Source organism: Muscardinus avellanarius (assembly GCF_963383645.1).
Source record: "Muscardinus avellanarius genome assembly, chromosome: 20".
Classification (NCBI taxonomy): domain Eukaryota; kingdom Metazoa; phylum Chordata; class Mammalia; order Rodentia; family Gliridae; genus Muscardinus; species Muscardinus avellanarius.
The window spans coordinates 34,099,040-34,170,448 of record NC_137806.1 but is presented as its reverse complement, the minus strand read 5'-3'; the positions used below and the strand labels follow the sequence as shown (position 1 = coordinate 34,170,448).

The 71,409-nt window shown below is 49.3% G+C and overlaps 1 protein-coding gene across 1 annotated transcript; it reads left to right on the top strand.

Moving 5' to 3' along the window:
* Positions 1–42,495: 42,495 nt before the first annotated feature.
* On the top strand, positions 42,496–71,006 carry KCNK1 (potassium two pore domain channel subfamily K member 1; the record flags this gene model as incomplete). Its single annotated transcript, XM_080717073.1, has 3 exons — positions 42,496–42,850; positions 66,213–66,608; positions 70,737–71,006. The coding sequence occupies 3 exons, from the start codon at positions 42,496–42,498 to the stop codon at positions 70,994–70,996; spliced, it is 1,011 nt and encodes a 336-aa protein (XP_080573199.1). The 3' UTR covers positions 70,997–71,006.
* Positions 71,007–71,409: the final 403 nt, after the last annotated feature.

Here is a 71,409-nt window from a genome sequence, read left to right as displayed (position 1 = left end):
ACAGCACCCCTAGAGCATTGCTCATGCAGTCACCTAGCACACAGCACCCCTAGAGCATTGCTCACACAGTCACCTAGCACACAGCACCCCTAGAGCATTGCTCACGCACGCGTGTGTTGGGTTCTTACTAGGGTGGCGGGAACACCGCACAAAACGTACTCGAGTGTTTTACTCACACCTGTGTAGGCACGCTCTCTACCAACACTTGACTCTTAGCCGGCCAGTGCGTAAGGAAGAGTAGAGAGGAGCGGAGACGCTAGTCCCTGACCCGCCCTTTCCTCTGCGTCATTTTTGGCAAAAGCGGTTGACGAACACAGGGAAATTACTGAGGATGTCTCTGTGAGTTTCTCAGAACAAGACTTCATCTGTTCCCAGCAGGCCCTGAGTGAACAGAAAGCCTGGCCTGCGCCGGCTTTCGGAGCCCATCCTCCTCAGGAGGGCCTGGCGGCGCAGGCTCTGAACTGCCGTGAGTGTCCTGAGCGTCCGGGATCCCGCGCCCACCAGAACTCCACGTCCTGCCTGACCCTAGGGTACTGTCCGTGAGCGGGGCAGGAGGGGCACACAGATGATCTGTCCACACACACACTCTGTTACACCAGCAATGGCCTTTAGAAACACCAGCTGGAAGACAAAATTCCTGAATTTCCTGGTGGAATCTGGTCACAGAGCCTTAAACCATTGTCAGCCCGCGCCCTGGGGTGACATGCAGCTCACCCCTGTAAGGCGGCCCCAGGGATGCTAGCCAGGGCCACCCTCGCGCTGTGTGCTCTGGACTAAAAGCAGGTTTGCTGTGAAGCCAAGCACCATCAGAGACGCCCACCTGCTCAGGAGCGTACCTGCTGGGAGCCGATGGCAGCCGCAAAACGTTGCTGCTGCTGGGTTGGTTTGCTAATCTGTTTGCCGATATCTGATAAACCAGAGGGAGAGAGGGAGAGAGAGATCTTCTGTGCTCCAGTAATTGGTTATGAATTCTTTATGTACTCTAAAGACAGTCACTTGTGTATCTAATTTTGCAATTATCGTCTTAAAGAGATGTTCCAAGTGATATTTGCTCCAGGGATACGTAGACCCATCACTGTGCTGAACGCAGTAGGGGACACATCGTCACTAATGTGTTTGTTCACACGCTCCCGATCAAAGAGCCTGCATCCCAGGAGCCTGTGTTGTTAGCCGTACACCTGCTGCACGGGCCCTCAGGACACAAGAGCACGCCTACGTCATGTCCCAGCAGCTGCCAGCTCCTCTCCACTGGGCCACCCCAGCCCACGGGCCCGCCATGGCCAGCAAAGCCTCAATCCGTTTCTGCAATCATCGCATCGCTGGATGTCTCACAGCACATGGCAGGGTTATTTTTAATTTTTATTTTTTGCAGGGGATGGAACCCAGGGGCATCTACCTCTGAGCTACACCCCCAGCCCAATTTTTTATTGAGGGCCTCACTAAGTTGCAGGCCTCCCTAAGTAGCTGAGGCTGTCCACTAACCACGATCCTCCTGTCTCAGTCTCCCAAATGCTAAGAATACAAGCGTGCGCCACCACGCCCAGCTCCCTAATCTTAATTTTCCTGCAATGTCAGCATGGAGTGCTGGGCGCATGGTCCAGATTCTCTTTAGTGCAGACACAGTAGGAACCAAAAGAAACCTAGCTCTTCTAATTCCAAAGAAAGCTTGGATGAGATCAAAGGAGAGCTAAGAAACCAGAGGGAAAATGAGTGTCGCTTCCAGTGGACTTAAAGAGCCTAGTAAGCAAATACTGATTTCAGTACCTGGAACGCAAATGAGTGTATCGGCCCTACCCCTCTTGAGGGCACCAATTTTCATGTCCTGTTCAACTGAGGACAGTGTGGGAGCCGGGGTCTGAGGGAGTAATACCTTACTCACCTAATGGCGTTAAGATCTCCCAGTGTGCTCTAACTTTTGAAAAACCTGCCTATTCTTGAGGCCCAGAAGGGAAAGGAAACGGCATTGATTCTTCAGTGGGATAGTACACATTAGTGGCAGGCAAGACAGATTTCATTAGGCTTGGGGGGTTAAATGATGGCCGCCCCGGGGAGGCAGTTTTGCATTTACAATGACCTCGCCCCTCTCTCGGGCTCCCCCCCACCCCGCAGCCATGACTGATACTCCAGAGCGGAAAATGAGAGAAATTGCTCGGAACGCCTTTGGTTGGCCTCTCGGGGTGTAGCTCACTGTTTGTGGAGACGAAGAGGTTGCTGGAAACCCCGTTAGCGCCTATGCTTGATGTCTGATGAAGATGATTTCGATTTTTAGGGTGAGGGGGACAGAAGAAGCAGAGAAGGAAATATTATTTGGGCGTCTCACCACTCTTTCCTTTAATGCTGCTGAGGCTACAGAAACATCCCGTCCAGGTTACTGGAGATTTCATGCTTAGAAATGAGGGTCACTTGACACGAGAAGCCACCATTGCAGCGGCAATCTGACCCGGAGGCTCACAGACTCAGGTCAGGGCGTGCCGTCCTCTGCGGAGGACGCTCAGCTACTGGCAGTGGCCAGGCTCCTCCCGTGAGCTCTCGGTGGAATTTGCCCATTTTCGTAGAACTTGCAAACTCTGCAGGTGGAGAACAGGTAAAGAGGAGGTCCAGGGCAGGACTGGCTTTTATTTTTTAATGTACTTTTTTATTGGTGTGGTGTAACTAGGCATCGTATTGAGTGTTTTGTGATGGAGTCAAACATGATGCGTTTTCTCTCTGGATCCAGCCTCGCTTTTCTCCCCAGAATATTAAAATTGTTATCGATACGTTCACAAGTGTATGCAGGATTATTTCGGTGGTTTCCTCATGGAGTCTCCTCCCTCCCGCCCAGTCCCCCCCCAAGCCCCCTTTCCACGATTCTACTGCCCTCTCATTATTTCAAGTTTCTTGTCCCCCACCTCCTCTCTGGCTTCCACATATGACAGAGAACATACGACCCTTTGCTTGCGGACACCGGCTGATCTCTTAGGATATGATTCTCTGGCTCCATCCATCCCCTGTGAGTGATAAAATTTTGTTCTTTGTGGCTGAGTAAAATTCCGTCGTGTGTATACAGCACCATTCCGTAACCCGTTCATCTGTTGACGGACGCTGGGCCGGCTCCGTAGTCGGGCCACTACAAACATGGATATTGCCTGTATCACTAGACTACTGTGACCTCAGCCCCTCTGGAAAGACCCCCGGGGGGGTGTAGCTGGGTCATAGGGAGGGTCCATTCCCATCACCCGAGGAGCCTCCGCCCTGATCTCCTCGGTGGCTGAGTAACTTGGGGACAAGCAGGCATTTGGAGGCTCAGCCCTGAGTGTCGAGGACGGAGCTTCTCCTTTGAACCACAGCTGCAGCACCATCACGCTGGCGCTTCCCACACTCCCTTGCACTTTTTGAAAGGGCTGGTCCACCTGGGTACCATTAGCCCGTGCTTGGCAGGGCGGCGGTCACCAGGGAGGCCACATGGTAAGTGACGCTTCTGCTCCTGCACAGCCCGGGCTTCTCCTGCACACGCCAGGTGGCCTTCTCTCGGTCACCGCGTGGTGCCAGGATGCCAGCCCCGAGGGTGGCAGCTTGCTCCCATCCCTGGAGCAACAGAGCGGCAGATGGCCGGGCACCGTTCAAGGACACAGCCTGCGGCTTCCTCAGCCCGCTACCAAAGTGGATCCGGATAGAAAGGGCTTCTAAGAGAAAACAGAACGGTTCTCTCCGCCAAAGCAGCAGGCCTCCCAGCAGCAAGGGGGCGTGCAGCGGAGCATGGGTCTCACGGGCCCAAGGGCGGCCACAGCAGCCTCTCCAGGCTGTGCGGCTTGAAATGCTACATGCCCAGAAGTTAGGGTGCGGGAGAGAGGCAGGTTTCCCCAGACGTTGTGTCTCCTTTATGCATACAACAACACAAGAAAACTTTTCAGCCTTTAAGATGCAATTCCCAAGAATACACAATCTTCCAGATGCATTGTTAGGAATAAAAAAAATCACAAAAGGATAAAGACCCTCCGGGGAGAAGGACAAATGATTCCAGAGTGGGAGGGATGTCTGTCTGGAACTCTGCTTCTGTGCTGTGCTCTGGTGGTGGACTCTGATACCATCTGCCAGCGACACTGCCCAGGCCAACTGGGGCCAGCCGGGCCTGGTGTGGGGCCAGAGCCACCGAGGATGGGGGCCGGCTTCCTTCCATCCATCCATCCTTCCTCTTTTCTTTTTTTTTTTCTTTTCTTTTTTGGTACTGGGGAGCGAACCCAGGGACATTCTACTTTTGAGCTACACCTCCACTCTGGCTTTTTGCTTTTTTTTTTTTTTTTTTTTTGTAGTACTGGGGATGGAACCCAGGGGCATTCTATCTCGGAGCTACACACCCATCTCTATTTTTTTTATTATTATTATTTTGAAACAGGGTCTCACTGAGTTGCAAAGGGCCTCACTGAAGTAGCTGAGGCTGTCCACGAACCGTGATCCTCCTGTCTCAGCCTCCCAAATGCTGGGATTACAGGTGTGCGCCACCACGCCCCACTTCCACCCTTTTTTAATTTTTTTATTTTGAGACAGGGTCTCTTGCTAAGTTGCCCAGAGGCTTGCTACATGACTGAGGCTGTCCTCAAACTTGCAACTCTCCTCCCCAGTGCTAGAATTGCAGGTGTGAACCACCACGCCATGCTTTTATTTATTTTTTAAGTTGCCGAGGTTCTTGCAAAATTGCTGAGACTAACTTTGAACCCAAGAGACTCCTATCTGAATCTCCCAAATTCTGGAATTACAGGTGCGCACCCCCATGCCGGGTGAGGATCCTTTTTAAACAAGAGGAACGTCACATTGAAAACCTGTCTCTCTGGATCAGACAGAGTCAAATTCTGGCCTCTTGGGAAATCCGTTTCAACCCCATCACTTGGAAGCCTGGTTCTTAGTGCTCTCATCTTGGGCTTCTCTTCTCTTTGAAGAGAAAGTAATCTTCAACAGGAAGCCAAAAAATAAATAACAGCACATTTCTATCCAAGGGCCATGCTTCACTGTCTTTAATTAAAGCTTACTTGCTGCTCTAAAGTGAGACTTGCTTTTTATTTCCTTTTCCCCCTTTTATGAGGAGGATATTTGGGTGTTTCTATCCCTGTACAACCCATCTGTACCTTTCCTATTTCCTAAGTCCCTTAGGCATGCCCTTCATCATGTGGCATGTCCAAAGATACTCACATTGGCTTCAATTTCTTATTCTACCTGATATGTCTGTAGAATACACGTATAACACAGAGAAAATTTCTCCGAAGGAAATTAAATTGGTTCATTCCTTCTCAGAGGCCAGCTTCTCCAAGCCCCCGACCGTACCACTCGCTGGTGCCAAGATCACACTCACAAAGCCAGAGCCCTGGCTTCTGCTTTTTCACGGTGCGGATTTTCATCCATCATCATCTCGCTAGGAAAATGTGCACCTCCGTGCAGGAGGGCTGGGCCACGGTTTTCTTTTTCCATGACGTCTTTCTGTCTTTCTCCGACTTTGTAATTACCCTAAGTTTGGTAACAGTAAGTGAATCAAGAAGAAATCATTGCGTCTTCTTCATTTTGAAAGAGTCGTATGGTGGGTGTGTTCCTAAACGCTTATAGAGTTCTTTGGTGGGACCACAGAGGCCTGGAGTTTTCTTTTGGGGAAACTCTTTAAAGTTCGACGTCAGATTTTACAAAGAGATATAGGGCTATTCAAGCTTCCTCTTGCTTAGGGAGTCCGCTTCGGGAATCTGTGTGTGTTGGTGGGTTTGTCCGTCTTATCGCCGTGCTTGAATTTAGGGATGGGGAGTTATCTACGAGGCCCTTTCCCTGCCTTTCGGGTGTGCAGCTCCAGCATCTGGAAAGTTCTCCCTTCTAACTTCTGAAATTGAAAAGTGGCTCTTCTTTCCCACTTTTAATCAGTTCAACTAAATTTTATTAATTGCATTTAATTAAAAAATAGCTCTGGGTCGCAGTAGTTTCCTGTGGTGCTTTCTGCCTTACTGATTGTTTCTTTTATCTTTGGTACTTTATTTTCTTTTAACGTCTTTGAGCTTCATTTACTCTTTCCTTGAATTCTTGAGGAGAAAACTTAGTGTAAGAATTTCATACTGTGTATTTCTTTTTCTTTTCTTTTTTTTTTTAACTTTTTTGTGGGTTACTAGGGATTGAGCCCTCTGCCTCTGAGCTACACCCCTAGCCCTTTCTGTTTTTTATTTGGAAACAGGGTCTTGCCAGGTTGCTGAGAGTTTCGCTACATTGCTTAGGCTGGCCTCAAACCTGCGACCCTCCTGTCTCAGCTTCTCCAGTACTGGGATTACAGGTGTGCGTCACCATGCCTGGGCTCTGTCTGCCTTCCCATACCTTAATGAAGCCCTTTTCTAAACCATCTCTGGGTCAGCCCGTGGATACACACCTTCATCCTTGCCCCTTCGCCGGTGCTTGAGAGAAGCTGTTCCTTTCCTGGGCACCACAGATCATTTGTTCTTAGCCCAGAGAGCGAATGTTGGGAGAAGGAGGGAAGGTCTTTCTTCCTGCCATTTTCTTTCAGACAGATGGACTGTGTTAATTATTTTATTTTGAGGAACTGGGTATGGGACCCAGGGGCATTCTACCTTTGAGCTATACTCCCAGCTCTATTTTTTATTCTTTATTTTGAAACAGGGTCTCACTGAATTGCAAAGGACCTCACTAAGTAGCTGAGGCTGGCTTTGAGCCTGAGCGATCCTCCTGTCTCAGCCTCCCAGATGCTGAGATTACAAGCGTGTGCCCCCACGCCCAGCTCCACCATTTTTTTGAATTTTTAAAGCCAACATGGACTGCATTTCTCTTCAAAGTAAAATTGAGCTGCCTGCGTTTTTACTCAGCTGAGTCCCAAGGTGGGTTTACTCAGAAGGACCACGGCGTGGTTATCTCACTCAGAAGGACCACGGCGTGGTTATCTCACTCAGAAGGACCACGGCGTGGTTATCTAAAGAGCAAACACCACAACTAATCGGCCTCCTGTGCCAGAATCGCCCCCACAAGGCAGAGGGACACTGGTCCCAGTCCCAGGGCCGGCGCGATTGTCTTCGGTACGGAGGGAATTGCAAGCAGAAACATGGTTCATGGTTCTGCTCTAATTAAAAGCATCATAAAAATGCTACTGAATTCCCTGATCCAAAATATTTGGCTCATTAAGAGTTTCCTCATACCAGTTAATGAGGTAATTAGCTAAACTCCTTAAATTAAATCCTTTTACCAGCATTATATGTTGGCAGAGATACAAAATTATCATCCTCCTAGCACACGAAACTCAGAGCAAGTCGAGGAGAGAAATTACCTACGCGTGACAGAGAGCCAGTTTCTGTGGGAGTTTGAACTTAAGCTCAGAGGAGTCGAGGGCGGCCGGGGGCAGAGGGTGCCAGTCACCTCTCCTGCCAGCTGCCCACGTGCCCGGCGACCATAGCGAACGGTAGGACCCCGCGCTGACACCTCTGCTCTTCACGGCCCATCGTTTATCTAGATACTTGCTGTCTTTGGTACCAAACAGGCTTTGGGGGCACCGTAAGGGAAATCTGGGGGTAGGTGGTGGACTTAATGGCAGTCCATCTGTTTTTCAAGTTTAAAACCCTATCTGTTTAATTATAGTTATATGATTATATGAGCACACACAGGAGAGAGGAGAGAGAGAGAGGGAGTTGCCATGCATATGCTCCTATTCCATTGGTCTGTTAGAACAAGATACCATAACTGGCTGGCTGATACACACCACTTCACACCTTCAGTTCTGGAGGCTGGACGTCCAGGGTCGAGGCAGAGCAGAGTCTGTGTCTAGCAGGCACTGGACTCGGGGCTCTGTTATAAGACGCTGATCCCAATCAGGGGGCTCCACCCTCATCACCCAGCCACTTCCCAAAGCTTCTGTCTCCTGAAACCATCACGTTGGGGCTTAGGACTTCTTTCTTTTCTTTCTCTCTCCATTTTTCCTTCCATCCTTCCTTCCTTCCTTCTTTTCTTCCTTTCTAACTTTTTGTGGCACTGAGGACTAAACTCAGGGGGCATTCTACCTCTAAGCCATACCCTCAGCCCTATTTTCTTCTCCTTCTCTCTCTCTCTCTCTCTCTCTCTCTCTCTCTCTCTCTCTGGTGGTACTGGGGTTCCTGGAAACCCTTCTACCTCCGGGCTACACTCCCACGCCTATTTTATGTTTTTTTTTTTTTTTAAATTTGGAAACAGGGTCTCTTAAGCCAGCGAGGTTGGCTTCGAACCTGCGCGATCCTCCTGTTTCCACCTCCCAAGTGCGGGGATTACAAGTGTTCCCACCACGCCTGGCTATTTTTTTCTTTTGAAACAGGGTCTCATGCAGTTGCTGAGGCTGGCCTTGAGCCCGCAATCCTCCTTCTCAGCCTCCCAAGTACTGGGATTACCAGTATGAGCCACCACGCCCACTTGGGTTTTGGATTTCAACATGTGAATTTGGGGGATGAAGTCCTTCTGACCATAGCACACACAGATGGAGAAACGTTCAAAACCCGCAACCACTGGCGCTACAAGGATGCTGGCAGCCAGGATGGAGGCCAACAACCCCCTGGACCAGCACAAACCGGAGGAGAGGAGGGGCCACCACGTGGGTGTGCTGTGCGTGAGTGTGAAACTGTAAGCCACATACAAGTTGGTTGTGTGAGCACATAGGTCAGGTGGAGTGGACTTAAAAACGTCCTCCAAGGGCCTCAGGCTTGCTCAGCCCAGCGTAGCCACCTCAGAGGAGACGCACCACCCCTCGCTTTAAGCCACCATAGATAAAAGTTCACCAAAGACGTGGGCTGAGTCCTTTGAGGTCGATTCTCAACCTTGGGCGGAAGAGATGAGACAGTGGGGTTGTGAGGACTGCTGGGTCCTCACAAAGGACAGGGTGTGGACAATTCACAAAGGAGGGACGACACTGCTATCATAAGATGGGTGGAAGATGACGGGCAAGACAAAAGCAGGGATGTTCCAAAGCTTTTGATGAAAAGGCCTGTTTATTTGCCACTCAGAGATGCATCATGGAGGTGGGTCAAAGGAACGGCTCCATCCCCTGCAGTGACCACAGCTCACTCTGCACAGGGCGGTGTGCCCGCTTCCGTCTTTCACGACATCGACTCAGGGTGGGCCATGTCAACCCCAGCACGACACATGTGCTCACGTGACCACATCCTGCCTGGGTATTGAGCGGCACCGTGGAAGGTGTGCAGCAGCCTGACGTTTTCGTAATTACAAGGGAAAGCATTGCACCATTCACTTCCATCGATGTTGAGTGGGGTTCCTGCGGTGATTAATTACCTCGAGCTTTGGTAAAGTGTTTTAAGGTCCTTTTAAAATGATGGCCATGTAAGTGGAAAATAATTAGTATAGCTCACATAATTTTCCTCTGTTAAAAATGTATGGCTGTCTCAATATTTTTCATAATGTCATATTTTAATAAAATGCCACAGGAAGAAACTCACACTCTTGGAATCAAAGAAAATGGAAATGATGACTATATTCTGGGATTATTAATTTATGGCCCTTACTTAAAGGAGGAATAGCAGACGTTTGGAGTTTCCACTGTGAGTGAGCCCTAAGCACACCTTGACTGAAACACTGTATAAACTAAACTGTCCCATTCTCAAGCAAAAAAGAAAATCTCCCTGTTTATGAAATATAGTTATAGCACACTTTGGTGTAACCCAGGAGATTATTCAGAGTTGAGGATGTAGTTTTTCATGATGGCCTCCTCCTCCTCCTCCTCCTCCTCCTCTTCCTCCTCCTCCTCCTCCTCCTTTTTCCTTATGGAAACCAAGCGAGTATCCAAGCTAATATCTCTCAAATTTCAATCCCGGCTCCCGCTTCCCCTGGACCTCCCAACTGTGCGGCCATTTGTCCCCTCAGCATCCCCATCCCTCACCATCAAACAAGTCTCGACTCTTCCCTACCTCAACCTGCCCCCAAACCACATCTCTCTGTGCGCCACCGCGACATCTCTTGCAGTGTCTCTCTGAGGCGGCCCTACGTTCTGTTGTATTCGTTCAAAGAGTATTGTTGTTTTAATAGGAAATTAACTCGGTGGGACTGAAGCTACAGATAGGGAAGCAGCCTGACTCAGTTCAATTCTTTTACCCTTCGTTAAGCCCGTGGTAACTGTACATGTGTAAAAGAGACTTAGGAAAAAAATTGTACGCCTCTTCTCTTTTGTTCTGAATTCTGTCCTCTCCTACTTTCTTACGTTATTGTAAGCATTAGCTTTTCTAATATAAATTGATACATTTATAAAATAAATGTCTTGAGCGCCCACCAAAGCATGGCATCTCGGTGACTGTCATTTGTCCAACTAGCAGGCGGCCACCGATAAGTATTCCCCACGGCTGAGTACAGAGCAAGAAGCTCGACTTTTTTTAAACTAGTAATTTAAAAAAATCATAATAAATGCCCTGAAATCAACTTCGATTCTCCTGCTCAGAAAGAATGTAGGTTTTTTGTCTGGGTTTTAGCTGTCCTGTATTGCTAACTGAGCCTGTCAACCGACTGCAAGCTCTAAATTAGGAAACCAACCAGGACTCTCTCCTCTCACAAGTGCTGCTCCCCCTCGGGCCTGCCCACGATTGCTCTGAGAGTCTCCAGGTCTCCTGACTTTTTGTTATCTTTAGGCCCAGCAGTTGTTACCTCTGGGAAGAGGGGAGGATTTGCCCAGACCTTCGGCGGAGCCGAGCGCTCCAGTTTTAATCCTATTATAACATGCTAACACTGTGCGGAGTTAGGAGAGTCACTTAATTGGTATAGGTATTAGCTTCCTTGTTTATAAAATAGAGAAAGAGTTGGGCGTGGTGCCGCACGCTTATAATCCTAGCATTTGGGAGGCTGAGACAGGAGGATCCGGGTTCGTGGACAGCCTCAGCTACTGAGGCCCTTTGCAACTCAGTGAGACCCGGTTTCAAAATAAAGAATAAATAAGTAGGGCTGGCTGTGTAGCTCGGAGGCAGGATGCCCCTGGGTTCCGTCCCAAGTACCACCAAAAAAATAATAAAAGAAAAGAAAATAGAGAAACAACAACATTCATGTTTAGGATTGCTGAAAGGGTGGAATGATACCATCCATCTAAAATCCTTAGAAAAATTACTATTATCATGAATATCTGAGAGTTTTCTTTTCTGTTCCATTTCTGCAACTTCTCACAATACATCGAGCCACTCGCTCAGTGAATAATTATTGTGATTCGTTTCAATTTCTCAGGCAATCGATCGTGTTGGGTGGAACCAGATGAACCTCGCCTATGCGTCTTCATGAGCGCAGTACGTCTCGAGTCCCAGGCCATACCCACTTCACGTCTCAGTGGTCATTCCGATAGTAAATCAGATTGTATTTTGTTTCCGATGCCCTAGATGTTGTAATTTACAGCCAGCTCATGGGCAGAAGAATTGAAGTTACCTTCAAGCATTTACTATGATTTTTAATTACTAGCTTGAAAGAAAAGAACTGAGCTCTTTGCTCCTTGCGGCCCATTGTGGGGAATACTTCTTGACAGTCCGCTGGTTCCACAGTGACAGTCACCAAGACACCACGCCTCCGGAAACATGGTAATACTTTGGCGGATGTTCAAAAGATTTACTTTATAAATTTATCAAATTTGGATTAGAAAGACTAAGGCGTATAAGAACATGTAAATGCAATTGTATGGCCGTTTATGAGCCTCCCCGACAGCATTCAATAAAATCTTTGAAGCCAGCAAAATAAACCATATATTCCTCGAGGTCAGGGAAGAATACTTTGTGTAGTTAAGATTTAGAGCCGATATTTCTTCTTCTTCTTCTTTTTTTTTAAGAAGAAACCTTGACAACAAGGTCTTAAAAGAGAAGGGCTTATTTTTCTCGTTCCATGAGAACCCAGATGTTGGCATCCTGGGCTGGTGCAGTCCGTATGATGGTCAGCTGAGACCTAGACCCCTGGGCTGAATCTGCCCCTCTGTGACCAGCACGTGGCTCTTGGTCCTTGTTTATGGGAAGCTGCTCCTTCTCTTGAGGTGGCATTTGCATTCCATGAAGGCTAAGGAGGGAAGAGAAAGCTGCGGGAGTGTGCCGTTAGCATTGGTCCCATTTTATCAGAGAAGCCCTTGCTTGAAAAGAAGGTACTTCTCCCTAGCAATTTGGTTTAGATTTATTTGGCAGTAACTAGACCCCGGTGCAAAGAAACCTGGCAAGGTGCATATTTCAGCTATGCACAAAACCAGAGCCACACCACAGGGAACTGGAATTCTGTCAGGAACAGAGGGCTGGAGGCATCATGGCTGGCATAATCATGGGGACATATGAAGATTTTCCAAGAAAGTCTTGGAAGTCTTGTTCTGGGTTTTCAACTTCTCTTTGATTGTCTGTCTTAAGAGGTCCTGCCTAACACACACCTGGTGACAAAGGTAACCCCAGCCTTTCTTTATCTCTGCTTTCAAAACTGCCCATTCTACTCTGCAGAAGAACTGTGTATCTATACCCAACCAAGGACTCCACACGGAGATACTACAGGCGGGTATAAAAATCTCCAAGATAAAAAAGAGTGAAAACAATGGTTCCAGGAGCCTCAGTGGCCTGCTTCAGTCAGGGCAGAAGCACCCTGGCTGGGTTCCTGATGCCGCACATGGTATAAAACATGGATTGTGGTGTAGACACGGGCCTGGGCTTATGTTGTCAAACTGTAATTTCCAGTAGAGTACCAAGTGGACCCTCATAGTTTTGACTTTTTATTTGCACGCCTATGCCTCTTACATTCTATAGTTTTTCTGTTTGTTCCTATCGAGGAAGTCTTTGGGGACACAGCCAAGAGAACATCTGTGAAGAATCCTGAAGGTTGGGGTGTTCGACTTTCAAAGTGACAAAGACGTGTGGGTCTAACTATCTTAGAACTCAGAAATAAGATCGCCGACGTAGGAATGCATATATGTATTTATTTGAAAAATAAAAGTTTTTTTTTTCAGACAAAAAAAGATGCCTCTTGTTTCGTTGGTTGATTTGCTAGTGGAGACTGACTTTGGAAATTAGGTTATATAGTGGATGGTCTCCGTAATTTCAGCTAGTTAAATCCAGAGTTACTGTTGTGAAGAGAATGTTTTCCCAACCCTTCCATATGAAGAGGCTTTAAATAGTGTTGCTGACTGAAAGAATAACAGACCTAGTTAGTAGTCATTGGGGAAGACCAGGTAGTACCAGAGGCTCTCAAATACTATAAATAAAAGCTTTAAGAGAGTCTGGTAATTTCTAATACTTTGTTTACAAGAAAATTATAGGCACAATGAATCAACATGGCAGATACTTTTGATATTTGAGTTAGAAGAACACTAAAAAAAAGTATTGTTGTAAATTTTTAAAATCAGCCGGGCGTGGTGGCACACGCTTGTAATCCCAGCATTTGGGAAGCTGAGACAGGATGATCGCCGTTTCTGGACAATCTCAGCTACTTAGTGAAGCCCTTTGCAACTCAGTGAGACCTTGTTTCAAAAAAAGAATAAGAAATAGGGCCAGGAGTGTGGTTCAGAGGTAGAATGCTGAATGCCCCTGGGTTCCATTCCCAGCACCGCAAAAAATAAAAATAAATAAATGAATAAATTTTAAAAATCCTGTTCTCATTTACTTATATCTGTGTTTGTCCTTTTATCTGAAACGGGAAAAAGAAACACATGGTGAATACTGTTTTATACTACCAATGTATAATATCCATCCAGGGAAATATGAACTAATAAAAGGTATTTTAAAGGACCTATTTAATAAAAATCTTTATTTTTATTAGTTATCAAAATTTATAATTATATTATTTTGATTTATATTGTCCTAGTCATTCTTATAAATATAATTGAATTCAGAATAGATTATTTTTAGATTAGAACCTGTGTTTATTTATTTTTTAAAAAAACATGCCTATATATTTATATATGTTGCAGGATATCAAATTACTGTTGTAGTTAAAATTCATTAGATACATATTATTTATATTTTATGGTACATAATTAAAACAATAAATCAATCTTATTTTTACTGGATTTACATAAATCCAACACAACTGTACATATATATAATAATAAATGTGTTTAGCTGGGTGTGGGAGTGCACACCTTTAATCCCAATACTTGGGAGGCTGAGACAGGAAGATTGCAGGTTCCAGGCCAGCACATGGTAACTTAGTGAGATCCTGTCTCAAAATAAAAAGTTTTGGGGATGTAGCTCAGTGGTAGAGTGCCCCTGGGTTGAGTCCCTAGTACCGCACACACACACACACACACACACACACACGCACGCACGCACACACACACACGCACGCACACACACACACACACACACACCACTTATAGAAAATATTTAAATATTTAAAAATCATTGTAAGACTAAATTAAAAATAGCTAGACTAGCTAAGACCAGAAGATCGTGGTTCGCGGACAGCCTCAGTTACTTAGTGAGGCCCTCTGCAACTCAGTGAGATCTGGTTTCAAAATAAGGAATAAAAAATAGGGCAGGGGTATAGCTTGGAGGTCGAATGCCCCTGGGGGGGGTCGAATGCCCACCTCCAGACTTGCAATAAATAAATAAATAAATAAATAGCTAGACTAACATACATTGCAGTTACTTAAACTTAAGATGAAACATTTTAGATGTCAACTTAAAAATACGTGGTTTATCAGAATTCCTTTTGGAAGCGTGCGAGCAAGACGGTTAAAGATCATACCCAAAGACAAATATCGGTGTGCTTCTCCCCTTCAGAGACTGCCACAAAGCTGTCATTTCATGACAGGGTTTCCAAATATACCTCACAAACCGTGGCTGCGGCACTCTTAATGCAGGCTCTGAAATTCAGATTTGCCACCAGGCGGAGTGGCCTGGGTAGCCAGTGAGTCCTTAAATGACAAGCTCCGCTGAGCACCCTGCAGACTGGGGGTAGTGCGGGCTTTGCCTGGCTTCCCAGAGTCCCCAAGAGGCAGGTCGGTAAGGGGCCAGAGTTCCATCAGCTGCAGTCGGCTCACACACCTGTCACCCCAGTACTTGGGAGTCGACTGACACCTGTGGGGTCGACGTTATGTAAGCCATATTATGATTCATAAAATAAGGAAGTAAAAAAGAACATGTTTAAAGAGCAAAGGTCATGGACCAGGAACCGTGGCACACACACCTGTCACCCCAGTACTTGGGAGGCTGAGAACCAAGCATCAGTCAAAGGTTCACCACCGGCCTCAGCAACTTAGTGAGTCCCCTTTTCAAAATAAAATAATAAAATAGGGCTGCGGGTGTAGCTCAGAGAGGGAACGCCCCTGGGTTCAATCCCCAGCACCAAAACAAAACAAACAAAAAGGGCAAAATTATGGCTTCCAGGATGCCAAAAACCGTGCAAGGGATTTGACAGCTCAGGGTTATTGCGGGCAATCCTCAGAGCAGCTACGTGATTTAAATATTACTACCAGTTTACACATGAAAGAGCTGCAGTTTAGAAAGGCTAAGTGACTTTTCAGAGTCGCAGAGCTAGTGAGAGGCAATTTTCTGATGCTGGTGGAGGTGGGAGAGGCCAATAGCAGGAGGAACTCACGCTGGGAGGTAAGTCGATCGGGCCTGTTCCTGGGCGTTTATCCTGGTGCTTGAGAGCTTTAGCCAGCAAGGGCTGAGCAGCTTTGGAGTTCCTGGGGCACAGAGGCAGAGGCGGAAACGCTCAGAACTTTTAAAAGCGCTTTGCTTTCAGGAGCAAACGTGGGCAGAGTAAGGCTGGTCTTGCCACAGAGCTGTGATGGTCTGGGAACACCTGCGCTGCGTGTAAACTTTCCCTTAGAGCATCCTTCAGAAGGGGCATGAGTTAGATTGGGGGCGTTACTGTTGGATGCAGTGTTTGTTTGTGGGGTATTGTGAGAAGGTATTTGCTCTCATATAAACCTTATCCTATTACCAAAGTTGCAAAACATAAGAGGGGAGAGAGAGAGAGAGAGAGAGAGAGAGAGAGAGAGAGAGAGAGAGAAGAGAAGAGAAGAGAAGAGAAGAGAAGAGAAGAGAAGAGAAGAGAAGAGAAGAGAAGAGAACTCAAAGATAGGAGCAAACCAATTCTGCCCCCAAAGCTTTCCTCTCATTTTTGTGACTCCTTGATTCAGTTTGACCTTAGATGCTGGAGACCATCGAGTTTCCAGGTAGGAGGACACTTACCTCTCTTCCGCCCAGGTTGGTTTTGCAAGCTAGTAGTTATCTCCAGCTGAGCCGACTGCTCATTCCATCAATCCCGTCTTAGGCTCTGAACAGACAAATTCACCGTAAGCCAGACGGATGTACTGCAGCCACATCCGACGGGAAAAAACACGTGCAAATTCTTTGTCAACCGCCCTTAGCTCCTGTACCGTCATTAGCTAGTCTAGTTTCATTTTGTGGTTAATTGTGATGCTGCTACCAGTGCGACGAGAATCCTGAGAATAATAACAAATGATGATGATGATGATGATAATAATAATAATATAATAAACTTTAAAACTCATTCAAGGTAGAACAATAAAAAATGATGTTGCCGGTATTTGAGCCCAGAGTCTCGTGTCTGTAAGACAGGGGTCCTCTCCCGCCCCCGTGGAGATCCGGTGATGCTCCATCTTAATTCTTCCGGCTGGCATGCATTCCCTACTACAAACCCTTTCCAGCTTCCATTGCTCCTGTCGGCAGTGAGACCCTGGAACACACACTGTGCTTTGTCCTCTTCAGAGTTTACGGACGGCAAAGCTGCTCTCACATGGGTGGGGGTGTTGGGTCTTGCACATGGATCTCTGCTGCAGGTGAACGGGTGGGTTCTTTGTTGGAAGCTAGAGCCTTTAAAATCCAGTGGAGTTATGCTGATTGATATTAATTGATTGATTGATTGATTGATTGGGGGTACTGGGGATGGAACCCAGGGGTGTTCTACCTCTGAACTATACCACAAGTTCTTTTTATTTTTTATTTTGAAACATGGTCTCACTAAGTTGCTAAGTCTGGCCTTGAACCTGCTGAGCCTCCCAGCCTTCCAAGTACTGGGATTATATATTGTTTTTTCTTTTCTGCTTTAGCCCTGGCCAAGAGGCTAGGTTGGGTGTTAGGCTTCCTGATACCTTCCCTGGTATCCGCCAACAGGAGCTCTATCAACAGAGCCTCTCTTTTTTTTTTTTTTTTTTTTTTTTTTTTGGTGGTACTGGGGTTCCTGGAAGCCCTTCTATCTCCGGACTACACTCCCAGACCTATTTTTACATTTTTATTTGGAAACAGGGTCTCCTAAGCCAGCGCGCGCGGCTGGCTTCGAACCTGCGCCATCCTCCTGTCTCTGCCTCCCAAGCAAGGGGATTACAAGCGTGTGCCACCACGCCCGGCTCAACAGAGCCTCTTGATAAGAGTGGATAGCTGGACTATCTTCCCAAGGCCTCGTCTCGGGGCAGTTATATCGATGACTCCCTAGTGGCCCCGAGCAAAGAAAGATGCACCTTTGACATGGTCTGCTCATTGTGCCGAGACCAGGGCGCCCACGGAAACCTTCCAGTCCTGGATAGTCCACCCGAGGAGCTGGGTGTTCTTGTTTTAGAGCGTCCCTGTGGGCGCTCCTATCTGATGGGCACACAGCCGACCTTGAGCGGGTTGCACCCTGCATGGTGGCCTATTTTTTCCTGCCCATTGTTAGTGAATACCCACGGCCCCTTTCAATTCTTTAATTTAATTTAATGCGCTTGGTTTTCATGTCACACAATCAGGTCAGTTAATCTGCCAGATATTAATGACAGCTTGCTGTGCCCAAAAGCTTAGGGATACGAGAGCATGTAAAACCGAGTTTGAAGAGAGAAGCCATGTGTTGCTTTATATCACGCAAGCTAGTGTGTTGTCCCGGCTTAGGTCACAGGAAATCAGCAGCCCGCAGGGTGCCGGATCTGACCAGCACCTTGGTGCTACCGCGCGCACACACAGGTGCAAGGAGGGAGAGGCGAGACTGGGTATGGGAGAGTGTTGGAGTTAGATAGAAAACATCCCCTAAAGAGCTCATTTATTACTGTTCAGGGTTGATATAATTGATTCGTGAGGGTTGTAATCTCAGAAGTGGATAAGCCCATTACAATGGGTTCCCCGGGTGGTACCTGGTAGGCAGGTAGGGTGTGGCTGGCTGACGTGGTCCCTGGGGGGCGTGGCCTTAGAGTTGATATTAAGGCTCCTCCTCCCTTGCTCACTTTCCGGCTTCCGAGCTCCATGATGTGCGGGAGGCGGAAGCCACGTGCTCTCCCCTCTCCGCCTCCCACTGCCATGTCCTGGGATCCATGGTCCCCGGCCTCACATGGACTGAACCCCAAATCATAAGAAAATAAATCTTCTTCCCTCTAAGTTCTGTGATCAATCTTTTGATTATAGCTGCAAGAAAGCTGAGCGGAGCAAAGAGGCAGCTCCCCCTGCGCCCCCAGATGAGGCTTCTTCCTGGGTCCATGCACATTAGAACATCCTGCCTGGTTCTCCTCCTTATGAGGCAGAGTCTCTGCAAGATGCAGAACAGGTGCTCCCTGTGTCCCTAGTTCTACCTGCTAGATGATGTTTGGGGTGTCCAAGACCCCATAGGCCTCACCCCAATGTTCTTGTGTCTACCTGCTCGGTCTCTTCCTTGGGTCTGTCCTCCAAGGTTAGACATGGCCCTTCAACAGGTGCCTTGAGCATGATGGGGTGCCAAGAGGTGGCCGTTGGCAGAGGGTCGGATGGAATTTGGAGCTGGGGTTGGCTTGGTCCCTCTTGGCGTGGAACAGAACCAGGAGGAAGAAAGGAAGGGATCTGACGCAGACTGTGGACTTGGGTCTGGGGTCCAGCCCTCCCCTGAACTCACTCTGAGACTTTGAAATTTTAGTCTGGCTTCTCAGGCAGGAGGGTGCACCTATTTTATTCTCAAACTGTCAGCTGGATTGATAACAGGTTTTCTGCATTGGCTCTCTATAGTTTGACCCCTCTGAGGGCATTTTACTCCAGAGATGGTCTGGCGGATGAAGACCTTCTCAAGTGCAGAGCTCAGCAGCCAGGGAGCAAAAACAGACTCTGGGAAACTGGTCGGGAAATTTTTAAGCCAATGTTGATGGCTTCAGCTTACTGGAAGTGGAGTAAGAAAGGAATCGTGGTTTTCTCTTATGGTGACGATAAATTGATCACCGCACACACAAAGTTCATAATACTTCAAATTATTGGCTGAGCAACCAACTCCCGAATTCATTATTGATAGCACGATGGTGAGGACCATCATAAAAGAAACTCTTCTCTTTCACCATCGACCTACTCTCCATTTAATATCTTGAATTTCCAAGTGGAATAAATGACTTTTCTTAGCAAAAAATAAAGAAAACATCTATGTTGAATTGTAATGATTTTGATAATAATAATATATTAATTAATTTTAATAATAATATTATTTTGTTTTTTGTGGTACCAGGGATGGAACCCAGGGGCATTTTAGATCTGAGCTACACCTCCAGCCCTATTTTTTATTCTTTATTTTGAAACAGGGTCTCACTAAGTTGCAAAGGGCCTCAAGAAGTAGCTGAGACTGTCCACAAACCATAATCCTCCTGTCTCAGCCTCTCAAATACTGGGATTACCAGCATGTGCCACCACGCCCAGCTTGATAAGTATTTTTGCATAATACCTAGTTGTGAAGATTTTTATAATCATTATTCAATATAATAGCTAAATTAATATTTATTTCACATGAGTGTGTGTGTGTGTGTGTGTGTGTGTGTGTGTGTGTTGGACTCAGGGTGTCACACATGCTTGTCCAGTGTTCTAGCACTGACTTTTTTCACCTCTAGCCCTGCTTTACAGGTCCGTATCCTCTCTCCCAAGACAGAGCTCATTCACGTTTGCATGGTGTCAAAGATGTGATAAATCCTCCCTGGTCTAAGCTACCTGATTGGAGATGGGCTCAGAACGGGTCGCTATGGTGACTATGGGGAGAGAAACAGAAGACTAAGTGTGAGCTGGCTGCGGGGCGTGCGCCAAGGGGCCCGGTGTCTACGTACTCCAGATTTCCTCCTGCTGGTTCAGTGTTGATTTTCCTTTCGCTTTTGTCGGTGCTGTTAAAAGGCATGTTGTATTCTAGTACCTGCATTCTTTTTAAAATCCTGTCTGCAATTATTTTAGGTCAGAATAATTTAAAATATTTCCCCTGGGCAAAAGAAGCAAAACAAAAAGACCAATTTGAAACTTACGCTGGACGTGGTGGCGCACGCTTGCCATCCCAGCACCTGGGAGGCTGAGGCGGGGACCGTTGGGACTATAGGGGAGAGAGTGTTGACGCGTCACTCACCTCTCCAGGCCAGGCCCCTGATAGCTCGCAGGTGAGCATTATTTGACCCTGGGATCCAGAACATCAAGCGACTATTCAAAGTCTGTAGTGGAAATAGCAGAGTTCCCGTCTAAGTCTGACTTGGAAGAAAACCACTGAGTTGTCTTGGACACAGGTCCTTTACGGTGGAGGAGACAAGCCAGAGTCGGCTCTGCCAGCGGGACCTTTAATGGCGCCCACTTATGCCCCCTGGCCATTGTTCCTTTCTTTCCCTGAACCTGTAAACGTCCCATTTGATTTACTTTCTGCTCTGAGTTCGTGTCCCTGATTAACTCTGGGAGGAAGGGCAGCTGCCTTAGACTGAGCGCAGAGAGGAGGATCACAAGTCATCCCACCAACACCTCTGGCTTACAAGTAAACACCACAGCCCACAGATTGAGATTGCGCCTGCCTTCCCACACCTTTTTCTTTTCCTGTCTCTGCTCGTGACTGAGCCCGCACACAGGCTCGCGAATACTTCTCGTGTTGTGCTGAGGGCTCACACCAAGATGCAGAGACCCGGCCGGATTCAGGATGCGTCAGGTTGCCGTTGGCGAGGATGGGCAACAGATGTATGAAGACCTTCGTATGATTTACAGCTGCCTTTGGAAGGGAAAACGTCTATGCGTGGCATTCATTTGATAGCTTTAGTTACCCGTCCACCCTTGCGCTGGTGTAGGTCAATGGAGTTCCGGACAGCCTCTTCGCAAAAGGAAGGACGTTCTCCCAGACGCGCTTGTGGGCTTAACACTGAGAACCATCTTCCCAGACACATAAAGGGTCACTCGAGGCGTAAATGGTCTCCAACTTCCTCTAAATTTTATAGAGAGCCTACATGAGTAAGAGTTTGCTCTCCGTTGATATATGAAAAGGCCGGGGGAGACTGGAACAATTCACATGACTGTTTCCCTAGTAAAGGCCATTCCCTTGAGTCAAAGGGAAACCGCCTTAGAATCCACTCGGAGCATCTCAGCGTCTTCTCTGGCAGAGCTTCCCCTTGGGCGCCAGCGCTGTCTGCTGTGGGCGCCAGTCTCTGGGCTCTGCAGGCCACGGTGACCTCGAGCTGTGAAACACCGCAGAGGACTCTATGGTGGGCTAGGAGTTGAACTGTGCTCCCACAAGCCTCGGATGCCCGCGTCTCACTCCTGCTACCTCAAATGACTTCATGAGACCTTGTTTGGAGATAGGGCCAGGGTGATGCCGTAGGAGGCGGGGACGTTGGGGTGACTGGTCAGGAGGGCTCCAGTGCCCAGAACTAGGAGAGAGAATTATATGTGTGTATAAGCCCCCAGTGTATGGTACCCCAGCGCAGCAGCCCAAATGGACCAAGACACCTGTCTTCAGAGGCTCATCCAAAGAAAACATCAGTTATACATAAAGATTTATGTGTAAGTACATTCTTCAGGGGACCACTTAAAACACTGACAGATGAGGAGAACTTCGTGTGTGTGTGTGTGTGTGTGTGTGTGTGATGCTGGGGATGGAGCCCAGAGGCATTCTACCTTTCATCTACATCCCCACGCCTATTTTATTTTATTTTTTAAACTTAGAAACAGCCTCACTAAGTTGCTGAGGCTGGCCTTGAACCTGCAATCCTCCTGTCTCAGCCTCCTGAGTACTCGGATTACACATGTGCATCACCACTCCCAGCTCTGAGGGAAACTTTAAAAACGGCACATTGCCTAGATTTTGGTATAGCCATATGACATAATACAACGTAGCTATCCAAATCTAATTCATATTTTATGCTGGGGGAAAATATTTCTGATTCAATATTGGATGAAATAACAATGGCCAGTTTGGGGCAGTAGGAAGAATTATGCCTTTACTTTCCTCTTATTTCTCTCTCCAATAAATTACATGTTTACAATTGAAAAAGAATCCATGATTTTAGAAGGTGCTGTTCACTGGGGCCGAGACAGGCGCACAAGAGAATCGGAAGAGCCGGCGCCCTCAGCGTGACCCGACCCAGCTTCCTCCACAGTTAGAGGTCAGCGGCGGAGGCTCAGTGACCCTCTTCCCCTGCGCCCTCTCCACAGCGCCCTCCTGACTTCTGCACACCGCGTGACCTCTTTTTCCTTCCTATCCAGATGAGATGTTCCCTTTGCTCCGCTGCAGTCTCGTGTCAAAATAAAAACCACAGCCGAGGAGAGCCTGAAGGTCGCCTGGCTCAGCCCCAGAGAGCAGCTGCTGAGCCCAGGAGCAGAGTCCTGAAGTCAGCGTTTATTCCCGTATTCAGCTTTTCTTTTTTAGCAGGCAAGGAACGGGGAGCTACTTTGGTCAGCTCGAGTCGGCGTCCGTGGGTGACCTCCAGGTGAGGAATCCAGGGAGAGCCTTAGACAAGGCGGGTCGTCTGGGAGGCAGCCCAGTGGCCGGGCTGTCTGGAAGCTGCCGCTCTGCGCCGGGCTGGCTCCCCTGTGCGTGGACTTCGTCACTGCCATGACCCAGCTGCCCTGTGGTTCCCATTATTTTTCTCTTCTGTCTCCGACTTTCCCTGCTAATTTCCACTTCGTCACAGCCTACAATACTCTCTGGCCTCTTCTGTCTTTCTAGGTATCCTCCAGCATCTATCCATACCACCAATGGTGCTGTGTTCTAGAAACTAAATTCAAAGTGGTCCTCCACACTACTCTACAAGGATCTGGCTGGTTCAGGAAATTACCATGCGGTACACGTGCCCCTTTCTTTGCCTATGAGAGAATGCCTTTCCAGGCAGACACACTTGAGGCGGGGATTGTGGCCACCTGGCCAGACCAAATCTTGGCTAATGCAGAAGGAATTTCTTAGGGGGACATGCAGTTGGTAAGACTCCCTGCACGGGGCAGTGTGACTGGCCTCTAGTCCCAAGTCTATTGCCCGGCGTGGTGTCCCACCCAAGTGCATTTCTTTTCTTTCCCGTCAATTGCACTAGGAGCGTGAAGCTGAGAGGTTGCTCAGTGTCTTAGTTACTGATAAAACACACACACATGTAAACGTTGACATTTCAACTATTGTTGGTAGCAGATTATTCGCGACATACGTGTTTCCATCAGCACTCTCTCTGCTGTGACCCAAAATACCTGATGACCACAACTCAGAGGGAGAAGGATTTATTTGCTCACAGTTCTGGAAGTTTCAGTCCATGTTAGGCTGGGTCACATCTGCTGAGTTCAGGACATGGCCGGGGGGAGGGGGAGAGCGAGAGAGCGAGAGAGGAGAGAGAGAGAGAGAAGAGAGAGAAGAGAGGAGAGAGAGGAGAGAGAGAGGAGAGAGAAGAGGGGGGAGAGAGAGAGGGGGAGAGAGAGGAGAGGAGAGGAGAGGAGAGGAGAGAGAGAGAGAGAGAGAGAGAGAGAGAGAGAGAGAGAGAGAGAGAGAGAGGAGAAGGGGTCTGTGGATATATATATGCACACACATACACACGCACACACGTATATATTTTCCAAGACCACACTCAGAATGACTCACCTTTTACCCGCCTAGGTCACCACCCAGTAAATCCATTAGAACAGGATTTATCCAGTGATGAGATTAGCGCCTTCATGATTTGATTATAAAACCTCTGAACATCAATACCTGAGTTCTCCCAGGATACATTCTATACTCAAACCAAAACACCAGCTGATAATCCTTTTTTGACTTCACGATTGTGAACCAGTAAGTAAATAAACGTTCCCAAAGTCACCAGCTGTGGCAGGACCAGAGGAGAACGCTTGAGCCCCAGCTCAGAGCTCTTTCCCGGGCAACAACATTGCAGAGAAATTGCATCTGCAGCCTGCTCTGAGCTCTGTGCTATTGACCTGGGAGCCACCATTAGTATTAGAGCTGGTCACTGTCACTGGGCCTTAGGACTTGTCTGTGGTGACCATTCCGATACAAATGAAGTCCTTGGGAACTGGTCAAAGAAAATACTACAGCCAGAGAGGTGCTGGTCCAATTGGGAGAAGCTAGTAGGTGGCTATTTAGACTGAAGTTATTAAAAATTTAGGCCTTCAGTTTTTCTAACCCCATTTCAAGTCCTTAATCACACACGTGGGCTTGGCTACCATGTTGGATAGCATGGATAGAGATGACTCAGAGAGTCCCACTGCTCTGGCCTGAGCTGAGCTGGAGGCTGAAGATCCATCGTGATTTCAAAGACAAGAGAGCCAAGTGGCACCAGGCGGCCTTGACGTAGAGTTCCTGCTTAGATTTCTCCAGAAGCTCTGTGGCTTCCTGAATTTAGTACAAGATTCGTATCGGGGCAAAGGAACTCGGTTAGAACCTCATCCCCTCCCTCTTCATGGCCAAATGTCAGCGAAGCCCCGTACCTCTGAGGAACATACAGTCAGGGTCCATTTCGCTTCCACAATAAAGGAGCCATGCTTTATCAGCTACACGTCATGGAGAGAAGACATGGACTTGTCTCCTGTCCCTCCCCAAATCACCCTAACGCAGCTGCAAGGATGCTTCACATCGGACTCTGCCTTTTGATTTTGTGGTGCTGGGGACGGATCCCAGGGCCCCACAGTCTACCACGGAGCCACCCCAGCCCATTGCTTTTTATCTTTTGAATGAGTGAATAAACAAATAAATCAACTAGACCAAACAGGTACCGCTCTGGACGTGACGGTGATGGGAAAATGAGAGGTGAATTGGCACTGGGGCAAAGAGCGGATGTCCACCTGCAGAGGACCGTGTGTGGCAGCCCACAGGAACAGAGGTGGCGAGGACACAGAACACTGCCCAGGGCAGGGTGGAAACGGGGTCCCAGGTGCCCGCAAGAGCTAGGGAGCTGAGCACAGCTTTGGAAGGTGCATCTCCCACGTCCCAGTCCTTCCTCTGTGCAACCATATTTAGAGAAATGGATACTCAAGTCTCTTGCCTACCTATTCTTTAAATGGAGGTGTGTGTGTGTGTGTGTGTGTGTGTGTGTGTGTGTGTGTGTGAGAGAGAGAGAGAGAGAGAGAGATGTTCTAACCCTGAATTACAACACTAGCCCTATTTTATTTTTGTATTTATATTTTTATATATTTTAAAATTTATTTTATTGGTGCATTGTAGTCATACATCTTAATGGGCTACAAGATGGTGGAGGCCTACATGCACACAGCACCCAACTAGCTCTTACCCAGTTCCCGCCCCGCTCCCTCCTCCTCCCTCCTTGTCCTGTTTGCCTTGGTGATTGACGTTGATATGTTAATGTACATCATGTGCATTAGAGAATTTCCTTCTTCCTCCCACCCAAAACAGGGTCTCACTAAGTTGCTGAGGGCCTCACTAAATTCTGAGGCTGGCCACAAAATTGCGATTCTCCTGTCTCAGCCTCCCAAGCACTGAGATGACAGGCATGGGCCACCACGCCCGGCTGGGATTTTTTGTTGTTGGTGGTGGTGCTATTGTTGAGTCTTGGGAGTTCTTTTTACATTTTATTAACCACTTAACACATATGCGATTTGAAAGCATTTTCTAACCTTCCGTGGATTGCTGTTCTTCTTATGTTGATTATGTCCTTTGATGTACAGAAATCTTAAGGTTTAATATAGTCCTGCGGATTTTTAAAATTTATATCTGTCTGATTCTGCTCTTGACATCATAGCCAAGAAATCAGGGCCAAATTCAATGTCATGAAGCTTCTTCCTATGCTTTTCTTTTGGGTTTTATAGCTCTAGAGTTTACACTTAGCTCTTTAATCCATTTTTAATCATCGGAGACAGTTTTGTGTGTCCTGTAAGATAAGGGTTCACCCGCCTCCTGAGCTTGCGGACGCCCCGTGTTCCCAGCGCTATCTGTTGAGCAGGTCGTCCTGTTTGCTCAGAGCTCTGTGATCATTCGACCATTTAAGGGAAGGCTCGTTTGCTTCATGTTCTAAACCTGCTTGAAGTGATTTATTGAGCTTGCATAAGAACAATGAGTATTCCTTAAAATTGTTCAAATTGCTCCGATGAATGCCTTTCTTCTTCAGTAGTTTCTCTCTCTTTTTTAAAATCTTACATAAATAATAGACTCATCGAAATGAATTGCACACTTTAAAAATTCGTCTGGGTACACACGAACGTCTCTTTAATCAGACCCAATGGAAATTTGGATTCCTACAGATGGCAAATCAATAATCGTCATTTGTCTTACTGAACAAACCACCTAATTGTCCTTTTTAAATATAAAGGGTATAGAAACAAATGAAAAATGATTGCGTTTATACCATGTTCAAGGTACAGCCCTTACTTAATGAGCCTGCAGCCTGAACAGGTGTCCACACGGGTTTCTCTTCCAACACACGCAGCTTCTGTTCATGCAACAACAATTAAAAAAAAGAAAAAAAGAAAAAACAAAAAACGTCGTTTTGAAATTTCCCAAACTAATAGCTTTCAAAGAAGGAGACGGCGGTGCAGCCACCTTGGCCCCAAATTGCCAGTGCCCTCGCGTTTTTTAGGGTCAGATTTGACCATCCAGATAGTAAAAAGAAAATGCATTAGGCAAGATAAAATGCAGTGTTCCCTTACATAACAGAAACCCAGAAATGGATATTTCAAGAGCAGATTTCACAGGGCTGGGAGCCCGGCTTCCTTGCCAAGCTGTTCGCCATCTGCCTCCCAGCAAGCAGCAGGGAAAGAGAAGGGCTGGCTCCCTACCTGCAAACCCCAGGTACTCACAGCCACCCACTGGGACTTGGTTCCATGACCCTCTGCAGTAAAACAGTGGTGTGTGTGTGTGTGTGTGTGTGTGTGTGTGTGTGTGTGTTTAGAAGTTTCAACAAAAAGATAAAACCAGAATGGTTTGCTGAATGAACCCTAACCAGCACCTGTGCATCAGCACCAGCTCTTCCCACTACCCTAGAAGCTAACCGACCGCTCCAGCGCCCACCCCACCTTCCCTGGGACAGAGCAGGAACCTTTCCTCTTCCAGCTGTCGAACACAGGAAATTTCTTCCTTGGCCAATCATGGAGCAATGCTCAGAATGAGTCAGAAATTCAACCCGGTATAAGAGAAAGTTTTTCAATTCTGATATAGTCAAGGACTAATAAAAATCTTACTTTAAAATCTGATTTTGATATATTTTCTCAGCACAGCACCCAGATGCATGAGACACTCGGAAACCAAGTCATTCTCTCTGTTCATAAGTTCTCCTACTAAAGAAGAGAGAGAAGACAAATATTGGGATATGACAGATAATGTTTCCTTTGTTCCATCCTTTTTTTATTTGGAGAGAGTACTTGAGATTGAACTCAGGGGTGTTCTACCTCTGAGCTATACCCCCAGCCCCGTTTTATTTATTTTTGTTTTGAAACAGGGTCTCGCTGAGGGTTGCTGAGGGTCTAAGGTGCTGAGGGCCTTGCTAAGTTGTTGAGGGTGGCCTTGAGCCTGAGATCTTCCTGTCTCATCCTCCCAAGGGAAGAGATTTCCCTGCCTATGGGGTCAGATGCCGGCGTCTCCCTGCGGCATCTTTGTCCCTCTCCTCTCGGATGAGCTCGCCGGGGAACCAGAACAACGCAAAACACGCCGAGAGGTGAGACTTGCTTCCTAAAATCCTGGCCGCCCTGGCCCCTGGAGGCCGACGGTCAGCTCCCAGGCATCCGGCCTTTGCCAAGTTGCCAGGCACCACTGGGTGTCTAAGTTCTGCATCGCTGCGACAAATGTCGGGTATACACCAGGTAAGGAAAGGAAGGAGCCATTCTGGGTCACAGTTTTCAAGTTTCAGTCCACAGTCAGTTGGCCCATGGCTTTGGGCCCGTGGTACATCATGGTAGCCGTGATAGTGGTTGGGAAGTAGAGAAAGGAAGGAGCCTGGCTCTCAATATCCCCTCCACGGGCACACCCCCAATGACCTAACCTCCTCCCGCTAGGCCCCACCTCCTAAAGGTTCAGGTGCCTCAGTAGAGTGTCACAGCCTGGGCCCCAAGCCTTCGGGGACCCTTGGATTCAGGAGGAGGCTGCTCAGGTACAACAGGTGGGCCTGTGGGGTTGCAGCTCCTATGAAGCTCTTTCTGGGACTCGCACCGTGCATGGAGGACCCATGATAAAACACCTTGAAAACACTCCCCGGCACCTTGCATGCTTCCTTAGCATTGCCCTGTTAAATCCATGGGATTATGTGATAATGGCAGTAAAGGCGACGTTACACATATTTAAAAACCCACGGAATTTCTGCACAGGCTCTGGAAGCAGGAAATCTCGTTGCGATGCGCCCGTGGCTAGCGGCTCCCTGTATATCTTCTTGACCCTGGCCGTCAGAACGCGACCCTAGCCAAAGTGAGGAACACAGGGGCCGCCACAGGAAGACAGCGCCAGGATCAGGCTGGGCCAGTAGTTGCAGTTCTTCCAGTCTCCTTGATTTACAGACTTTAATAACTGCCGCTCCAAACATGAGATATTTCTGATAAGCAAAAAATGATGATCCCGGGCAACATTAGATTTGCTGGTACTTGGTGATTATTATTCTAATTTATTACTAAGAATAGTTACTTCAAAGGCCAGAGGGGGAAATCCTGATTTTGCCTGGTGCCTGGGACAAGCTGCACTGCTGCTTGCTCCACATGCATTTCCTGAATCCAGACCATGTCTCCAGTGCAGCAATGGAGGCTGGACATTTACGGTGCAGGAGACAGCCTCTCTTTCCTGGAGGCAGACGGACTTGAGTGCGGAACACAAAACACAGGGATCACGAGACTTCTAGGACTTAACGACACACAGTCTTGTCCTATGTTTAATACAGAGTGTAGGGTGTCATAGAAAAGACTCAATATTCTTACTAAATGTAACTGGGAGCCGGGCGTGGTGGCGCACGCTTGTTATCCCAGCATTCCGGAGGCTGACTCGGGAGGATGGAGGTTCGCGGACAGCCTCAGCTACTTAGAGAAGCCCTCTGTAACTTAGTGAGACCCTGTTAAAAAATAAAGAATAAAAAATAGGGTGGGGGGGTGTAGCTCGGAGGTAGAGTGCCCTGGGTTCCATCCCCAGACCTGCAAAAAAATATATATTATAAATATATATAATATATATATGAATATATATATGTGTGTGTGTGTGTATATATATATATATATATATATATATATATATATATATATATATTGGGATGATTAATTGAGAGGAAGGTCTATAAAGGGCAAAGTGATTCACCATTCAGTGAGCTTCACCATTCAGTGAGCTACGGGGCGAGCCCAGGAGAGCAAACTTCTCTTTTGTGTTCTAATGTTTTGCCTCCTTTAAGGCTTTCTTTTACCCCAGCGAGGGCCCAAAAGCATTCTAATCAGAGAGGAGCTTGGGCTTTCTGCGGTGCCTCCCCTGCTAGACGGCTACGCCCCACCGTCATGCACCGGGGTCCCCGGCGGACCCACCAGAGGCTCCCATAGGCTCCTCGCTGGGTTACCATGGTGATTGTAGCTTATCGCTGCCTTCCGGTTTTATTTATTCACTTGTCTAGTCACAGGATAACGACGCCTGTGTCATTTCTCGTAATAAAAAAGGGTTGGAGAATAACACTAATACGTCACTAGCCGCATGCTGGCCCCACTTGAAAACCAAGAAGTAGAATTCCAAGTGTGATTGTGTGTCCTTCTAATGCCCGCCCCTTTTCAAGTCCCCAGTGCTGTTCTCCATCCACCATTTTAAGTATTCAGAAATACATTAAACTCCGAGAACATAATACAGATTATGCTACTGAAATGTGGAGAAGCACTTTTCTACTGCACCTCCCTTCAGGGTTACTGCAAAAACTCCAGGACACAAGGCAGCGAGGGAGACCAAGAGATGACTTGCTTTTCTCAAAGGAGAGCCCACACTGAGGGAGCCATTCATCCTCCGCAGTAAACTAAAATGGGATGGCACGTATTAGTACAAATGCTTCCACATTCTCAACTCTCAGAAAGCAAAGCAATTTCCTTCACAGGCGAATGTGTCTGCGCTGGAGGCAGACCACTGTTTTTCTGCGGTTCCAAAGAAGGGGAAATCATTTCAAGATGGAACAATAGTTTCAAAGTTTGATTTCCTGGTCATCACATCGGGCTAACAGAGTGGGCTTTCAGTATTATCTCTGGGGAGATACTTCATTTCCTAGCTTCACCAGCAAAAACAACTTAGCACAGGCTCAGGAGATAATAATAAAAGATGGTGGTGGTGCATGCCTGTGATCCCAGTACTTGGGAAGCAGAGACAGGAGGACCATCACATGGTGGAGGAGAGCCTCGGTAAATAGCGGAGACCCTCGGCAACCTAGTGAGACCCTGTTTCAAAATAAAAGTAAGCTGGGTGTGGTGGTGCACACTTGTAATCCCAGCATTTGGGAGGCTGAGACTAGAGGATCGTGGTTTGCGGATAGCCTCAGCTGCTTAGTGGGGCCCTTTGCAACACAGTCAGACCCTGTTTCAAAATAAAGAATAAAAAATGGGGCAGGGGGAGTAGCTCGGGGATCAAGTGCTCCTGAGTTCCATCCCCAGACCCGCAATAAAATAAATAAAATTAAAATTAAATAAATCAAATAGAACTGGGGTTGTGGCTTGGAGGTAGGATGCCTTGGTTCAATTCCCAGTAACACACACACACACACACACACACACACCTCATTAGAACCATAAGTATTGCAAATGGACTCCATCTACTCTCAGCCCTGTCTGAGGTTCCCCAGACTTACAGCCTGAGTCCTGCAGCTCAGCACTCAGCGGCGTGACATGTGGCAAAACCTGTTTGTGAACCTTTTTCCTCCAACATGAATTTTAAATGCCCTGATTTCAGAGACTGTCTCGTCCATCTTTAATAATGAACACCAGCATGGCCCCTGTGCTTCCATCTCCAAAGGTGTTAAAATCCATGCAGTAGAAATTATTTTCAATTAACTTGAGTCTTCGCCTCTGTTGGTTAAATGTTACCAAGAAAAACAGAGTCTTCCACACTTTTAACACTTCTCTTTCCTACCCTCCCACTATTATGTTGCTGCTATTTCTGCCTCTCTAAAAAAAAAAAAAATCCTCAATTCTAACTCAACTCTATCTCTTGCATCTACCAAAAGACTCTTCTTATCTTCCATTCTCTCCTTCCCTTCTTCTAGGGAGTAACCTGGATACCAGAGAGGTTTCAGATAATGGAGGAGACACCTCAGTGGAGCCAGGGAGGGGAGAGAGAGGGAGGATCATGAAGGAATTAGTTTCATTGACATCACGTACATATGTGAGAATAGCAATCTCAATACCCTGTATGGGGAAGGGGCTGGGGGGCCAGGGAAAGCCCACCAAGTGCTGTGTGCAGGGGTGTAGCGGTCACTGTGAACTACAGTATGATGTGAGACTACAGTGCGCCAATGAAAGTATCAAAAATGACACTGAGACAAAATGTATATATCATAAAATGTACCCTTTTAAGAAAATGATACATTTTAGGGTATTATAGTTATATTTGCCTCCTGTTCCCCAAGCCCTTCCTCCCAAGTCCTGACAGCTACTAGTTCACTCTCTGTCTCTGTGGATTTACTGCCCTGGACACGTTATATAAACAGAGCGATGTCGTGTGTGGCCTGGTTTCTGCGTTATTTCCAATGAGGTAAATCTACGTCATAGCAGCTATCGCTACTTCACCCATTTTCACAACTAAATAATATTCCATCATAGGGATACATCACATGTACCCATGTGAGACCCTCAGTAAATTAGCAAGACTGTTTCTAAATTTAAAAAAAGGACTTCCCTGAAGATGGCGACCGAGAAAAGCAGCGTTTACGAGTCATAATAACACTCAATCTCAATTGCCACAAAAGCAGTGCTTTTCATAGCCAGAAAACACTATCAGCAGAGAAATAAAAAATGTAAACACAAGGGACAGAGAAAAAGAAGACTAGAAGGACAACCAGAGACCAGAAAAGAAACCAGCCTGCACTGCGGAGCCACACTGGCGCCATCCTGCCTCACAGCACCAGGCTCCAGAGAGGAAAGGTAAACAAGGAGCTGAAGTGAGCAGCTGTGGATCATTCGGGTGTAATTAATTCAGCAGTCCTTTCATCACAAAGAACATCTAAAACTCCCAGTGGCCAAGCTCATCACGCCTTCCAGGGTCTCATAAAGGAGCTCAAAACCAGAAAAGAAATACGCCAGCCTCACAGCCGAGGGGCATGGCAATGGCGCCACATTGCCAGCAGTGGCAAATATTGCCCACGACAGGTCCAGATCAACTCACACAATAACTGTAAGTGAAATTGCGGCCCCTACAGGAGAAATCCCAGCACTGCACCCCCAGGTCTTGCACAGGTTTGATTATCTCCCTAGGTCTGAGATTTTGCAGTCCAACCCAGTGAAAGAGTAGTGGTGGCAAAGATACCCCACCCAGTCGCAGCTCCCCATGGGAAAACGCCCAGCTTGGCACCACCACGGTCTCCCACAGCCTCGATTAACTCCCTGGGTCTGAGACTTTGTGATACAACCCAGTAAAGGAGTAGTGGCGGCTGAGATTACCACAAACTTGAGATCCAGAGCACCCTAAGTGAAGTCGTGGTGACCCAGGGAAGAACCCAGAGAAGGCACAAACTTCTGAAATCATGGGAAAGAGGAACAACAATAGAGCAATGAACACCCACAACCCCATAATATCAGAACCTGATAACACAGAAATTCAGAGATCTCCAGAAGATCAAATCAGGAATATAACTGTAGAAATAATACAGGACTTTGGAAAAGAATTTAGAGAGAGTCTAAAAGACATAAAGGATGCAATCATTGAAGTAAAGGCATCAATTCAAACTATAAACAATCGATTAGACCACATGGAGAATAGAATCTCACTCCTAGAAGATGATCACTCCAAAAACAAATGCATAATTTATAACTTAGAAAAAAATCAGACAGCAGGAATCTGACATTGAAGAAATATGGGCCTATTTTAAGAGAGCTAACCTAAGAATAATCAGAATAGAAGAGGAAAAAGAAGGTGAAACCAAAGGGGTCAATAATCTCTTCAAATAAATGGTGGCAGAGAATTTTCCAAACATAGAGCAAGAGGTCAATACACAGGTCCAGGAAACTTAAAGAACTCTCTTTAGACAGGATCAGAGAAAAGTTTCCCCACGCCACATAATTGTCAAAATAACCAATGTAGAAGCCAAGCAGAGAATCTTAAAGGCAACAAAAACAAAAGGCCAAGTGACATTCAGAGGCAAACCAATTAGAATCACTCCAGACTTCCCAAAGCAAGTCATGAAAGCCAGAAGGGCTTGGGGTAACATATTCCAAACTCTGAAAGAAAACAACTTCCAGCCAAAAATTTCCTACCCAGCAAAACTATCAAATTAGATGGGGAAAGAAAACGCTTCCATGACAAACAGAAACTGAAGGAATTTATGTCTTCAAAACCAGCGCTAGAGAAAATACTCACAGAGATCAACTACAAAGAAGAAATAGGTAATACACACCAGAACCAGAGAAACAAGATTTTCCATCCAGCAGACAACAAAGCAAAGAAGAATAAACAGTATTCCAAACAGAAATAAAATCTTAACATGTTAGGAATTAAAAGTTATCTCTCAATAATCACACTGAATGTAAATGGCCTCAATTCCCCAATAAAAAGACATAAAGTGGCAAAATGGATTAAAAACAAGAATCCATCCATCTGCTGCTTACAAGAAACACACTTTACAGGTAAAGATAGTAACAAACTCAAGGTAAAGGGCTGGAGCAAGGTAACTCATGTTAAGTAGCCATCCTAACAAGTGTGAAGTAGTATTTTACTATAGTTTTTATTTGTATTTCCTTAATGATTAGTTATATTATGATAATGATGAGTGATATTCATGTGTTTATTGGTCATATAACAATCTTTGGAGATTCATTATCTATTTGAGTTTTTTACATATTTCTAAATTGTATTGTTTGCTTTTATTGTTGCTGATTTTTAGGATTTCTATTTGGAATATTAATATACCTTCAGATATAGAATTTGGAAATATCTTATCCCATCCTATCAGTAGCTTTTAATTCTGTTTACATTGTCTTTGGATGTACAATATTTTTCTATTTTTTATGAAGTTTGTTTGTTTATTCTTTTGTTGCCTGTGCCTTTGGAATCGTATCCAAGAAATCACTGCCAATTTCAGTGTTGTGAAGTTTTATGACCCAGGTTTTCTTCTAAAAGTTTATTGTCTTAAGATTTACATTTAGGTCTTTTATCTATTTTGAGTTAATATTTGTATATGGTGTTAGGTAAGGGCCCAATTTTATTCTTTTTCATGTAGTTATTATTTTTCAATAATATTTAGTGAAAAGATTATTATTTCATTCACCAAATGTTCTTGGAAACCTTGCCAAAAATAACTTGACCCTATATGGAAGAAAAACAAACAAACAAACATATCAAAGTTAATCAGGAAACCAAGCATGGGAAGGAGGGAGGGGGAGGGAAGGGTTGGGGACTGGGTAGGGGCTGATTGGATGATGTGTGCGTGTATATCTCCACAAGTTTTTTATCCCATTAAAATGTATGACTACAATGCACCAATAAAAATTTATTTAACAACAACAAAAAGAGATTAAAAAGGGCTGGGGTGTATCTTGGAGGTAGAATGCCCCCGGATTCAATGTCAGGCATCACACACACGCACGCACACACGCACACGCGCACACACACACGCACGCACACACGCACACGCGCACACACACACACACACACACACACCTTATTAGGATAAGTAATGCAAATGCAGGACACATCACACTCATCCATGGATAGATGGACATTTAGACTGTGCTTCTGTTACTTTTTAAATAGTTATTAAGTGGTGATATTAGTTACTGGTTATGGCAAGGCAAATTGCCCCCAAACTTAGCAACTTAGAATAGCAAATGCTAATCACCCCACGCTGTCTCTGAGGCTCACAAACCTTAGCTAGGTGCTTCTGGCTCCGGATCTGCCATGAAATTTTGGTCAAGTTCTTGGTTGGAGTGTCCTTTTCTGAAACACTCCTCATTAAGCCTGCTTTCAGGCTTAATGCCCTCGCGGTTGTCAGGTCTCAACTCCTTGCCTGTGGTCAGACAGGTAGGATTCATACCTAGGCCCCACAGCCCACCTGCTCATCTGCACGATCCACATCTGTCCAGCATACAAAGGATGTTCATTCCCACCCAACAGCCCCCAAAGTCACAGCCCACCACAGCATCGGTGAGAAGTCCCGGATCCCAGCCAGGCGTGGTGGCACGCGCTTGTCATCCCAGCACTTGGGAGGCTGAGACAGGAGGATCACAGGTTTGTGGGCAGCTTCAGGTACTTAGTGAGGCCCTCCGCAACTTAGTGAGACCCTGTTTCAAAATAAAGAATAAAAAATAGGGCTGGGGTGTAACATGGGGGTAAAATGCCCCTGGGTTCAACCCCTGGTATAGGAAAAAAAGTCTTAAATAAGTCATATGGTTGAGACTCTGGGCAAGGTTCATCTGGGCCAAAATTTTTCTCCATCTGTGGACTTAAGAAACTATCTTCCCCCAGAATGCAACAGCGGTACAGGTGTGGACATCATTAGAAGGATACCTGTTCTCAAAGGGGAAAACGGAAGGGGAAAAAAATGATTGGTCTGCACTCGGCTCGATTCCCAGGAACAATCGTCTTGGCTCTCAGCTCTGGCCTTTGTGGTTTTAACTTCTGAGTCGTCAACCCTGGTCTCTGCGTCATCTTCCTTGTTTCTTGGGTACCGAGGACTGCAGTACCGAGGACTGCAGCGGGCATCAGGCAGACACACGCGGGCCCCAGCCCCATCCGGGTACAGTGTCTCTCCACAAAATGCTAGAGATTTTCCCCACAAAAAAGGGGAGGTTTCTGTGGTGCAAAGATGAAGAAGTCCACAGGCCCTTGACAGTCCTGTGCGGAGGGTGCACTCTAGGGCTGTCAGGGCCTGGGGGACACTGCGCATGCGTCTGAATGGGGCTTGGGGAAGTCCTGAACTCAAGTGCCCGCCCTCCTGGGATGGGTGGCTGGCTTGAGCCAAGGGGGACACAGAGGCAGGTTGGGGGGAGTCAGACCCAGGACGCTTTCTCTAGTTTATCAGCCCCAATCCCAGGCTCTAAGATCTGCAGACCTGTCCTAAAAAAGGGACTCTTTCTGGGTGTGAACAGCCTCGGCAATGCAGACTCTCGGCCGAGCCAGGCTGTTTCAAAATAAAAAGGCAAAGGGCTGAGAGTGTAGCTCAGAGGTAGAAACCTTCTGGGTTCAATCCCCAGCACCAGGCCAAACCAAACAGCACAAACAAGGAGTCCCTGGTAGCTATCCGTGTCACTGAAAGGCATGGACACTCAGGGCTTTTTACTTCTTATAATCTGGCCAAGTACACTGGATAAGATCAGAAGCAGCTACCAAAGCCCTCTCCTTTCCCCTTTCCCTGAGACACGGAAGCGCCAGGTTTATTGTAAGAGTTGTTCACTCGCAGAGATTTCTACTGTTTCAAAAGCTGGATTGAAAAGGCCATTGGTCTCTCGGGACGATAATACTCTTACAACCTCTGGCTGGGGCCACCAGGTCTTTTTTTTTTTTTTTTCTTGTTGTTTGTGGTACTGGGGGTGGAACCCAGAAGCATTTTACCTCCAAGCTACACCCCTAGCCCGATTTTATTCTTTTATTTTTGAAACAGGGTCTAAACTCGCTAAGTAGCTGAAGCTGGTCTTGAACCTGCGACCCTCTAGTCTCCACCTCCCAAGTACTGGGATGACTGGCGTGCGCAACAGCGCCCGGCAGGCCTTAGCTTTTAGCGACGGCTATCCCGCGGTCTTAACAGACACCCAGCCCGCACAGAGCTTTGAGCGCGGTCACCGTTACTCATCATCCGCATTATCGATTATCTCCCACCTACACTCAGGTGGTTTTCCATAAATATATTTCCGGGTGATGCGAAAATCCTGGGCAAAGTACTAATGGCAGGAAGCTATTGTTGCTAAGCCCTGAGGTTTCACTTTTAAATAGATGCCAAAAGGCACCATCGACGTCTCGTGGCTCCTTGTGGGCCAACGTGTGCTCCGCGACTTTGCAGCTCAAGGGACAGCCTTCTCTCTGCCATGGGAGGACAGACACCGTTGAGTCCTGACTTTAGCTCACCCCTCTGCAGGGATGGGGTCACATGCCTGTCCCCCACAGTCGTTCCATCAATGAGTCACTTAGGAGAAAATGATCTGCCAGCTTCAAAGCACAGAGTGAAAGTCAAGCCAGGGAAGAGTAAATGCATTTAGAAGAAACAGCAGTCTCTGAATACGGTTAATGGCTCGTCTGGAATGAAGACTTCTAGCACCCCCCCAACTTTCCCACCAGAGAATAGTAATAAAGATAGATTAACGCTGGTGTTTGGCTTATGGCGACAATACATTCATATTTTTAAACCAGAGGCTGACTATCTAGTAGCATTCAACCTCTGAGCTACACCCCAGATCCTTTTATCATTATTATTATTTTTTTAAATTTTGAAATAGGGTCTCTTTAAGTTGCCGAGGGTCTCACGAAGTTGCTAAGGCTGCCTTCGAACCTGTGATCCTCCTGTCTCAGTCTCCCAAGTACTGGGATTGCAGGCCTACGCCACTCTGCCTGACTTGCCGAAGCTTTAAATGAGATAAGATTTAAATTTCACCCAGTGTCTAAAGAGGTCATAAGCATTCTTATTCTTAGTATTAGTTTACTGCTGGTGCCCCCCACTCCTCAGAAGGGTGACGCTGGGCCAGCCGGCCTAGACCCGACCCGACTTCCGCGCTTCACCAGGTACGTAACGTTCTAAGTCCTTGGCAAGTCTGAGAGCCCATCCTCTCTTCTCCAGTGGGGGTTATGTCTGAGTAAGCTGAGCACACCTGATCTGGTCCAGATATACGACGTTACTTGAGAAGCCTTTGTAGGAAAGAGGCTTATAGGAACAGGAAGAACAGGAAATGGAAGGACCTCTCTGCTCCTTGTGGTGGTGGTTGTTGTTTTATTATTATTATTGTTACTACGGTACTGGGGATTGAACCCAGGGCAGGCTATCTCCAAGCTACACATACCCTATCGCTATTTTTTCTTCTCTCTCTCTCTCTCTCTCTCTCTCTCTCTCTCTCTCTCTCTCTCTCTCTCTCTTTTTGTGTGTGTGGTACTGGGGATGGAACCTAGGGGGATTCTACCGCTGAGCTACACCCCCAGTCCTATTTTTTATTCTTTTTTTTTTCTTTTGGTGGTACTGGGGTTCCTGGAAGTCCTTCTACCTCTGGGCTACACTCCCAGACCTATTTTATATTTTTATTTGGAAACAGGGTCTCTTAAGCCAGCCCAGCTGGCTTCAAAGCTGCGCGATCCTCCTGTCTCGGCCTCCCAAGCGCGGGGATTACAAGCGTGCGCCACCACGCCCAGCTTTTTTATTCTTTATTTGGAAACAGGGTCTCACTGAGTTGCAAAGGGCTTCACTAAGTAGCAGCCAAGGCTGGCTGCAAACTCTGATCCTCCTGTCTCAGCTTCCCAAATGCTGGGATTACAAGCATGTGCCATCACACCAGCTTTTAGTCTTTATTTTTGAAACGAGGTCTCACTCAGTTGTGGAGGGCCTCACTAAGTAGCTGAGGCTGGCCACAAACCTGTGATCTTCCTGTCTCAGCCTTCCAAGTACTGGGATTACAAGCGTGCGCCACCATGCCGAGCTTCTTGGTTATTATTAAATAATTATTGTGGAGCAGGAGTTGGTGGTGCATGCGTGTAATCCCAGTACTTGGGAGGTTGAGACAGGAGGATCGTGCAGATTCCAAGTGAGGCTCTCAGCAACTTAGTGAGACCCCGTTTTCAAACAAAATATAAAAAATAAGTCTGAGGGTATAGCCTGGAGGTAGAAGGCCCATGAGTTCCACCCCCAGGACCACAAGAAAAATTATTGTGGGGGGTACAGAAACAGCCTTTTCTTTCAAAATAACTAATAGCTCGACAGCACATCTTAGAAAGCACTTTCCACATTATCTTAGTTTGACCAATGAAACCCCTACACCTGTCCATCCCTCCTAAGCTCAGTGAGTTCTCGTTAGCACCATCCCGTTTGTGTCTAAGATCACGGACTCAGAAGGGCCACAGGATGTCGTGAACCATGAGCACGGCTGCACACACTTGTCTTTGAATTCAGGACATTCACCCCCAACTCCAGCTCAACTCTGAATTATACTCGGTTTATCCCGATGCTTGAAGAAATGGTCACAAACCCAGTGGCTTAAGACCATGCAGAGTTCTCATCGCGTACCTGCTGAGGGTCACGGGTCTGGGGACAAGGCTGGCGTCACCTTGGCTGCCGAGAGGGGAATCCTCTTCCAGACTTACTCGGATAACTGGCGGAATTCACTCCCGTGTGTTTTTAGTACCAAGACAGCAGCAGAGGTCGGAGTCTGTCTCCTGCTTCAAATGTCCCTGACCTTCCTTTCTGCCTCCTCATTCATTAACCAGACCATCCATCAAAGTTATTTTCTGCGCAGATATCATGTGACAGATGCTAAGAGAAGAGGGGGAGATGGAGACACCAGAGTGTGCAATGCATGGGGGAAAAGGCTGCTTGTAAAAGTAGTAACACTACGAGGTCTATGCTCGGGGCCTGGAGAGGCAGACAGACCCCGTGAAGCAGGAAGTCAGAGGAAGGAGAGATGCATCTTCATGCACTCAGGTAGTTGAAGAGGCCCACCTGCAGGGCTGATTTGAACGGAGTTTTGAAAGACAGAGACTTTAAATGAAAGTGGCCCAGGACGCAGGGCGTGGTGGCGCACGCTTGTCATCCCAGTACTTGGGAGGCGGACACAGGAGGATCCGGGTTCGTGGCCAGCCTCGGCTACTTAGTGAGGCCCTTTACAACACAGTGAGACCCTGTTTCAAAATGGAGAATAAAAAAATAGGACTGGAGGTGTAGCTTGGAGGTAGAATACTCCTAGGTTCCATCCCCAGTACCAAAAAGAGAGAGAGAGAGAGAGAGAGAGAGAGAGAGAGAGAGAGAGAGAGAGAGAAGTAGCACAGGAAAAGAAGGAAATAAATGATTCCAGGATCCAGGGGGATGTCCTGAGACAGCAACTCAGAAGCAGTGCAGACAATCGCAGCAAGCTGCACAGCTGTGGGCCGCATGTGGGGCACAGGCCCCGCCTCAGCAGGCTGAGCGGAACCTCAGGTGCCCGGGCCTGAGCCTGGTCTGTGAGCAAGTGGACCCGGGAAAGGCGGACCCTGGCCTGCAGCATCAAGCTGCCCTGCCGAAGGCTTCCTGGCGCCACCTGGGTCCCCGGGCGCACTCAGCTGGCACACCGCCTGCTCGCACAGTAGCGTATGAACCCCACTCTGCGGTCCAGGAGCGCGCAGCCCCGGGGCCATCATCTCAACTCAGTCCGCCATTCCCCCAGTTCCTAACATGCAGTGTGCTCCCGAGCCTTTACCAGTGTGCACGCGTGGCACACGCACTCAGATGCACGTACGTGGAGGACGTGTCTGTTCATCGTCAGCCTGTGGATAAATCTTTGCCTCTTGGTATCTTAAGAGAAATCACTGAGTAAGGGCACTCAGCTTTTAGGGTCTTGACGCACACAAGCAAGCTGCCTTTCCAGGAAGGGCGCACTCTTTCTTTTTCTTTTTCTTTATTTTCCTTTTGATACTGGGGATTGAACCCAGGGGCATTCTGCTTCTGAGCTGCATCTCCAGCCCTATTTTTAAATTCTCTCTCTCTCTCTCTCTCTCTCTCTCTCTCTCTCTCTCTCTCTCTCTGTGTGTGTGTGTGTGTGTGTGTGTGTGTGTATAAATTACTAGGAATTGAATCCAGGGACATTCTACCTCTGAGCTACAGCCCCAGAACAGTTTATTTATTTATTTATTATTTATCTATTTATTTAGTGTGTGTGTGCATGTGAGATTGGGAATTGAACTTAGGGGCATTCTACCTCTGTATCTATCTATCATCCATCTATCTATCTATCTATCTATCTATCTATCTATCTATCTATCTATCTATCTGTGTGTTACTAGGAATTGAACCCAGGAGCATTCTACCTCTGAACTATATTCTCAGCCCTAATTCTATTTATTTATTTATTTATTTATTTATTTATTTATTTAATGTGTGCAGTACTGGGGACTGAACTCAGGGTTTTATGAGCTATTTTATTTTTTATTTTGAAACAGGGTCTACCTAAGTCACTGAGGATTCTGCTAAAGTGTCCAGGCTGGCCTTGAACCTTCAATCCTCCTGCTCTGCCTCCAAGTACTGGTATTTCAGGTTTACGCCACCATGCGTAAAACACTCTCTCTGAGAGAGAGAGAGGGGCAGGTCTTGATACACTGCTGAGGCTGGCCTCCAACCTCCTGTCTCAGCCTCCCACGTACAGGGATTACAGAAGGCCTGATAGCACTCTGTGTGCACACTGTCTCCCTCCACACCCACATCACCTGGACATAGAACTTGGGAAGCTCCGTTTCCTCTGGTAATCGGCACCTTGCGTCTCTGGTCACCCAAGGACCCGAGTACTGCTGTCCAGGACCCGGGCCGCCGACTTGGGGGACCTCTCAGGAGCCCTCCTGCGCCCTCCCAGCGTGGGTGCGTGCTTGCAATCCCAGCATCTGGGAGGCTGAGACAGGAGGATCTGGGTTCGCAGACAGCCTCAGCTACTTAGTGAGACCCTTTGCAACTCAGTGAGACTATGTTTCAAAATAAAGAAAAAAAACAGGGCTGGGGATGTAACTCGGAGGTAGAATGGGTTCCATCCCCAGTAGAGAAAGAGAGAGGAGAGAGGAGAGAGAAGAGAGAAGAGAGAGGGAGAGAGGGAGAGAGGGAGAGAGAGAAGAGAGGAGAGAGAGAGGGAGAAAGAGAGAGGAGAGACGAGAGAGGAGGGGGGGAAAGGAGAGAGAGAGAGGGGAGAGACAGAGACAGAGACAGAGACAGAGAGAGGGAGGAGAGAGGGAGAGACAGAGAGAGACAGAGAGAGGAGAGGGAGGGAGGGAGGGAGGGAGGGAGGGAGGGAGGGAGGGAGAGGGAGAGGGAGGACTCTTCGGAGGAGACTCAAGGTGCCTTTCAGCGCGGCGTCCTGCCCCACCACCTCCATCGCGGGCACCCGATGGCTGGAGCGCGCGGCCAATAGGAGCAGGCGCAGGACTCGTGGCTGGCGGATCTCTCCGGCCGTGGCCGGCGGAAGTCGCGGGGCCGGGGGCCGCGCCGCGCACTCCTACACAGCCCGCGCGGCCCGCCCGCGCAGACCCGCCGGCTCGCGGCTCCGCGCTCCCTCCCCCGGCCCCGCCGCCCAGGTCCCCGCCCGCTCGGCGGCCCGGCCCGGCTCGGCCCGGCTCGGCTCGGCTCCGGCTCCCGCGCGGCGGCGCCGGGACGCGATGCTGCAGTCGCTGGCCGGCAGCTCGTGCGTGCGCCTGGTGGAGCGGCACCGCTCGGCCTGGTGCTTCGCGCTGCTGGTGCTCGGCTACCTGCTCTACCTGGTGTTCGGCGCCGTGGTCTTCTCGTCCGTGGAGCTGCCCTACGAGGACCTGCTGCGCCAGGAGCTGCGCAAGCTCAAGCGGCGCTTCCTGGAGGAGCACCAGTGCCTGTCCGAGCCGCAGCTCGAGCGGTTCCTGGGCCGCGTGCTGGAGGCCAGCAACTACGGCGTGTCGGTGCTCGGCAACGCCTCGAGCAACTGGAACTGGGACTTCACCTCGGCGCTCTTCTTCGCCAGCACCGTGCTGTCCACCACGGGTAGGGCCCTGCCCCCGGCCCCTGGCCCCGGCCCCCGGCCCCTGGTCCCGGCCCCCGGCCCCCGGTCCCTGGCCCCTGGTTCCTGCCCCCGGCCCCTGGTCCCTGGTCCCTGCCCCCGGCCCCTGGTCCCTGGTCCCTGCCCCCGGCCCCTGGCCCCTGGCCCCGGCCCCTGGTCCCTGACCCCGGCCCCTGCCCCCGGCCCCCGGCCCCCGGCCCCCGGCCCCCGGCCCCGGCCAGCCCCGCAGGTGAGCCTGTGCTCCAGGGGCCTGTGCAGCAGGAGATGGAGCGGCTCTCCCTCCAGGTGCGGGGCGCGCTCCTTCTCCCGACCCCTCCCCTCCCACAGGGCCTGGGGACACCCTAGCGGGCCACCCCGGGGGCCACCTCGGGACCCCCAGCCCTCTCCTCTGGCCCCATGCATAGGTGTGGGGGTGTTTCTGTGGCTTGGAGCCAGTCTGGGGGTAGCCAGGTGACATCACCCCGGTCTCGGTGACCTCTGGGCAGACAGGCCCAGCGAGTTTCTTTCAGCGCAGGGGGAGGGAGGGAGAAGAGGAAAAGGAGCCGCTTGTCTAAGGTCCCACAAAATGGGGCGCCCTATTTCAACTAAAGGGTGAAGGAGTCAACTTCGAAAACCACTCCTGAGGGCGCTCAGGAGTAAAGCCTGGTCCTCGGGTGCCAGGGAGATGCACACACGCCCCAGGGGGCCATGTCCCTGGGTTAGACCCAGAAGGACATCTCCCTCCCCCCCAGCCTTGCCTGAGGAGGCACATGCCTGGGTGGAGAGCCGGATTGGCGCTAGGTGCCAGGAAGAATCGCCAAGGGCATTCGGCACAAGTCCCTCTCCGTATCCCAGATATCCAGCTGTGCTGGCAAGCACAAGGTCACATACTCCCTAGTTCCCCGCATGGTTTAGGAACCTGGGCCTGTGATTCACTTCCAGGAACACCCTGCAGCCTCCTTCTCCTTAACCTGTACAGGTGGCTCAGCGCCGCCCCGTGACTCGGTCCTTCCTCCCTCTCCACTTTCTCTCCTCCGCCCAGGCTCGATTTGTTTATACACCCTTTGAGCCATACCCCGTGGATTGTGTTGGCAATTACCCCGTAATAGGTAATAAATAACACAGTGCCCAGGCAGATTACGTAAGCAATTATTCATGTGCCTGGGGTGAATTACTAAACGGATGTGAGTTTATCCTGGAACAAACAGAAGAAGAATTCTCGTAGCTTACATTGGAATATTAAAAAGAAAAAGAAAAAAAGTGTGCTAAAAGTAGCCCGAAACAAGACAAACCTGTTACCTCACTCTCCAAAGAATGCCTGTCCCTTTGCCACCGTGGCCCTTGAATTTTCACTTCCCCGTTCACTGCCTTTGCCGTCTTTATCCAGTTCTGCTCCTCACTTCTCTCTCTGGATTATGTCTGAACATCATACGCTGTCCACTAGAAGGATTTCCTACCGGTCTCTGGCGAGTTCACAGATGGCCCCGCTGCTGGGTCAGCGTTTTGAGCTTGGTGTGAGCGGTCACTAGCCCTGCTTGGGGGCCGGGCAGGGGGACAGGAGAGCGGGGACTGCCAGGAGGGAAAGGGCATGTTTGTTTTTTCTGGGTGTGCCTTCTTCTCACCGGCGAAGCTCATATACCATCGCAGTATCATCTGTACTTAATTAAATGTCCCAAATTAGTTCATAGTTTATCTCCTCTGGGAAAGACTTGTCTATCTGAGACGTGAATCCCTTCCCCCTTTTAATTAGGAAAAATTGTAGTTGCTGTAAAACAAATAAATGGGGTAGGGCTGGATGTCTTGTTATTGGTATTCAGAGGGCATTGTGGTTCTGAGAAAGTCTGGATTCATGCAAAACAAGGCTTCATTTAGGAAACCAGTTCAAGGGGCACTCCGGGACAGACCAGAGAAAGGCGGACTCTGGGCTGGTAAAATCAGCAGGTCAGTGAACGCTGTGAGCACAGTGGCTCTGGGGCAGAGGGTCCTCCTTGGTGGTTTTGCACCGAGCCGTTCCTGGACACGTTACGCATTCCTTATGGTCCCAAAGCTGGCCTCCTGGCAGGAGTTCAGATAACTCTTAAAGCTGGTACGCTTCATTACTAGGAAACCATTTTTCTGGAAGAGTAGGAAACGTGAATGTATTGAAACTGCCCCTCTTTCGGTGGATATTATGAAGTCATTACTGTTTTTAACCCTTCTAGCCCTGTGGCCGGCACTGGCTGAGATAATTACCAGCGAGTTAGTGGGTACGGTCAATCTCGTTAATCTGGACTCGCCTGGAATGGTGACAGTGGGCACCACGAAGATGCCATCTTGGTAGTCATCGCTCTAATACGGAGTCACGAGTGTGTCGAGAACCTTTCACCCCCAAAGCCCGTGTTTCCATTTCTGGAAGGAACCCAGTAAAGTCTGCATGGTCTGTTTGGAAAAAGCCTTAGGTTGGCATGATTTCTTTATTCTCAACTCTGCCAAGGATTCCAAATTATTTTGAACAATTTATCACCTCTTTACTTCCCCTTTTGGGGAAGAATAGATCCTTTTTCTTTTTTTCCTTCTACTTTGCCCAGTTCATGGCTAAGTCTGACCAGGGGGAGCACACGCGTGTTTAAAGTCCGCCCCGGCATGGGGGCTTCAGAGTGGGTCAGGACACCCCTTCCTGGGCTCTGGGGTGGGCTCCCTGGGTGGGGTCTCCTTCATCAGAGTCAGGGGTGTCTCTCGCGGCCTGCTTCCTCGGAGACGCATGAGGACAGGCGGTTGGCTTTGCTGTGGCTCCTGGCGTTGCCTCAGACGCCAAGGGCTCGGCCTCGGAGCGCCATGGCTTCAACTCGTCCACCCTCACACTGAAAACAACATGGCGACATCTACACGGAGCCTGCCAAGCATGAGGCAGACGGACGGCCCGACCTGGGGGAGGGCCCGAGCAGTAGGACACGGCCGGGCACGGAAGGCTGACAGGGCCCGCGGGGTTGGTAGAGGAGCGCGGGTTCTCGGCCAGCCTCGGCAACTTAGACCCTGTTCCAAAATAATAAATAAATAAATAATAAATAAATAAGGCTAGTGGTGTAGCTTGGAGGTAGAATGCCCCAGGGTTCAATCCCTAGTACAAAAGAAAATAGGATCAAATAAAATTAAGAAAGGAAGAAAAACAGAAATAGACTTTAGTATGGCTCTACTTATGAAGGAAGATGTATAATAAATTCTGAAAGTATTTCTACCCAGTGCTGCTCAAGGCAAACAATTTATTTATTTGGTGTTTAAACATCTCAACTCACACCTGCCTACAGAACATTATTAGTTCATTAGTATTTTGAAGACTTTTGATTTTTTTTCCCCTAAGCTACAAACTCGCTGCTCTCCGAGTCTCTCGTAGCTCTGTAAGCAGTCTTTGGAGTGGCTGTTTCCCCAAAGAAATTACGTCTTTGAGCCGGGCGTGGTGGCGCACACTTGTAATCCCCGCGCTTGGGAGGCTGTGACAGGAGGATCGCACGGGTTCAAAGCCAGCCTCAGCTACTTAGTGAGGCTCTCAGCAACTTAGTGAGACCCTGTTTCCAAATAAAATATTAAAAAAAGGTCTGGAAGTATAGCCCAGAGGTAGAAAGCCTCTGGGTTCCACCCCCAGTACCACCAAAAAAAAAAAAAAAAAAAATTACATCTTCACTTTTTATGACATAACAAACCAATTTTCATGAAGAAGAGACCCTTCCATTGTTCACCTGGCGGGAACTCGGGCCTTGGGGACGAGCTGTCCGGCTCTCGCGTGTGGGGGCAGCTTCTGCAGAGAGGGAGAGACAGGTCAGGTCCGGTCGGAGCTCGTGAAGGGCTCCGTTGTTCTGATACAGAGGGAAGTCAAGTCCCAACAGCCCGACCCCGCGAGGGCGGCTGCAGGGTCAGACACCCCAGCTCCGCCCCAGGCTCCTGGCACCCTTAGAGTTACACCGTGCCCGCTCTTGTTTCCAGCGGCATCCGTCAGTGCTGATTACAGTCGAATCTACGAGGCCCCTCGGGGCTGGACTTCTCCCGGACCTCTGCTCTGCTTACTTTGCCCTTCAACCAGAGGTGAAGGTCATCTCGGTCGGAGCCTCCCGGCATCTGAGGGCTCCTCTCAGCCATCTCTCCCCGGGGCTCAGTTTGGCTTTGACTTTCTTCATTTGTTCCAGGTAGAACCCTTGCTCTTGACGGTCTTCAGAGTGGGTGCGCCGTGGACAGAGGTCACGGGGAAGGCAGACGGTGGGGCGGCAGAGCTGTGGAGTTTGTGTTCCTCAAAAGACCGGGCAGTTTCACAGGCTGAGCTGATGCCTTCTGAGGGTGTTCACATTGTAGTTCTTCAGTGGGCAAAACAGACGCCGTGGCTGTATTGATGGGTTTGATGGGATTCGATTGGACGCTGCCGGTGGTCTTGGGCTCGCTGCTGTCTGCTTCTGCATTGTAGTTCCCACTGGGGCCGACTTGCTTTGTAAAATAGAAGCCTGCCTTCCAAAGGCTTCGGGGACGTAGATACTAGTACCGTTACCAAGTGGCTGAGGACTGCTTTGCTCCTCAGATAGAAATCATGAACGGGCAGCCTGGCTTCCTGTGCTTTTACAGCTCTGAGCGTCAGCCGCCCTCAGCTTAGCGCACCCGATGGACCAGTGGTTCCTGGGAACAGCTCTCCTGGACCCCCTCCAGGTAACTTGCAAGCCCCCCCCACTTCTGTGTGCAGGTCTATGGGATCTGCCTGCCTAGCTGCTATGGGCGAGGCAGGTGCTCCTCGTGGACCAGATTGAGAACAGCCCACGATGGGCAGAGGCATCAAGAGTGGAGGCTCCGGGCAGAGTCATCGGGGTGGCCGCATGTCCTCTTCGGCTGCCGCTGAAGGACCATCTTGATGTGTCCGCAGCAGGCACTTGGGTACAGCCCAGCCAGTGCTGGGCCCTTGTCTTGTCTCAGCATGGTGGGGGCTCTAGGTAAAAAGTTCACCGGGGATTCAGAGTCCCAGGCAGGGCAGACTTGATAGAAATCATGGCTGACAGTTCAGGAGAGGAAGAAGCCAGCCCAGGCCCCTGCAGGCCCTGAGGATGCCCAGGGCAGTGCACGCTGGACACAGCTGGAGGCTCCGTCTCTAAAGTTTGCTCCTTGTCCGTGCGTTTGTAGCCAGACTGTCACCCGTGCTCAATTCAGACACAAGTCACAGATGGGGAAGTGTGGCTTCCTGAGTGTTGGCGGCCCTGAGCTTTGAACAGCAGCTCCGGGCTCTGACCCTGCACTCCTGGCCCCCAGACCCAGTAGCACTTCCAGCAACCAGTTTCCAACAGCTGGAGCTGGTTCCAGCATCAGGAGATGGCAGCTCCCAGCAGCCTTCAGCATCACCAGCCATAGCCACCATGCCCTGCTCAGTAGCTGCAGCCCTGTGTTACCAGGTCTTACGCCACCAGCTCAGCCTGCTCTGTTCCAGGTAGAAACCAGGGATAGGCACAACGCGGCTCCCGTGTTAAGAGCTCTGTGGACTGGACGCAGCAGCTCTCAGCTCTTGACGCCGGCAGCCCTCCTCCTCGCTGCTCTCCTGGCAGCTCATTGCTGCCCTCTGTCTGCCGGCCACTGGTAGTGTCAGCAGCCTTGGTGTCACGGCTCTCAGGGACAGCAGCTCAGCCTGGAGGGCACCATAAGTGGGATGAGGAGGGAGACACAGGAGGCCGGGCTGGGCTGGTGTGCGCTTGGGCTGGCGGCCCTCAGGGTTGCAGAAGCCTCCCAGCACATCTCCCTGTAAGTGACACGTAGACAGGGAAAAAGCCATCGTGGCCGGAGCTAAGATGGTCCTCAGACAGGTGCTGGGCTGGTGTGAGCTGGGGACGGGCTGTCTCTAAGGTTCCAGCTTTTGGTGGGTCAGCCCATAGGAATTACCAAAAGGCAACAATTGGAAGAGCTGAAGGCTGGGGAGGGCACGGCGTGGTTATCTGGGAGCTGTGTTCTAGATCAGGTCTGGATGGATGGCTAGAGCTGAGTAAGGGGACCGCGGGCAGCAGAAAAGTGTCCCATGTCCCAGGCCTTGTGGTGCAGTTGGATTCTCAGAATGTGGTGGAATTTGAAGGAAGAGGTGCTATGACCTGACCCATTGTCTGAGCAGGTTTGCCCTGGCAGGTATAAGAGGATGGGGGTAAAATCAGAGGGACCAAAAGAGGCTAAGAGTGGGACACGCCTGCCATCTCAGTTCTTGGAGGCTGAGACAGGAGGACCACAGCGTTCAAGCCAGTCTCAGCAACCTAGTGAGACCCTGTTTCAAAATAAAAGATAAAATAGGTCTGGGGTTATGTCTCAGAGGTAGCAGCCCCCTGGGTTCAATACCCAGTGCCACAAAAAAGAACAAGGAGAAGAGGAGGAGGAGAAGGAGGAGGAGGAGGAGGAGGAGGAGGAGGAGGAGGAGGAGAAGGAGGGGACCTGGGTTCAGCCTGGGAGCCCAGGGCAGTGGGAGCGGGTGGTGAGATGTGGTCAGGCGAGGGTATGTGCTGGTCAGGCGTGGGTTTGTGCTGGTGGTGGACCTGCAGGGTGGGCTGCAGGGGAAGATGGCCAGGGTTTCCGGCCCGAGTGCTGGCGGTGGGTGCAGGGAGGGAGGAGCAGGGTGGTGTGGTGTCTGGCACTCAGCCCTGGGTGTGGAGCTGGGGCCCTCTGGGCGGGTGTGAGGGAGTGTCGCGGGGCCCACCTCGGGCATAGATGGCAGCGCCTTCGGCCGCACAGTGCGCCCGCCAGACCTCAAGGCGGGCCGTGCCTCGGGTGTCTGAGCGCCCGCTCCTGTAGCACGGCTGCGGCATGCGGCCTTGCAGGGGCCGCGGGAAAGCATAGGGGGGACTGCGGGGGGACAGCGGGCGTCCAGGCTAAGACTGCCGTGTGATGAATAAGGTCAAAAGAGTTGAGAATGCTTCAACTTCTATGCTAAGGAAGAGAATCTGGACTGGACTGTTTTCTCATTTGACATTACGTAAGACTGCGTGGAAAGAAAAACCCAGCGGCAGATGGGCTGGCTTTATATTTTACAAATTTAACAGTGGGCTGTTTAGAATTTGATAAGTGGTTCAATATAAAAACTTACATTTATATAGATCAAAGTACAACGATAAATAAATATTCCTTGAATACTTTTAGGAGTAACTAATCTTAAATAAAGCTACCATGGGGTGAATCTAGGTGGATTCCATTTTTAGGAAGTAAATGAAACAAACTTTTTTTCTTTTTGTAAGAAAGTCAAACATGCCGTGCCTGGTAGCACACATTTGTAATCCCAGTACTTGGGAGGCTGAGACAGGAGGATGGCGCAGGTTTGAAGCCAGCCTCAGCTACTTAGTGAGGCCCTCTGCAACTTAGACCCTGTTTCCAAATAAAATATAAAATGGGTCTAGGAGTATAGCCCGGAGGTAGAAAGCCCCTGGGTTCTATCCCTAGTACCGAGAAGGGGGGGGGGCAATGAGACACTGTAGGGGGAGATCGGCTTCAGATAAGCACGTGTACAGTTTCAGAGTTTGTATGTACTCGATGAGGAGTCAGCCGTGACCCTGGGGGAGGTCTGGATTCTCCTCCTTCGTGGACTTTTAAATTGGCTCATGTACTTTGAAATTATGCCTTTCGTATAAACACGGCTGCCTTCTGTCCTGATGTTCCGAGCACCCTATTTTTTTCCTCAAATATTGTGTCCTGATGTAGCCTTGGCTGGTGGGTAACAGAAGGGAAAGTGGGACGCTTGAGCCCCCAATTTAAAGGTCAGAACGTTCTTGGGAGTGAAATCCTCCCAGCGCCGGAGCACTGGTAACCAGGGCACTCAATTATTTAGAGACCATGGTTGGGTGGATTAAGTTAATTAAAGGGGCTGGAGAGGCTTTCGGAAGCTACGCTCCTGTCCCAGCAGAGGGTCTGTGGCCGCAGGGCAGGCGGCTCCCCTGGGTGCGCCCACTGTGCGCGCCACCCCTGGGCGGGAGCCAGCTCGAGTGGGTGAGCCGGTGCCTCCAGCTCACCTCCCCGCCGCCGCCAAGCAGCCGGTGCAGGAACCAACCCATGAACGCGAAAGAGAGGGAGACACGGAAATTCAAAATCAGAAAAGGGAGGAGAGGGGAAAAAGCAAACCCCAAAAAACTTCTGGCAGCAGTGTGTGGGACCAGACCTGAGCCTACATGTGTTCTTTGGGCAAATCTAGCTACACATTTCTCTGTTTTTATTTTGCGTGTGTGTGTGTGTGTGTGTATTTATTTTTGTGAGTGAACCAGGGGTGATCTACCTCCAGATTATACTCCCAACATGTTTTTTGAAATAAGATCTTGCCAAATTTTACTGAGAGTCTTGCTAAATTGCCGAGGCTGGCCTCGTACCTGCAATCCTCCTGCCTCAGCCTCCCAAGTACTGGATGACAGGCGTGCGCTGCCGCCGTGCCTGGCTGGGCATCTATGTGTGGGGGTGAAGTGAGGCGGCCGGGGACACGTTTGGACTCGCCCACCCAAGTTTGCTATGTTCAAAACTGTGTTTTGGGCATGGGTTTGTGTTGTGGTATTCTTCTGTGTCCAAGCTGCTGGTGGAGTCTGTATCTGCGGAATCCTCCTGCGGCCCAGCCTGTCCCTCTCCTGCCCCCAGTGCTGTCCTTAATCCACCACTTGCTCCGGGAAGGCAGGTGAGGCCAGAGGTCAGTAGTCCGGCCTGAGGTGACAGCTGGGCTCCAGCGCTGTTTATTTTTAGGGAGACTGTCCATGTGTAACCGTGCCAAACGCCCTACTAAATAAACATGAAGAGCAGGTGTACACGGGGCATGGGTACCAGGACAGTTCCTGGAAGGTCTGCGGGAGTTTCCAGTGTGGGGAGACAGGGAACTGAATGCAGGACCGGCGGGGTCCCTGGCTTTTGTGCTGGAAAAGAATTTCAGCTCCAGTCAGTCAGAGACATAGACAGAGGCTTATTTAAGAATGCAAGCCAGACATGGCGATGAAGTCCTGTCTTCCCAGTACTTGGAAGGCTGAGATAGGAGGATCACAGTGTTGAGGCCAGCCTCAGCAACTTAGTGAGGTTGTCAGCAACTTCGTGAGACTCTGTTTTCAAATAAAAATAAAAAAATAGGGCTGGGGGTGTAGCTCAGAGGTGGAATGTCCCTAGGTTCAATCCCAGCCTGGAAGGAAGGAAGGAAGAAGGGAGGAAGGAAGGAAGGAAGGAAGGAAGGAGGGAGGGAGGGAGGGAGGGAGGGAGGAAGGAAGGAAGGAAGGAAGGAAGGAAGGAAGGAAGGAAGGAAGGAAGGAGAGGACCAAGAGAGATCGCAGCCACCTGCAGAGTGGCGGAGGCGGTCAGGGCTTCCTGGCTCTTACAGGAGACCCCGTGGCGGAGAGTGGGCAGGTGCACAGAGCCGGGGCTGGTCCATTCCTTCCCACATCTTCATTCCTGCATCATCTGGTTGATGGATGACACTGGGTCTGTTCAGGTGCTGCTGAACTTTGTTTTTTTTTGTGTGTGTGTGGTACTGAGGGTGGAACCCAGGGGCTTTTCAACCTCTGGGCTATACTCCCAGACCTATTTTTTATACTTTATTTGGAGACAGAGTCTCACTAAGTAGCCGAGAGCCTCACTCAGTAGCTGAGGCTGGCTTCAAACCTGCACGATCCTCCTGTCTCAGCCTCCCAAGCGTGGGGATTACAAGCGTGCGCCACCACGCCCGGTTGCTGCTGGTCTTTTAACGATATCTTTTCTGGACATCTCTTATCAGGCTAAAATGCACTCTGTAGGTCAACAAAATATCAACACCGGACCAACTGGACTTACAGGGCCTTTGGGGATTCAGCTTGGGAGGACACAGAACTCCTGCATGCAGCGAGAGCCAGAGTGGTTTGGGCTGAAACCTGCAGCCTCCCTTTCCTTCCCTGCTGGTCCCCTTTCTGCCTGTGTCCTATACTTCTCCTGCCTCGGCCCAGAACCTTCAAGCTGGGCTGCCTCCGAGCAAGCCGTCCACACAGAAGGCCATCCTTGGTGTCCAGACGAGGCAGGGGCTCAGTCGAATCCTCTTCTAGCCCGATCGCTCTGTGATCCTGGGTCCTGGGATTTTGCCCAAGGATGGCCCTACTGTTAGGATGCATGGGAAATGCCATGCGGGGTACCCCTGGGGACCTCAGAAAGCCCACGGCCGGCTGGGGACGCAAGTGCCATGTGGCACTCCGGGACAGCTGTGGGTGTGTTGAGGCCTCACCGTGGGATTGTGGGGTCCCGGGAACATCTGTAGGACTCGGAGGTAGAGATGGGCATGGGCTTTGGTGGTCGGCGAAGCTTCGCAGAGGCGACGGCTAAGATTAGACTACCAGCATGGGGGAGGCTGGGTGGGGCGGAGGAAAGAGGCCCGGGACCTCTGCTCAGCATCAACACCTGGGGACAGGAGCGCACCAGTCTATAGAAAGAGAGCGGGGAAGCCAGTCTCACAGAACCAAGAGCTTCGTGTGGGCAAGTGCCGCAGGAGGCTCAGGTGGAGATGGGGTATAAAAGTGGAGTCTGCAGGTAGTAGGGAGCCACAGAGGGCGCTGGAACCTGCCCAGTGGCGTATGGCCTGGCTTGCACATCGGGGAATCGGAGCCATTCACATAGGGGGGCTTGCGCTGGAGAGTGTCCTGACTGTGGACCAGGGGGTGGAGGCGGCGTGCTGGGCGTGGGGGAGGCCACAGCACACCTTCCTGTGAGCCCCAGGTGACCCCAGGGGACCTCGGTGCAGCCTCCCAGGCACAGTGGGTAATGCAGGCCACCCTGGGCTATGCACCGGCTTCACAGCTGGACCCGCTAGAGGCTGGTGCGTGTATGGGAGCATGACTTCCTCTGCGGGGGCTTTGGGTCTTCTGGGGCACCTGGGAAAACGCGGTGGGGAGGTGAGTTCACCCAGGAAACCCGTGGTTCCTCCTCGGGGTACAACTGAAAAACAGCTCCTGTAAGTAATGTCCGTAAGCCTCAAGTGTACCAGGAGCTCTGGCCGTGTTTGTAGTATTCATCGGCTGGAAATACATTCAATCTTGTCGCAATAAAACCTCAACTCATAGTGAGACCTCAGTAACCTTAGTACCTAACTGAGTTGCAGGGGTGTGAATTAAGAAAGTTTTACTCTCTTTCTTGTCTTGCAAAGAAACCCCTAGGTGAGGACAATTTCTTGCGTTTTGCACTCATTTAAGATAATTTCCAAGTGCAAAGGGCTCCGACCAAGGATGTCTGGCTTCTCTTTAATCCCTTAGTAGTTTTCGTCTCTCCTCAAAGACAATGAGTCTCACGAGTCCTTTATTTTTTCTTTTTCTTTTTTGGTGGTACTGGGGATGGAACCCTTCTACCTCCGGGCTACACTCCTAGACCTATTTTATATTTTATTTGGAAACAGGGTCTCTTAAACCAGGAAGGCTGGCTTTGGACCTGCGCCATCCTCCTGTCTCCGCCTCCAAAGTGCGGGGATTACAAGCGTGGGCCACCACGCCCTGCTCACAAGTCCTTTCTTGAGGCAGAAACTCACAACCCCTCCCAGGAGATGTACCATGTGGTACGCATGCAACCTTATGACATCTGCAACCTGTTCTGTCTTCTTCACCAGCGTGAAACCTTATTTGTTTATTTTTGTGGTACTGGGGATGGAAACCTCTGAGCCACACCCCCAGCCCTATTTTATTTTATTTTATTTTATTTTATTTTATTTTATTTTATTTATCTGAAGCAGGGTCTCGCTGAGTTGCTGAGCTGGGCTTGATCGTGCATCTCATCCTCCCAAGTATTAGGATTACAGGCGTAAACCAGCACTCCCCGTCTAGCGTGAAACTTCCTAAAACCACACCCATCCTCACACTGTCAGAGTCTCTCTTTCTTCTTGCTACTTTATTTGAAAGGTGTGAGCTCAAGAAAGGAGTCCAGGTTGAACCCGTACAGGTACGGGCTGCGCTGGTGCACGTCTTCCCTGGGCGTGTTGCCTGGGCGGGTCTGTCTGTGAGGTCCATTCTACCTGGAAGTGTTTGAAAGGTGAAAAGAAAGGTTGCTCACACTCCTGAAGGTCTTGGCAACCTACCAGGAAACCTCTAGGTCCAGGGGCTCCAGGGTTGCACAGGCTCCGCGAGCCTCTGTGGAGACACGGAGACGTGGAGATGGGGTCGCTTGAGTCCAACATGACCTCTAAGCAGGCAGAACTTGGATCTGCAGGGAGTGAGCCGCGCTACCAGCACTTCCAAAAGACTTGCCGGAAACGCCAGGAGGACATGGAAGCCGATCCCTAGAAGGACGTCTCTTCTGCCTACATTCTCAAAACGCTTTTTAGAGAAAGAAAAGACCACGCCTTGTTTCTGGCCCCTGCGCTGACCTCCACTCATTTTCTCAGCTCTAATCTGTGTCTCCAAAGAAAAATGCCCACCATCCTCACACACCGGGGCTGGGCTCCTCCCCAGGTGTCCACCGAATGCTAAGAGCGGCAGCTTTCTCCCTAGCAAGTAATTCTCCGTTTCCCATTAAACACAGAGGTAGGGGGAGGGTACTATTCAGAAACTTCACTGCTGAGACGATCTTCCAGTCCAGTCCCCTTGAGCCCAGGCAGAGGGAACACTATTAATCCTGCCGGCGTCTCAGCTCAGCCAACTGCACCGTGCACTCAAGAGGCCAGACGAGGCCTACCCACCACGTCCCTTGCACCGTGGCACCTGCTGGGGCAGGAACGCAGGGCTTTGTCTCCTGCCCGGTGGGCACAGGTGCTTCCCAGCTGGGGCGACTGTGCTTTCTGTCCCTCGGCCCCGGGCACTGTCTTATTTCCCAGGTTAACTTTTCTCTGAAGATGTGTTCCGTACAAATTCACTTTTATGTGGACACAGCTGCCCTATTTTCGACTTCTTTTTTTTTTCCTTCTAAAAATATCAGCTCTATCTAATCTGAAGCTAATAATTTGTGCTGTGCAAATAGCCAAGTTCCCCGGCCGTGAGAATGAGAGTATGTTATTAATGGTTTTGACTGGGTGCGGCGAAAAGTCAATCCATGGACCAGGGGCCTCGGGGATCACCAAATGGTCAGTCACCTTGGCAGCCCTGGATTTTGTTAGCTTATTTTTAATTGCCAGCAGTCCTGGGGAGGCCCAGCATGGACGTGGCTGACAGCAAGAGTTTTGAATAGGGTGGCAAAAAAGGGGCGTAGCCACGCTGCTGTTAACACTGCCCCGGGGAGGGCGGAGGAGGACCCTGCCTTCTGGTTGAAAGTCTGAGGTTTGGGGCCCAGCCAGAGCAGTGTCGATTACTTGCGGTTTGGGTGGGCAGAGGCATGGTGGAAATTCTGCCACAAGTAAACAGTGTCTCCTGGTTACCCAGCATCCCCCAGTCCTGGTTACCCAGCATCCCCTAACACCTATGCTGATGACCTTCCACGCAGCCTGGTACCCGGCTATTCCCAGTGGAAGAGTTCAAATCCAGGGTTGTGTGCACAGCTCCCGTGCCTCCGGGAAATGCCTACAGCATGCACCGTAAAAGAGAGCAAAGTCTATTCTAAAAGCGCCTCGCCTGGGAAGCCTTTACAATATCATAACGTTTAGACCTCAGGGCAGCGATGGCCGTGGGATAATTATGTCAAACTGGAAGGCAAACCCCAGGGAAGAGGAAGTTAGAGGAAGCATGGCTTTGGTTAACAGATCAGGAAGCCTATTTTAAGGCATCAGTGCTTTAGGAAAAATTGAATCTGTTGTCTCTGTTGGCTTTTTTCAATTTTTTTTTTTTTCATTCTTGTCCTATTATTAGAATTTCTAAGGGTCAGGAATGAGTGAGAGTGGAAAACGATCCTCCCCCTCCCCCTCCCCTCCCCCACTTCCTCCTTCTCCTTCTTTTCCTGGTACTGGAGATTGAAGCCAGGGGGTGTTCTACCACTGAGCCACACCCCCAGATCTTTTTTATTTTTTTATTTTGAAACAGGATCTCGCTAAGTTACTGTGCACATTCTTGAACCTGGCATCCTCTTGTCTCAGCCTTCCAAGTCCTGTGATTATAGGCGTGCAGCTCTGTACCAGGTTTGGGAAAACTTTTAAAGAAAAAGATGAAAATAAAAACCAGGCATCCTCCAACAGAAGGTGATTGTCCTCAGCTCTGCGGTCTTCTGCAGTAATCAGGGTTGAGGTCAGGTTCGGACTGTCCTCGACATTCCAGGGAGGAAAGGGAGCCTGGCGGGACAGACACGGCGGGAGCCTGGACATATGCGGGTCGCCAACAGCCGCGCGGTGGCTAGCGGAGCGGCAGTGGCGCCGGAGGCCCCGGGGGTGTCTGTGCGGTATGGTTCCTCTCCTGCGACAGGAGCCTGGTGCAGACACTGGCCATGAGGTTGGGAAAGCTCTGCCCACCAGGAGCCGAGCCACATGCTCAGCAAAGGCGAGGTGTATGGGAGATTAAGAGCCACACATGATTCACAGCCAGGAGCCCAGGTGTGTCATGACCTGGGACAGTGAGGAGGGGCGTTGGGGAATCTGCAGAGAGAAGGTCGCAGTCTTGCATCTTGTTTGGAAGCCCCGTCGTGAGTGATAGGGTTGAAGGTGGGAGATGGCAGAGTCAGGCTTTTGCTTGGGACCAACTGGCGATGGGGACTTGGGCTGATGGTGATCATTCAGCTGAAGAAATGGCAGCCAGAGAAACAGGATGTGTCTATCTGGCTCTGAGCAAGCTCCAACCTCATGGAACGGAGGCCGGCGAGCCAGGGATGCCCTGGGCATTTCACACAGCTTAGGTCAAAGGTGAACAGAAACCCTAGGGATGACCCCAAGGCCGGCAGCGATGAGTCAGAAGCAGGAGGGCCAGGCAGGTGTCAGACTCGGACCTGGGGAGGCATCGGTGTTCCAAGAGCCACCGGGTCAGGAAGGCGAGGACAAGATCCAGTGACGCCCAGCCCGCTCTGCCGAGTCCCTGGGTTGCTGTCTTGGGCCCCACCTACCTCACAGGATCTCTCTATTCTGGCAACATCCAGGGATTCCTCCAGCTTTTTCTCTCTCCATTGCTGGGTCCTACCCTCTTTTACCCCCTCCCCTTTCTTCTCGTTGCCGCAATTCAACCCCATTCATGGCCAGATTCAAAAGACTGGTAAAAGACGGGCGTGGTGACACATGCTTGTAATCCCAATACTTGGGAAGCTGACCCAAGAGGACTGCGAGTTTGAGAACAGCCTTAGCAAAGTAGTGAGACTTTGTTTCAAAATAGTAATAATAATAAAATAGGGCTGGAGGTGTAGCTTGGAGATAGAGTGCTCCTGGGTTCAACCCTTAGTAAGTACCGCAGAATAAAAACAAAAATAAATTAAAGACTCGTGAGCACACGGTTTAAACCCTGCCCCTCCTGTGCTGAGGTCTTTCATAAGCCAAGCGACCCTGGTCTCTTCCTCTGTGCGGAAGAGGCACGCAGCCCGTCCCCAAGGGCTGCCGCGGAGGCGAAGGGGGCTGTGCCCGCGAGGCGCACGGCCCGGCACCCGGCTCCTCGCAGACCTACTGCTTCAACTTCACACTCCTGTCAGAATGCCCTTCCCAGTGTCACCGAAATGTGGCTTCTCGTCCCAATCACGCCAGAGCAAATGATCCCAGACGGAAAAAGGAAAAAACTGAATTAAGTTTTATTGATTTTCTAGCACATGGGAGATAATAGGGAGCTGGCACCTGGGGATAATCTGATTTTCCCACTCTCAACATGGAAGAATAGTGACAATAAGAATCGTAACTAGGCGGAGCTCACCTCCAGGTGCGTTTGTCAGAAAACATACTCTCGCTGTCCCAAGGGTGTCCCAGAGATAACATTCCTCGGGCCTGCTGGCCCCGGGCTTCATTCCTGTGGTTAGTAAATGACAAGAACATGCTGATGGTTACCAGGCGGAGAAGGGGAGGGAGGAGAGAGAAAAGAGGACAGAAAAATGTCAGTTTTTAAATGGGCCGCCTGCGGGTTGGCTGAGCAGCAAGGTCCATGCCCGGAGCAGGAGACGGAACCGTTACTCCAGGTCCTGGGGCAGGCGAGTGCTCACCAGCTACACATGTGGATCAGTTTCAAGGTGCGGGAGCTCCTAGGATTCACACCATCATCACCGTGGCCAGACTCCCGGGCCTCTTCCCAAGTGCTTTCAAGTGGGGCATCTCCATTCCCGCCTAGAATGCTGGACTGCTGGACCTTCCTGGTGTGGTTACTAGAGTGAGCGCCCCGGCTGGGTGCTGCCCCAGGCAGGTGGATGGGCCTGCTTCCTCCGTCTTTGGTGTCTTTTTATTCTGGGACTTTGGCATCTTGGGGCATTGATGGTGCAGACAAACTGCCTTCCAGACTAAATCAGCTCCTGGACACGGTGAAGGCTGTACCTGAACGTGTGCTTTTCCCAGACCCATATCTACTGACTACCTTCTTTGTCTGGTACGCTTCTCTCTCTCTCTCTCTCTCTCTCTCTCTCTCTCTCTCTCTCTCTCTCTCTCTCCCTCTCTCTCTCTCTCTCTTTCTGGGTCACTGACTCTGCCCCCACCAAACTCTGCCCCCCCCAAATAGTGCAGGCACCAGACTACTGGAGACACCCCTGTATCCCTGTGCCCATGGAATTTTAGACCAGTCCACCCTACCCTTTGGGCCCTGCTTCACCCTGGCCTTGCAGAGGCCGCAGCAGACCCTCCCTGACCCCTTTGTCTCCCGACTGATGGGCAGCCCTGCGTGCTCTCCCACACTCTTGGCCTCGTGAGTAACAAGGTTTCTCTTGGGCAGCTCTCTCTCCTGACCTGTGGCCCTCAACCTACCTAAGAAAAGCTACAGTTTACAACTAGTGGTTCAGTTTGTCTGTCGACATGCCTGGGCTCAGGGCTGCCCAGCTGGCTGGTTAAGCGTTATTTCTGGGTGCGTTTGGGAGGATCTGTCTGAAGAGATGAGGCTAGACTGAGGAGACTGAGGAAGGAGATCTGCCCTCCCCAGGGGCATTGGCACCACCCGATGTGCCGAGGGCCAGAGAACAGATGGCCGAGGAAGGGTGCAGTCTCCCTCTTGAGCGGGCTTACTCCTCCCTCTCCTGCCCTCCAGGGTCTGAGCCCCCGGTTCTCGGGACCTTGGACTCCCAGGTCAGCCCTCACCACCAATGGGGCCCCGGAGAGCTTTAGTCAGACACCGGGGCTGGCAAGCCTGTTTCCAGACAAGGAAGCATTGCAGCTAATCCCATTCCTGTTGTTGCACCAAACAAACAAACAAACTAACAAACTAACAAACTAACAAACTAACTAACTAACAAATAAACTAACAAACAAACTAACTAACTAACTAACTAACTAACTAAGCACCCAGTACAGCTGAAGAAGTCTCACATCAGTGACTTGTTTTCCTGGACTAAAGCGGCCCACAAAAGTTCTCTACTTTGGACCTCATTCAGCAGGACTTCCATACCGGAAAAACCGAGGTCTCATGTTTAGCGTGGCATGACCCCACACTGGGGCTTCACACGCACACACTGTCAGGGCTGTTGTGGTTAATACAGCCAAGTTTTATAGGGGCCTGCCATCCATAAAGCTACACGTTGTCCATGACCGCCTTCATTCCCCACAAGTACAAAAGCCATCCCACGGAACCAACAGGGGAGGGCGGAGACACTAAAACATCAATAGGTAGGAATGTCATCCTAGGAGACTGGCTAAATATGGAAGTCAGTTTCAGCAGACTTTGTTAGGCGCAGTCTTTTGGGCCCCTAAAGTATATGAGAAGCCTTAGAAAAATTTAAAGGGCCCCAAATGTGCCAGGTTTATTAAATTTTGCTTGTAATGGATTCTAATGTGATTAGAAGATTTGAAAAATAAGCTTTGCTTCATGATTTATCTGGAGAATCAATTGGCTTCATGCCAGTGAGCTATTTAGCATTTCATTAGTATTCAATAGGCCAGAGATTTTCCACCTGGCACACCCCGGCAGCTATTGGAAAGAATAATTGTGTGGACCGTGCCCAGGATGAGTTTCTCAGTGTGGCAAACACAGATGAGGTGTACCTTTTACCTTTTATTTTCTATTAGCAATTATGTAAACATCAGGAAAAAACATGGCCTCCCATAAATATTGCACATTGGTGATTTTGTTGTTGTTGTTTTGTTTCGTTTTGCAGAACTGGGGATGGAACCCAGGGGCATTCGACCTCTGAGCTACACCCTCTACCCTATTTTTTTTTTTTAATTCTTTATTTTGAAATAGGGTTTCACCAAGTTGCGGAGGGCCTCACTAAATAACTGAGGTTGTCCGAGAACCGCGATCCTCTGGTCTCAGCCTCCCGAATGCTGGGATGACAAGCGTACGCCACCACGCCCGGGTGCACATTGGTGATTTTTAATTGCTTAGTGGGATTCTGTTATGGCATGAAAATGACATTTTGCAGGGAGGCCAGAGTCTTGTGATTATCATCTTTATTGCTTGTGAAACGGGTTTCTTGAGAAGAAACACGGCATTTCCTTAAGATGAAACGGGGTTTCTTGAGAAGAAACTAGGCGTTTCCTTACCAGATTCTTGTTTGCGGCAAGCGAAGAATGACACCCGCAGATGGCAGGAAGGGAGTAAAGGGTTTATTGGAAGCAGCAGGGCATAGGGAAAAGTGGCCGAACACCCTCAAGGGCTGTCGGGACTCTAGCAGCTGCCTTCAGGACAATACTTGAGGGGAGCCCAAGCCGAATGCCTTCAGTTGCAAGCTGCTTTCTCCCAGAGTCCACGCGATCTGCCAGAAAAGAAGTGCAGGTCACCCCTAGGGGCCCTGGTCGGCCTTGATGTCCAGTGGAGGCCTTCAGGTCACTACCCGAGTGTAGCCCGGGCCAAGTGCCTTCAATTGCACCCCACCTTCTCTCAAAGCTAACGCGACCTGCAAGAGAGAGAGAAGCCCCCAACGGGGAGGGGTTCCCAGAGTGGGTAACCGTCCTGGTGACTGGTCTAGGAGTTTATATATCTCTGCATGTCTTCTATTACTCGGAGTCTGGGAGGCAGTTCTTAAAATTTGCATAGGGTATTTGCATGTCCTTTGAGGGGTCTCCTTTCAGTAGAGGTATCAGACTTGCCCCAGTGATGTCTCCTGGGTTTGCTGATTAGTAAACAGATGGTTTTGTGAAGCTTTGGTCATTCTTATCTCTGAACCTTGGAACGGCTGGTCTCTTTTTAGGAGCCTTGGAAGTTAATTAGTGTTCATTGCCCCTCAGGAGATTAAGTTTGTCTATGGAGGCCTCTTCCCTACCTGCCTACTTCTCTTCTCCCTCCTCACTTGGAGATAAGATTTTAGGAAATGAGACTTAGCTAACATTCTAATAAGAGAGATTAAATTTTGAGAAGAAAAATTAAACCTGTCATTGTTGTCGCACTAAGGGTTGAACCCAGGGGTATTCTACCCCTGAGCTAGACTCCGTAGCCCTCTTTATTATTTTGGTTTTGGAATGGGATTGTGCTAGGCTGCTGAGAGTTTCACTAAGCTGCCGAGGCTACCCTTGAACCTGTGACCCTTCTCTCCAAATGCCGGGATTATAGGAGTATGCACCATGCTGGCTCCTAAAATGTTTTGAAACTAGAAATTTATTTCCCTCTCCCTCCACCTCCCCCATACACACACACACACTAGAACCTAAACTATATTTTATTGGAACAGATGGTACAGAAGAGAGGTGGGCTCTGTGAATTAGGTGTGGGATACTTTTAGAAAAGCTAACTTATAAAAATGTTACTTCCAAAAAAAAGTAATACAATCGTGGACTATTGCCAACAGATTAAGCTAATCTTATGTTTCCTCCGTAAAACCCCTGCCAAAGTTAAACCTACCCTTTGCAGTCTCTTCTTGATCATCTTTTGGGGTGACGGGCCCACTCCCCAACTCAGGAACTCGGGATCGGCAGGGTCCTTAGCTAATGTGACGGAAAAGAATTTCGGTACATGCAGAGATGTAGACAGAGTTCATTTAGTAATGTAGGAAATATATAATCAAGGGAGAATGTGGGCCATCTCCAGAGAGAGAGAGAGAGAGAGCCCTTTTGGGGAGTGCAGGACTCTTTTCTTATGGGGACTTTCGTGAGGGGTGGGCAGGATGATCTACTCGGCTCGGGAGTCCCTGAGGCAGTTTCTGGTGGTCTGGGGATCCAGTCAGCTTTAGTGAGGATGACCTGCTGTTCGGTAATCCCGAGACACTTATGGTGGTCTGGTAATCCTTAGAGTCCTCAGGCTGATCGAGGTCTTTATTATCTGATTAACAGATAAGCTGGAGAGTGTCCTAAATTATAGGTTTCTCAAGGTATCCTACCTGTCTTGTTAACAATGCCCAGGACAATTATAGTTTCTTTCAGTTAACCCTAGGATCTACAGATTTCCCAGGAATTTGGGAGAGTCAGGTCTGGGAAAGAGAACTGGTTTGGGAAGTAACGGTGGAGACACTTTAGCATTAGGTTTTTATATGAAAGTTATAATTTAGCTAGGTGTGGTGGTACATGCTTATAATCCCAGTATTCAACGGCTGAGACAGGAGGATCGCAGTTCAAGGACAGCTCAGCTACTTAATGAGGCCCTTTGCAACTGAGATCCTGTTTCAAACTAAAGAATAGAAAATAGGGCTGGGGGTCGGGCGTAATGGCGCACACTTGTAATCCCAGCACTCGGGAGACTGAGACCAGAGGATCAGAGTTCGCGGACAGCCTCGGCTACTTAGTGAGGCCCTCCACAACTCAGTGAGACCTGGTTTCAAAATAAAGAATAAAAAAATAGGGCCGGGGGTGTCGCTCAGAGGTCGAATGCCCCTGGGTTCCGTCCCCAGACCCCCAAAAATAAAGAAAAGAAGGCTGGGGGTGTAGCACAGAGGTAGAATGCCTCTGGCTTCCATCCCCAGTGCCGCAAAATAAAATAAAATAAAAATGACACTTTTACATTTCCTTTCTGTTCCTATAGGTCTCCTTTTTATCTTTTTATTTCTTGTGCCCTACATCGCAGCCAGCCCCGTGAGTGACATCACCCCCGGTACTCAGTCTCAGGACCGTAGCTCCATCTGTGAAGAGCTTTCCAGGTGCTCTATTGTGGTAGCCCGATTAGCCCTTGGTGTTCCCGAGATGGGGGCCGCTTCACTCAGAATGAGTCTGATACTTTTCCCTCAGAACTAGACGTGCACGTTTTCCTGCCCTGTGGGCTGCGTGGGCATCGTTTGACACGCCGCTGCCAGCCCTTGTGTTTTTCTGTACCCCTCTCTTTAAATACCATGCTCAGAATGAGTCGTTGCATCCCCGGAACCGTGGGGTGTGCAGGGATGAGAGAGATTCAGAAGTGGTGGCTCAGGGCAATGGTGTCTAACCATGTGGGGACATGGTTCCTCTTTGGGGAATGTAGGCTTTCTTTGTTTTTTTTTTTTTTTTCCATAGGAAAAATAAATCATCTATGGTTGGACAGACATGTTTGCATAGATTTCAGAGGCTTCCTAGGACTTGCTGTGGTTCATTCATAAACTGCACTTTCTGGGACAGTCTATTAGAATAATCAAAAGCCAGGCACGGCAGCACACGTCTATAATTTTAGTACTTGGGAGACTGAGACAGGAGGGTTGCAGGTTCAAGGCCAGTCTGAGTACCTCAGCGAGACCTTGTTTCAAAATAAAAAATAAAAAGTCGGGCGTGGTGGCGCACGCCTGTAATCCCAGCATCCAGGAGGCTGAGACGGGAGGATCACGGTTTGCAGACAGCCTCATCTGCTTAGTGAGGTCTTTTGCAAGTCAGCGAGACCCTGTTTCAAAATAAAGAATAAATATAGGGCTGAGGGTGTAGTTCAGCAATAGAATGCCCCTCCTTTCCATCTCCAGCATTGCAAAAATAAATACATAAGTAAGCAAACAAATAAATAGGCTGAGGGCGGGGATGTAGCTCAGAGGTAGAGTGTCCCTGGCTGCAAACCCCAGTACAAATACTCAAAGAAGCCTTTTAAAAGTCACGTGGACCTGGCCCCTAGGCACGAAACAAGACTTTTTGGAGTTGTATACTTTAAACAAGAGATAGTTACAAGATCCACTTTTGAAAGTACATTTCAGTGGTTTTCGCGGGTAGGTTTTTCCAAATCCAATGCCATTAAAAATACACCTGGGCTGACTTGTCGGGGCACGCTGCGCTCCTGGGTGAGCGCTCACGAGGTGTTAAGAATGGCCGCGCCGCCAGCCCTGCCAACCTTGTGCTCGGCTGCCATCTCCCTCCCAGACTGGCTGTCTGTCCGCCCCTCTCTTGTCTGGCGATCGGGGAATGCCTCAAACCTCCCGGGAAGTAAAACCCACGCGCGTCGCTGCCACTGGTCCTGATGTACTCGCTTCGGTGCTGCTTTGGGGAGCCTATGGCATCTTTGAATGTTTGGGAACGCAAAAGGGGGGAATGTTTTCTTGCGGGCGCCATTTAGCCCTATAATTGGGTGAGCCATCCTAAAGGAGTGGCTTCCCTCTGACTGGCTGAGCTTCGGTCCCAGTCCCGGGGCCCACCCTCGGGTTTGTTTGAGGTCCGTATCTTGACTGAGTCCTCCCACCCACCCCAGCTCTTATCGGCCAACACACCTTTATTTGTTAGTCATTCGGGTTAGAATATTCCGGAAGTGACTAGCTTTGAATGTGCATGTAGACTAGCCTTTAGAGACGCCTGTGGATCCTACTGGGGGTGCAAGGGGGTGGGCCCTGGTGAAGTGGGGGTCCCCCACTGAGTTTTCCTGGCCTGGGGTGGAAGAATCTTGCTCTTCAGCCCTAAACCAGACGCCAGTTTGTGGGAAGAGCTTGAGCTGTGGAGGCCGACTTCCCGAGTGCTCGCTCTCCACTCTTAACTTCTCTCAGCCTTGAAAGGTCAGACCTGAAGCCCCACGGCCCTCCTCTTTTGAGGGAGGTTAAGGTGGACAGTAGAGCCGGGCGTGGTGGCGCACACTTGTAATCCCAGCATTCGGGAGGCTGAGACAGGCGGGTTGTGATTCACGGACAGCCTCAGCTACTTAGTGAGGCCCTCTGCAACTCAGTGAGGCCCTGCTTCAAAATAAAGAATATATAGGGCTGGGGGTGGAACTCAGAAGTAGAATGCCCCCGGGCTCCATCCCCAGTACCGCGCGCGCAGGCGCGCACACACACACACACACACACACACACACACACACAGGTAGACAGTAGACATGGGGTTGTTTAAAAGCTTTTTTCCCAGGGCTAGGGAGATGGATCCCTGGTAGAGGACATTTGAGGCCCTGAGCTCAATCCCCAACACCCACAACCTAAAAATAAAAAGAATGAGATGCTGAAACAGAAAGGTCATAGACTCAAGTAGCGGGGCTCACGGCAATCGAGTGAGACCCTGTTTCAGAAAACAAAAAATAAAGCAGGGCTGGGGTGCAGCTCAGAGGCAGCCCGCCCCTGGGCTCAGTGCCCCGGCACTGCCCCCGCAGGCTCGCCCACCCGCTCACAGCCTCTCGCCCGCAGGTTACGGCCACACGGTGCCCCTGTCGGACGGCGGCAAGGCTTTCTGCATCGTCTACTCCATCATCGGCATCCCCTTCACCCTGCTCTTCCTGACCGCCGTGGTCCAGCGCGTCACCGTGCACGTCACCCGCAGGCCGGTCCTGTACGTCCACGTGCGCTGGGGCTTCTCCAAGCAGGCGGTGGCCATCGTGCACGCCGTGGTGCTGGGCACCCTCACCATGTCCTGCTTCTTCCTCATCCCGGCCGCCGTGTTCTCCGTCCTGGAGGACGACTGGAACTTCCTGGAGTCCTTCTACTTCTGTTTCATCTCCCTGAGCACCATCGGCCTGGGCGATTACGTCCCCGGGGAGGGCTACAACCAGAAGTTCAGAGAGCTCTACAAGATCGGCATCACGTGTGAGTCCGGGCCGCTCCGTTTGCCGTCCGTGCTCCCTCCTTCTGTCTACAAAACAGAGTCATCTGTAGGCACCCCTTGACCTCCCTGTTGACAAGTTACCTTGTGGCCGCGCGTTCCTCCGAACTCTTCCTGCAGAGCCAGGTGGCGGGGGGAGGGCGCACACCTGGAATCCCAGCACTTGGGAGGCTGAGACAGGGGTTTGAGGACAGCCTCCACCAGTTAGGGAGACCCTGTTTCAAAATAAAAAGAACTGAAAAAGGCGGAGGGTGTAACTCAGAGGTAGACTGTCCCCTGGTTTTGTCCCCAGTACCACAAAACATACAAACAAATAATTTTTAAAAGCCCCCCCCCCGAAAAACCTCTTTATGAAAAACAGGTTACTATTTAGTTATTTTTCCCAGGTATCTTAAAACTACTGGTCAATTTCTTACTAATAATGTGATAGGCATTATAAACGGCAATGTGAAAATTGGCTATTCAAGCCAGCATGGTGGTGCGCTCCTATAATCCCAGCATTTAGGAGGCTGAGGAAGGAGGATCGCAGGTTTGAGGCCAGCCTTAGAAATTTATCAAGGACCTCTGCAATTTAGTGAGACCCCGTTTACAAATTTTAAAAAAAAGTAGGGCTGGGGGTATAGGTTGGAGGTAAAACAAGCCCCCCCCACACACACGCACAGCCGTACAGAGTACTTGATAACAAACTTTTAAGAAAGTACCTGTTCTACCTGATTAAGTACTGGGAAACGAGGCTTTGAACAGTTCTCTCATCTGCCAGAAATTTTCAAAATGTCCATTTACCTTGTTTCTTCATCTGGTTCGTTCTTCGAAGAAGGTACCTAATATTAACCGTTTTCAGATTTTTTTTTTTTTTTTTTTGCTGGTACTGGGGTTCCTGGAAACCCTTCTACCTCCGGGCTACGCTCCCAGACCTATTTTTACACTTTTTTCATTTGGAAACAGGGTCTCTTAAGCCAGCGCAGTGGCTTCGAACCTACGCGATCCTCCTGTCTCCGCCTCCCAAGCGCGGGGATGACAAGCGTGCGCCGCCACGCCCGGCTTCTGTTTTCAGAATTTTATATGTCAAAAATAAAGTAGGCATGAGAATTCAAAAGGCCAGCCACTTATAATCTTTAAACATTTTGTTTTGTTTTCTTTTTTGCTTTTTGTGGTACTGGAGATGGAACCCAGGGGAATTCTACCTTTAGGCTAAATCCGCCAGTCCTATTTTATTTTTTATTTGGAAACAAGGTTTCTCTAGGTTGCTGAGAGCCTTACTGGGTAGCCGAGGCTGGCTTCGAACCCGTGAGCTTCCTGTCTCAGCCTCCCAAGTACTGGGATGACAAGCGTGCGCCACCAAAACATAATATTGGGGCAGCCTTCGTCATCCATTTTGAGAAGTGGCTGGTGCATTCTGGGAGCCTTTGCTGTGGTTTTCAGGACGCAGGGAGGGACTCGCAGGTGCCAGACACACGTGGTTTTTATTTCTGCCTCCTGGAGAGTTATTCATAGTACGCCTCTGCTCAGCCCTGGCTTCTAGGAGATGGGAGTCGATACTCAGGTGCTGGGTTCTGGCCCTGTCTTGTCATCTTAACTCCAGGAAATGCTTAATGGAACTGCGTGTATTTGAACATTTCCGCTAAAACATGGGCGCGTCACGAACCAAGACGTCACCGATGGCTCCTCTGTGCCTCCCTTGGTGCCTGGCTCCTTGCGGGCGCAGTGGATGTTGGTCAAAAGGTTCCAGAAGGAAGAGCCAGGGATGGTGGCCCAGGCCTGTCATCCCAACACTTGGGAGGCTCAGACGGGAGACTTGTAGGCGTGAAGCCAGCCTCAGCAACTTAGCAAAGGCTCTCAGCAACTCAGTGAGACCCTGTTTCCAAATAAAACAATACGAAAGGGCTGGGGTAGAGCACCCCTGGGTCCAGTCCTCGTCCCCTAAAACACAAGCAAAGGCAAAAACAAAAAGCAAGTTTCCACGCGGAGGATTTGGTATTTCCGAAGTACCGTTTTTAGAGTCTATTTTTACCAGGTGGCCGCCACCACCCAGCCTCGCCTCTGCTGCTGGCTGGTCGGGCCGCGTCTCAATTGGGCGTATTCTAAGTAACCTGGCAGTGAGTATCGCTGTGCGTTTATGTCGTTTGTTCTCTGATAATAGTTCCAAGAAGTGGGGTTGCTGGCCCCAAGTGAATGCGCCCTTTGTGTGGCCCGGGCCTTTCCAGAGGGTGTGAGGAGCCTGGGAGGCACCTGCTTTATCTGGGTGGAGGTTTCAGTTCTCCCGGGGTGGCTCGGCCAGAGGATTATAGGAGCCTTTTATTCCCTGTGTGGCTTCAAGAGCAGAACAAACACGATCTTATCTTACATTCTCCCCCATGTAGCAGCTAATTATCTAATTTTCGTTTTCATTTTTTTTTCATGACTTAGGGAAGCAGAATGCTTCTAAAGCCATGTTGGGCGGCTATCCGCATTTCTCTAGGTAAACTATATTCTCACTGTGTCCAGCGAGTTGGCTTCCTAGTTCTTCCCAGAACACTAAGTCCTTGCGAAACATCTGCTTCTTAGGACAGAGACCACGTGTTTGGGGCTTTCTCCTCAGGGGGAGTATGGTCTGAGTGTTAAGAACTTGAGTATCTAACAAGCCAGTGTTCCAAAGGTGTGTTAATTGTAGGTAGGATAAAATCCCATAGCTTTTGCTGGAAACTCAGTTTTTAGCATTTTTTTTTGGTAAGCATTTGAGAGTCTCACTAAATAATGATGAAGAACAGGGCATTCTCAGTCAGCCTCATGAACGATGTCCTTGCATTTCTGAAATACATTGGATGCCCTGTATTATTATCCAAGCCTGCAGTCACATCCCAAAGGTCCCAAAGCTCTGCATTCAGATTCTGACTGGGCCACCCATTCTCGCTTTCCCAGTTCATGTATTCACTGAAAATCTTCCCCACATGTTTTGCTGGGCCATAAAATTAGAATATTTTTTTTATCCTAGAAGTTTCCATTTTATCTTTTTCCTGTTTCTTTCCATATTTTTTGATTGTTTGCTTTCTAGAAGTTGACTTTAAAAATGTTGGAATTAACTTAAAATGGCCATTTTCCCATCACAAATTTGAAGGACTCACCCTGTTATCCTTTACAAGTAAGAAACAAGAGCCCGGCGGGGTGGCCCACACCTGTAATTCTAGTACTTAGGAGGCCTTCTGCAGGTTTGAGGCCACCCTCAGCAACGTGGTGAGACCTGAAACCCTGTTTCAGGAACTTTTTAAGAAAGGAATAGGAATCTAGCCCAGAGGTAGAACACCGCTGGGTACAATTCCCAGCAAAGAAACAAGCATTTGTCCAGTGAGTGGCCCATGTGTCCAGAAACCGACTATCACAGAAAGAAAGCTTCATTTTGCTGCTGGAGTTGGGTTTCCGTACAAGTAGCCACACACAAATGCCTATTCAATACCGACATCAACTCTTCAAGGGATTTAAGTTAGCTTTAAAAGTAATTTCTATTACTAAACTTCTCGTTCTGTAGTAGTGATGATAAGAATATGGAAGACTTAAAAACATGCCCAGGATAACACCAGGCGAGGTGGCGCACGCTTGTAATCCCTGCGCTTGGGAGGCAGAGACAGGTGGAGCCGTGCTGGCTTAGGAGACCCTGTTTCCAAATAAAAATATAAAAAAGTAGGTCTGGGAGGTTAGCCCTGAAGTAGAAGGGTTTCCAGGAACCCCAGTACCACCACCAAAAAAACCACACACACACACAAAAACAAACAAACAAACAAACAACAAAAAAAAAACATGCCCTGGATAGATTGAAACCTTTTCTCAACGTCCCTGCCCTACTTTATTTTATTTTTAGCTTGAAACAGGGTCTCACTACGTTGCTGAGGGCCTCGCTAAGTTGCTGAGGCTGGCTTCGAACCTGCGATCCTCCTGTCTCAGGCTCCCAAGTACTGGGATTACAGGCCTCTACCACCATGCCCTCTTTGAGCCAAGAACTAGAAACTTCCCCAGACCTTAGAAATAAGACAGTGACTGTGTTCACTCACGTCTCTGTTGGCGAGGGAAGGAGGTCGGCCCCGGGTTTCTTGATTTCCTGTGACTAAATCGCCCTGGGATGCTGTCCTGTCCCCTTGCAGGTTACCTGCTCCTCGGCCTCATCGCCATGTTGGTCGTCCTGGAAACCTTCTGCGAACTCCACGAGCTGAAGAAGTTCAGGAAAATGTTCTATGTGAAGAAGGACAAGGATGAAGACCAAGTGCACATCATTGAACACGACCAGCTGTCCTTCTCCTCCATCACAGACCAGGCCGCCGGCATGAAGGAGGACCAGAAGCAGGACGAGCCTTTCGTGGCCGAGCAGCCGGCTGCCTGCGCCGATGGCCCCGCCGAGCGCTGAGCCCGGAGCAGGAGGACTGGGGCGGGGAGAGGCGTAGCCCTGCCTGCTTCTACAGGAAGATGAGGGTGATGGCTGCTCTCCCAAGATCTGTCTACTGTCTGCAATGTGTTAAAAATGGCACAAAGGAAGCTTTGACTCTGGAGGGTGTCTTCTATCACATGGGGAGGCGAGAGCTGTGCCTGTGGTTCATAAGTGACAAAATTATCTTTACTCATAGGAGAAAAACACTTGAAGCAGTTGTGCTGGGGTGGGTAGAAGCAGATTTTATACCTTTAACTGGGGACTTTGGAGTTTGCATTCAAATCATTTAGCTGATGGCTAAATAGCAACATTTATATTTTAAAAGCAAAAAAAAAAAAAATCCCCACAAAAAAGAAAGCCAGAGATACATTTTATAAATAGGTCTAAGTGGA